Source organism: Apus apus, chromosome 27 (assembly GCF_020740795.1).
Source record: "Apus apus isolate bApuApu2 chromosome 27, bApuApu2.pri.cur, whole genome shotgun sequence".
Lineage (NCBI taxonomy): Eukaryota > Metazoa > Chordata > Aves > Apodiformes > Apodidae > Apus > Apus apus.
This window is the reverse complement of record NC_067308.1, coordinates 2,095,226-2,163,989: the sequence shown is the minus strand read 5'-3', so window position 1 is coordinate 2,163,989 and position 68,764 is coordinate 2,095,226. Positions and strand designations below refer to the sequence as shown.

Below are 68,764 nucleotides of genomic sequence, written 5' to 3'. Positions count from 1 at the left end.
AGCACACTTGCTGCTTCTTCCCCTATCCTGCTGTCTCTAAAACTTCTTTGTGTCACTATCATAAATTCTTTGTCTTCTCTAGATTCAAGACAACCTGGGCTGGTCGTGTCCTGTCAGGCACGATGTCCATGTAGATGTGCTGGGTCACAGAGATCTTCCTGGAAAAGGACCAACAGCTGGGCGTGTGGTTAGTGATGGTTCTCCCCTATCCATAATGTTGCTAGGCAGGTCAGTGAATGATGCTTTGGTGGGGTTTCAGATAGGTGCTAATTAGAGAAGAATAGTGAGTATTACTTCGATAGTCTGAGGCTTTGTGAGAAACAAAGATTTGGGAAAGAGAGGATACTTTATCAGCCATTAGATTTTTTGCAACACAGTGTTTGTGCATCACCGAAAGGGGATTGTGGAGGTGGTGGCCGAGATTCTGTATTGGAAATCCTTTTGTTCTGAAATTGAAGCCCAAGTTGCCCTCTAACAGTGTTAGATGATTGCATCTGGAAGTATAGTTTCTTTTCTCAAACCTGAAGAGAAGTCAGTTGGAGGGAGAGCCTGTTTGGAAATTTTAGTAGTGTGGGGCCAGAGGCCAGCAGGGGGCTGGTGCCCTGGGGTAGAGGCTGTTTCTGCCCTGTGCCTTTGGCCTGGTGCTCACAGTTGGGAATGGGCTTTCCAAAATGCTGCTGGAAGGAGCCAGATGTGGCAACCCGCAGCACAGCCTCAGGGTCTGCTGCCAAACTGCCTTCCAACCAGCTCTTCCAAGCTGGACGTTGCTCAGGAGTTGCTGTGAGTGTTGCTGTTCTCCTTCTGGATGCATGTTACACGCCAAGCACACCCAGAGCTGTGCTCTTCCAGGACAAGACTTCAGGAGCTCCTGGGGCTGATGGTGACAGTTTCTACCAGCTGTCCAGCTCAGGAAGATGCCACAGAGGGGACACTGACTAGGCTGAGGTTTGGAGGCAGGATGTGAGGTCCCAGAGCTGCTCTGTGCCAGGCTGTGCATAAGCAGCACCAGCAGCATTGGGATGGTGGGGACGTGGGGGGCTTTGGCTCCCACCTGCCTCCTCTTCCTGGTGGCCCTGCAAGCCTGGGGTGCCCAGGCTGCTCCATGGGGAGCACAGGGATTCGGTAGGGGGGGCAGGTTAGGTCCAGCACCCAGCTCTGGGCAGTGTGGAGTGGTGCCCACCACCCCTGGGGGGGCAGCAGGGCTGAGGTTGTGGTGGGGCACGGCTGGGAGAAGACTGGGGCCGGGCAGGGCTGGGTGAGCCATGGGCAGCTCCAGGGGCCAGCGGGAGGCAGATGCGTCACAGGGAGGGGCAGAGGCTGCCCAAAGCAGGTCCTTCACCTGCTGTGCAAGAGGCCAATCCACCCAGAACCCAGAGATTTGCTGTAACAGCCAGTTCTGCGCAGAGCAGGGAGCAGGGGGTGTTCCACACAGCCAGCTCAGCTCCTGAAACACAAGTGCCACTTTTATACCCAAAAAGGTGAGAAAGAACTTGATCTCTCACATGATTCTATCCCTGCACACACGATGGGTCACTCATCCCTTGCTGCCATTAGAAGGGGCAATGCTCAGGAATGTCACTGCACCTGCTCCAAACATGGGGGGCTTGTTGTTAGCAGGGGGTCCCTCGAGCCTGCGGGAGTGGATTTTAGTCTGCTAATGGTTCATTAATATCTTCATATGGTGATTTCAATTACTCAATATGTGTTTCCCCAGTGCTCCAGGCTGTCCCTAGGCCAGGCTGTGGGCAGATCTGTCTGTCCCTTCCATCTGTCCTGCAGGCCTGTCTCAAGGCCTGGTGATTATTGGGAAGTGTTTTTCTCTAATTGGAATCTGGTTTTGTCTCATTCTCACTGTCTCACTATTATCTGGGCCCTGTTTTTATTCTGCGTGTCCTTATATTCTCCTTTTTTGTCATTTTTTCCCCTGAATTTACTTTTTTCAATTAATAACTTGCATCAGTTCCCCCCTTCAAGACTTAAATATATACAGGCTTTTAATCATTTAAGTCTTGCTCACAGTTTCCTTTTTGGACGTATTTTCCCAGTAGTATTTTAGCAGTTGATGTTTATCCAGAGGTTGGTCTAGGAGATATTGGAAGGAATAGGGACCTTAATCATAGGCATCTCTTTCTCTGAATGTTCAGGGAAGTGAATGCAAATCCAGCAGCTGGATTTGTTGCTTGTTCCAGCTGCCTCCAAAGCCAAGCTGACATGCATGATCTTTTCCCAAGGCATGTGAGATGTATCCATGGCATATGTTCCCAAATTAGTTATTAATATTATGTTACTATTGTTAAGTTCAACAAACCCACAGTCTTTCAGATGAGCATGACCTCTGATTAACTTTGACCCTCTCTCTACACAAGGTAAAACTATTGGGGTTAATACAGTTGTCACACAGAGTAATACTGATAGTTCCCCAGTATCGGCTCACGACAAGCTCTAAAGAAGTATTCCCCAATTCCCAAGCATAATTAATCAACTAAAATAATTTTAACTTAAGTCCTCCTGCAGACATCTATGCCCACTGCCCCTCAGGAGGGGCATCCTCCCCTCAGGGGTGATGGATCCAGGAGGTGATCCCATCCATACTCACTGCAGTGAACATGGTCAGCAGGGCAGCACAGGCTCCCTTCCACTTCTCCTTCAGTGGCTCCTCCTTCTAGGTCCAGATGTAGACTGCATCTCCTGGTTGGCAGTGATGCACAGGTGAGTCCAAAGGCAGAGGAGCTCTCTGGTTCAGGTACCTGTGATGGGATGACAAAACCCACAACAGAGACAGCAAATAATCTTTCGACATCCCCTTCCCTTTGATATCATCTGTTCACTTGTTCCAACGCTGTTAACTGGATGAGGTTCACCACACAGAATCACAAAGGGGCTCATTCCTTCCCTGGTTCTTGGAGTGATTCTCATTTTCAGGAAGGCCACAGGGAAAACACAAATCCATTTCAGGTCGGTTTCCTGGCATAATTTAGCAATTTATCATTTAATGGTCTGATTCATTCTCTCTACCTTCCCATTAGACTGTGGATTTCATGGGGTGTGCAAGTCCCATTTGAATTGTGGGAAATTGGACACTCCTTAGACCACCTCCACAACGGGCTGGGGTACATTATCAGAAGACAGGCCCTTGGTAATTCCAAACCTAGGAATTATCTCTTTCAACAAGATTTTAGTAACTTCCCTGGCCCGATTGGTGTGGCAAGGAAAAGCCTCTGGCCATCCTGAAAAGGAAAATACTTGTACAAATTACATTTTTGGTAACTCAGAAAAATCTATTTGCCAGTTTCCCCTGGAGTGATTCCTCTTTTTACTTTCCCTGCTGGGGGTTTTCTTTGTATCTTGGGGATGTGTGTACAAGTGTTGTGTCTTTTCACTATGATGTCTTCTTTAGTCTACATTTTTGGCCCAATGGCAGATCTTTTAATGTTGGTCACCAGTGTGTCTGGACCCATGTGAATTTCCTCATGGCTCCTCTTAAGGGTTTCCATCATCTTGGAGGAGGGAAGAACTTGTTCGTTTGGGGTAACCCACCAGCCTTCTTATCCTTTGAGTATTTTCATGTTGCTGCCCATTGGTTCTCCTTTACTGTGTACTGGGGTGGCTTTATATTTAATTCTCTTGTGGGCATTATCTGTCCATGTCTGAATTACTCAGTGGTTCATCTTTTAAATCAGGTCTGCTGGCATAGATCTGTGGGTTAGTAATCAAACAGTCACCTTGTAGAAGTTCCTCTTCTGCAATTGGCACCAATCAATGGGTCATCGATGTACTGCAACAGCATGATGTCTTGGTTGTCACCTTGACACCGTTTCAGTTCTTTTGCTAGTACATTACCAAACAGGGTAGGGGCTGTTCTTGAATCCTGGTGGAAGCACCACCCAACACAGCTGTGCTCTCCTCCAAATTGTCAGATTTTCCAATTCAAATACTATAACGGTCTGGCGTGCCTTGTCCACCAGGATGCAGAAGAAAATGTCCTTCAAATCCAAAACTGTAAAAGAAACATTTGTCTTAGGTATAGATGTAAGCAATGTCTACGAGTTGGGAACAACAGGATGTACATCCACAGGTATCCCATTGATTCCTCTTAGATCCTGAACCAACCTTTATTCTTGAGATCGAGGTTTCTTTACTCTGGTAATATAGGAGCTAAATTCAGATTGGTTTACCCTTAACAGTCCATATTTTAAAAAGGTGTTAATTAATCATTCCAACATTTTTGGGCTTCCAATTTTATGGGATACTGTTTCTTCCTTACCTGATGAGCTCCAGGATTTAACTCTATCTTAATAGGTGTCACGTTATTTGCTGTGCCTGGGTCTTCTAAATGCTGAGCAGAGGGATTGCTGCATTTATCCTTGTGTCTGGAATGTCATATTCAGGTTCCTCACTAGAACGTGCCTCTGGCAGCAGGCAAATCTGTGCCTTGCCATCTCCTGTGGAACAGGTAACTGCACAGAATTCTCAGAAAAGGTTACTTGAGCATTCAATTTACACAACAAATCACATCCTAATAATGGCAGGGGACATTCTGGCATATACATAAATATTTTTGGTAGCAGGGGAAGTACACCAGGGGTGGTTCCAAGCAAGAAGCTGAGAAGCTCCCCATGCTCCAAAACCAGCCAGTTGGGGTGTTTTGCTAACCCATTGGAGCACTTATGGTGGAGAATCCCCAGTGCTTCCCAGCACTGCAATAAAGAATCCCTGCTCAATAACAGCTTGTTTGTTGTTATTGGGTCTTTATCTCAGAATCCTTACCCAGCTGCACCTAGCCTCCTACTTTGCTGAGGAGTGTTAGAAAGCAAGGGGTTTGGGAGCTCCAAATTTTTATTTCAGTGTGATTAGTGTCAAATTAAATTATTATTTTTTTCCCCAAGTTGAGTCTGTTTTGCTTGGGAACTTAATCGGTGAAGAGCCCTCCTTGTCCTTTGTCTCAACCCATGAGCTTTGTCCTCCTCATCCCAGAGTGTGTGTGAGGGGGGAGAGTGGAGTGAGTGGCCTCGGGGCTGGTTCTTTGTGGTTGTGTTGGGCCCAAACCATGACAAGTGGCCATAACATCTGGATGGAGGGTGAAGGGATGGACATGAAAACTGAGTCAGGGAACGTGGTGACTAAAAGGCACAAGGGAGCAGAGACCTCAGAGTTCTGGGCAACATATTGGAAGGTATATCTCACACACCACATGAGCAATGGGTGCTGTTCCCTCTGTGTCCTGCTTTGTACAGCCAATCATCCCAGCTCTCTGAGCACTAGTGCTGACAAAGTTTCCTGCTCTCACACCTAAGCCATGATGTGTCCCTATTAAAATAGCCTTAAACCACCTAATCCCTTCCAGTACCACCTCACTCCAAAAAGCCCACCATCTACTTCAGCATTATTGTCACCAGAGCTCATACCTCAGGGCCTCCTGTGGGGACAAGACCTATTGTGACTGGCCCTTGCATCCTTGGAATAGACTATCTCAAAATAGACTATCTCATTTCCAGGGCAGACTCTCTGACAGCCATCTCCATGCATGGTAACACTGAGGCCCGAACAGGTGACACTGTATTTCATGTAGCTTTGTCATACCTTGTATTGGCTGCAGAGCCACCCAAACAGAACAGATCTCATTGACAGCTGAGTCTGACTGGAAAACCAGCCTGAGGACAACTGGTGAACCTGCTTCCCTTTCCCAACCATCCCTTGGTCCCAAAAATTTAGAAACCACTTTTCTCCTGAACCCTCAAGAAAGGAGCCCCCCTCCTTCAAACAGCTCCTGTCCTGTGTCTGCACCCCTAAGCCCCCTCAGCTGCTCCTCAGGAGCTGCTCTTCCAAGTCCTGCCCTGCGGGTACCTCCTGTGCTCTGATGTCCCACATGCTCTGGGTTCTGCTACAAGCCCAGAAGGTGCATGAATTTCAGACAGTTCCAGCCTTGAAGGCACCTGCTGCATGCTGCAAAGGCTCTAAGGACAATGTGTCATGTCATGGGTGACTGGGAAGGGCCACCAGTTGTCCCATGCCCTGACAAACATTGTGCCCACTGTGCCTGCAGATTTCTTGAGAAATGCTGAAACGCCAGATATAGAGGTATTTCAGGTGCTCACCCAAAACCCTGCTAGATGATCTTACTATCAGTCCTATAGGAAAATATTATGTCAATAACTTCAATAATATGCAACAGAACCAGTAGAAAAAAACCCAATATTCCTTCTACAGTAAACTCAGAAATGGGAAGAAGAAAAAAAAAAAAAAGTCTCAAAACAGTCTCAAAACCCTGTTGAAATGCTGTTTCCAGTGCTCCTCACACAGAGATGTGGCTCTTAGAAAGTCTTCCCTATAGCCTAACAACCCATCCCTTGCTGCAGCTGGAGCATAACAGCTTGGGCTCAGGCTGGGAACACAAGGAGTCCCAAGTGCAGGAGATCAGGACCACATCACAGCCCAGGTTCTCCACCACTGCTCACCCCAGGGGAGATGCTGGGAAGGACACGACCCCCACCTGGCTTTCCAGGCAGAAAACATCACATTTAGAAGAGTGATGCAAACTGGCTTCTTCCTGGCCTGAAGCAGGAGTAGGGCTGGGACCAGCACAGGTGGAGATAGCAAGTTTCACAAAGACAACTGCCCAGCAAATCCAAAGTGCTGGAACTGGTGGGAAGAAGCAGGACACTTAAGCCAAACTGCTTTCCCTGCAGCAGTGGGTGGGGTACCTTTGTTATCTGACTTGTACACTAAAGCAGGGATTTACACTTCATGAGCTATTCTAAGATCTGCCCTGCTTAATAATCTGTATCAGCAACTTCAACGTGTCTTTCACGATTAAACCCAGGAAGAACCTTGTTTAAATCAAGATTTTGCTATGACATCAAATCATCACACTGGGGCTGTAGAACATTGCCCGTATCCTCATTACATCCTATGCTAATTACTCTCAACAGGTTCAGAATTTTCTGCACATGGAACTTAAAGCTCATCCAGTCCCAGCCCCTGCACGGGCAGGGACACCTCCCACCAGACCAGGTTCCTCCAAGCCCCATCCAACCTGCCCTTCAACACTGCCAGGGATGGGGCAGCCACAGCTTCCCTGGGCAACCTGGGCCAGGGTCTCCCCACCCTCAGAGGGAAGAATTTCTTCCCAAATTAGAATTTTCTTTTAGAATTAGAATATTAAACCACCTTGCAACTCCTGACCACCCCACATACAATCACTGCTCCAAGAACAAGCTGTGCACACCAGGTACAGGCACTGCTCAGCCTCGGCCCATCCTGGAGCTTGGGTGGCCACCGGGGAGCATTGGGTGTCCTGCCCAGTGCAAAGACCCAAGCAGAGACACAGACTGTTCCTGGAAAGCGAGGGACCTACTCTTTTGCCACAACACTCGTCTGACTGGGTCAGTAGTTAATTTACTGGGACAAACACAGAATTGTATTTAAATAGATAAGAAGAGCTTCCTACTGAAGAAACCAAATTAATTTCTAGCAAGACCAGATATAATTCCTAACTTCTACCAGAACTAGAATCCCTTCTCAAAAATCTCTCTGGTTGCAAAGTGAATTATTTACTGTATTTACTATATTTAGAGGGGTCCTGAGAGACCAAAGAAGTCCTGGGGACACACCAAGGAACTCAAAAGGGAATTTAACCAAGTACAGGTGCCTTCAGGGAACCAGGGACCACATGGAGGCATGGCAAACAGATGAGAGGACAGAAAGTCCAACCTGGTGACCAGATATGAACTCAGCAAGTGCTGAGGAAAAAAAGTTTGAAAGTGCCCTCCCAAGCTAAAGCAGGACTCTGGGACACTAGGGATGTCTCCAGAGACCTCAGCAAAGGTAGCAGAGTGGTCTTGAGGGGGACAGAGAGACCAAAGAAGCCTCAGCAACAACGAGGAACTCTGAACGGGGTTTCAACCAAGTACAGACACTGCCAGGGGGGCGGGGGCCAGATGAAGTACCCTAAATCGCAGAGGGGGCTAAGCAGAGGAATCCTACATAGTGTAGAGGACAAAATGCATGTTCTGGGCCTCAAAGGTGGCTTTAGGAATGGTTATGAGAGACCAAGAGGGGCCCAAAGCACACTACTACAGTGGTGAAAGAGGGCAGTGGTGCCCAAGTTGGGTCTCAGGAGGCGTCATGAAAGATGTCCTCTCTGGCTTTTGCTGAGCTTTGCCAAACACAGCAAGAGGCACTGCTGCTTCCCAGAGCTTCTGGCAGCTCCTCTCAGGCTTTGTTGATGCCCACATGGGGCTTCCCAAGTGTCTGGCTTCTGCCTTCCAGAGTGTCTGGCAATTTTTGCCAGGTTTGATGAAGCCTGCAAGGGGCCCTGCTGCCTTCCTGATACTTATGTTTTTTTCCAGGCTTTCCTCAGGCCCATGTGGGGCTCTTCTGCCTTCCAGAGTGTCTTGGTGACTTTCCAGAAGACTGCAAGTGGCTCTGCTTACCTCCAGAGTACCCCAGGGCTTTCACTGGTCTTCGCCAGGGTCTGCAAGGGTCCCTGCTGCCTTTGGGAGGTCCTCAGGGCTTTGCCATGGCCCTCAAAGGGCTTTGCTCTTCCAGAGAGCCCCAGGGCTTTTGCCTGGCTTTGCTGACACCCAGGCTGGGTGTGGAGTGCTTGAGGTGGGGGTGGCTGCATGCAAGGCTTAGGGTTGAGTTGGGGGCAGGGGGCTGGATTTGAGGCTGCATGTTAGTTGCTGGTGAGCTAAGTGTGGTGCTGGGAGTAGGTGGGTGCAAGGGGGTGCAGGGTGGGCACAGGGGCAGTGCCAGGGCTGTACCAGGTGGGTGTAGGGTGGCTGTGGGTGTTGCAGGTGGGCACAGGGATTTAGCTGTCACAGTGCATGGCCCAGGGCAGGCCAAGGCTGCAGTGGTGGTGGGTCTGGCCAGGGATGCTAAGGGGACCCTGGTGGGGCAGCAGAGTGGATGAACGCAGCCGCCTGCAGCTGCCTCTGGCCCTGCAGCCCGGTGCCACCCCCCACCTTGCCCACCACCTGGAGCCCATGAGTGTCCACGCTTGGCCATGGAGTGCCCTGTGCCCCCACTCACCATGGATCCCTGGCCACAGGGTCGACTCTCTGTCCCCCATCCCCAAACCATCAGTTGCCCCCAATGTCCCCAGCCCTTTACCTGTCCATGGAGTACCCCATGCCCTCTCACCCCACCCTGTCTCAGTGCTCCCAAGCATGCCAGAGGGCACCCAGTCATGGGACACACAGTCTCTGAACCCCAAGAAGACCCTCAGCACCCTCTGTGACCCCCCACCTCAAAACCAGCACCAAGCACTCCTGCAACATCCACCTCTGTGCCCTGGTGCTCAGTAAAGGGCTGGGGCAGGACAGGAGGGGGTCTGTGGCACCAGAACACCCCATCCCTCATTGTCCCCCCACCAGCAGACAAGGGTTGCAGGGAAACACACCACAGACCTCGCTCTGCTCTGCCACCCACAGCCCAGAGGTCCCCACAGCCACTCAGGGCAAATGAATGTGGTGTCCCATCTGCTTCCCACAGGGACGTGGGGCGACAGACATCATGTCACACGTGCCCCCATCACGGACAGGCTGTGCTGCTCCATGGCCTGTCCCCAGTGTCCCCACAGGCAATGTCGTGCTTGGGTACACCCCAGCATCCTGCCTGCTCCTGGGCACTCCACAGGACATGGGTGTGAGTGTTGGGGTGCTGGGCACCCCTGGCAAGGTGTGGGATGGGGCTGAGCTAAGTGTGACAGGGCTATTCAGGGGCAGTGGCCACAGGACTGTTAGCAGCCTGCCAGGTGTGGGGCTGAGTGCTGGGTGCTGGGCAAGGTCATGGGCGCTGCAGAACACCCTGTCCTGGCAGCACATTCCTGCCTGAGTCACTGCAGGCTCTTGCCTGGGCAGGTTGATGGCCACAGCCCCAGGGCAGCCCTCTCCATCCCCCACCCCCAGCTGGGGCAGCTCCACATGCACAGACACCAGCCCAGCCCCACCTGCAGTGCACACACATGTGTACAAGTGCCCAAACCCCCACTCACCCCAGACACCCCCATTTGCCCCAGAAACCCCCACACCTCACACACCCTGTATGTAACTGCAGACCCCACCTGAGCATGCTTGGGAGCACTGGGGGGGCATAGGGGCTGCACTGAGGACAGGGTGGGGTGAAAGGGGATGGGGTACCCCATGGACAGGTAAAGGGCTGGGGACATGGGGGGCAACTGATGGTTTCGGGATGGGGCAGAGAGTAGACCCTGTGGCCAGGGATCCATGGTGAGTGGGGGCACAGGGCACTCCACGGCCAGGCGTGGACACTCAGGGGGTCCAGGTGGTGATGAACCGGTGGGCGAGGTGGGGGTGGCACCGGGCTGCAGGCCAGAGGCAGCTGCGTTCATCCACTCTGCTGCCCCACCAGGGTCCCCTTAGCATCCCTGGCCAGACCCCGCCCTATATGCACCCTCAGCACCCCACACCCCCCCCATACCCCGCCCCCCCGGCTGCGCTGCCCGGTTCCCGCCCCGCGCGGGGGTTGGGCCGCCCCGGACGCGCCGGTTCCTGGAAGCGGCCACGTGACTTCCCCGTACGCTATTACCGGCCCTTGTTGCCGGGCAGAGCTTCGCTCCGCGGGCCCGAAGCCAAAGGTGCACCCCAAACCCAGCACCCCTTCCCGGGGGCGGGATGGGATCCCCCAAGCCACGGCCCGGCCACACACCCTCACACTGAGACCTGGGATATGGGGGGGCCTGATGCAGTGACACCCCCGCCCCGCGAAACCGACAACCAAATACACGTCACCTCAGCCCAAAATGAGTCACTAGCCCACATGCCTGTGGCCTCCCCCCCTGCAGGAACAATCCCAGTGAGCTTCGGGGGGCAGCTGCTGGCACTGAGCTGTGGCCCCCTTGGTAACCCCGGGGCCGTTTCTGAGGGGGTGGTGCTGCTCTCTGGGAATCCCCCCTTCCCCCAAAGCCTCTCCATTTCAAGGACCTGCCCCAGGGTTGGGGAATTTCCTGTCCCTGCCTAGCTCCCCTGACTCGCCCCCAGAGGCCCCTGATGGACCCAGCTCTGCACTGCCCCCCCCGCAGGACCCTGGTTGTGGGAGGGGGCTGCAGCACCCTGCCCCACCGATGGGCAAGGGGGGGGAAAGGTGGTGTCATCCCCGAAGTCAGGTTGCGAGGGGAAGCACTGTGCCAGGAAGACAGGGCAGCAGCTACTGAGCAGCCCCCCAACCTCCTGGAACCCCCCTGTAAAGGGACACACTTGGGGCAAAAGCAGCTCAGGCTCCTCTGCTGTGAAATAACATGAAATATTATCCAAGTCCCCAACACAAGATTAGGACCACTGAGCCAGAAATAGGCAAAAATTGGGGGGTTTTGCCCACCCAAGGAATTTTCTGTATTTGCATGTGCCACACACCCCCAATCCACATCCCCCCCCAGGCAGCAGACCCGGATCCTGGCCCAGTTCCATCAGTGCAGCGGGAGGGAAGGATGTCCCTCCCCAGCCCCCCCGGCAGCCAGCAAAGCACCCGGTGCTCCTCCGGGGCTGAGGGTGAGGAGGGACCACACATGGGCCAGGCCAGGGGCTGAAGACACACCTAAGATAAATATCTACAGGGGGTGTCAGGAGGATGGATCCAGTCCCCTCTCAGCAGTGCCCAGTGGCAGGACCTCAGGCAATGGGCACAAGCTGGAGCACAGGAGGGTCAAATTAAACAGGAGAAGCTTCTTTCCTGTGAGGGTGACAGAGCCCTGGGACAGGCTGCCTAGGGAGGCTGTGGAGTCTTTGGAGACATTCCAAAGCCATCTGGATGTGTTCCTGTGGGATTTAGTGTAGGTGAACCTGATCTGGCAGGGACTAGATGACCTCCAGAGGTCCCTTCCAACCCCGACTGACCACTCTGAACTACAACATCCCCACACCCCACCAGACACAGCGGCCGCTTTAATTCCCTTTCTTCCCCCGCCTCCCTCCCCCCCCCGCCTCTTATTTACACAAAAGGTTCAGAGAAGTCACAGCCGGCTTCTGCGAAAAGCCCTCGCCGGAGAGGAAGAGGAAACCCCCGGGTTATCAGCACCCAGCCAGGCCCCACCGAGCACTGCAGCTTCCAGGAAACAGCAGTCCCATCCCCCACCCCCCCAGCACCTTTGCATATTTCCACGGCAAAGACCCAGCTTTGCATGAGGGTCCAGCCACACCCGGGGGACCGAAGGGGCTCAAAATAGCAGGAAAAGACACAGCATTTTAAAAAACACGCCCACATGAAAAGCCATTTTGAAATGTCTGCAGAGCAGGACTGAGCCACCAGCTTCATTTCAGCAGCCAGGGCTGTGCCAGCCTTGCAGGAAACTGTCACAGGAGTGTGGAGCAATTGCTGGAGGTGACTTAGAAATTAAACTTATATTCACATTTTAAGGACAGCACTGATTAAATTTCCAGGGTGGAATGCAGCTGATCTGCAAAGTGCTCATACCATGGTAGTTCCCTAAGCAACCCCAGTTGTTGGCAACACTAAGAGAGATTGTTGTGCTGTCTCCAAGAGTACAGTATGGAGTGTGGAGCCCACTTCACCTCTTCTGCAGGAAGGCTTGACAGCCCAGCAGGCTGGAGCCACCAGAGGGTTTTGGGGCAGGGAAGCGCTTTGCCCTGAGGACAGGGATTTTCCAGCCAAGGCTCCAGCAGCAGAGCAGGACCTGGCAGGAGGAAGCTGTTCACTAAACCAACGCCCCAGTGAGGTCTGCACATACCAGCTGCACCCTCCACCCTGGCAGGCCGGGCACTTCCTCCACCACCCGTCGACAGGAATCAAAACTGGGGGGCTGAGGGGCAGGGAGTGGGCCAGGGGAGCAGATCCCCCTAGAGAGGCCTCCTCAGCAACCTCAACACCAGCTTGCTCTGGCCAGGCAGAGGAGGAACAAGAGTAATGCCAGATGACCAAAGCCACACAGAGCAAACCTCCCCCCTGGAAAGAGGGGCTTTCCAATACCTGAAGGGCCTACAAGAAAGCTGAGGCAGGACTTTTTGCATGGGCATGTAGTGAGAGGACATGGGGCAATGGTTTAAAACTTGAAGAGGGGAGATGTAGATTAGCTATTAGGAGGCAATTCTTTACCATGACAGTGGTGAGACACTGGAACAGGTTGCCCAGGGAGGTCATGGAAGCCCCTGGAAGTGTTCAAGGGCAGGCTGGATGGGGCTCTGAGCAACCTGGTCTAGTGGCATGTGTCCCTGCCCATGCAGGGTGGTTGGATCTAGATTATCTTTAAGGTCCCTTCCAACCCTAACCTAAGCAAGGCCCATCCTCAGGCTCCAAGAAGGGTCCCCTCTCCTTGGGGCCAACACAGAGGGTGACAAGCCCCAGCCACCAAGTGCAGGCACCCAGAACCACAGCATGCCTCAGGACACTACAGGAGAAGCTCTTTTTGAGCATGCAAGGAACCCAGCAAAGGTGCCTCACAGCCTCTCCCCACCCACGTACACAGGTAAGGAGAAAAGCATCTCAACACAGGGAACCTGAGAAGCTCCAAGGGGTGACACGACACCCACAGGACTTTTCCACAGCCCACAGAGGCTTCCTAATGAGCAAGAGGCTGTGGGGTGCCCCACAGACAGCATCCATGCAAACAGGCCCCACAAGCATAGCAGGAACTCTGAGCACCTCAGCGTCTTATTACAGAAAATGGCAAGTTTTGTACTAAAGGGTTGAGAACAAAAGACATTTATTGACAAAGCTAAGTGCTTGTTCAGCAGACAAGCAGGCCTGGCAATAGCACCATCTTTCAGCTCTCCACTTGGTTCCATCAGGCATTGCTCAGGCTGCAGGTTGAGCACCATGGACGAGGATGTTCCTGGCTGTGCAGGACCTGGTCTCACCAAGAAGAGCTCCCCAAGAACCAACTGATCCCATCAGATGGAAGGAGGTGGACAAGTACTGCATGCCCACTGAGAAACAACGCTACCAGGTGGAGACCAGAGATCAAGCCCAAGGCTGGCACCAACAGACTTGCTCAAGCTGCAGATCCAAGCCAATGAGTTTTATTCTGCTCCAGGATGTTTACATTCAAACATCAGCTTTGTTCAACTCATGACTTAGAGAATCCAAACAAAGGGAAGACAAGGAAGCAGCCAATACCAACTTCCACAGCTCCCCCCACCCGCTATAAGGGCTAGAATAACCAAAAAGATTAAAAAGAACAGAAACATCAACTATTGCCATGGACACAATGAGAGTCCACCAGGCCACTTGGTTGCACCCCATGGCAATCTTGCTCAAGTACATCAGAGAAAGGCTCTCTTGGAGTCAAGGCAGAAGAAGGCTTTGCCACAAAAATGCTACTACTTCACATAAGGAATGAAGTACAGTGCACCCATAAGCAGTTCTACCACATTCAAAATTTTTTTGTATTCTTAGCTCTGTAAAAATGTACATATTCTACAGATTTATAGATATTTACAGGTTCTCTACAGCCTCCCCACCTCATGTGGGTTTTACATACTTACAAATACACTCCCTATTTTTAAACTGCCTGAGTGTGGTTGAGTCACATCAGTGTAGCTGAGATCAGCCAGACAGGCCGACAAGGCCACACTGCAGTCGGTAGAGGTGGCCACTCCACCTCACCCCTGAGGGTCCTCTGCCTCCCCAGGGACCTGGCTGAAGCCCTGCTGAGAAGGAGGGAAGGAGCCATGCAGGGCTCCAGTGCCCCATGATCTGGTAGAGGGTTGCACACCTTGGCTGCCAGCTCAGCTCTGCTGCTTCCAGACAGTGGACACATGCAGAGTTAACAGTGGCTGAAGCCCCTTTCTGGCCAGCACCCCCAAAGGCAGGCACAGGCTCACCCAACACTCCCATGCTTCTGCTCCAACAAAAAAGCCACAAGTTCAGGCAGGGCATCAGCAGAAGATGCTATTTCCAGAAGCCCACAACCCTGAATCATCTGCTCCACACATAGCTGCTGTGCCAAGCCCAGGAGACTTTAGTCCAGACAAGAGCTGCTGGTGCCCACTGGCTTGCTGCTAACACAGATCAGTTCCCTCCAGGATCAAACTGAAGCAGTCCACTCGAGCTTTCTGTCATCATCCTCTTGAAGGAGGCAGAATATAATTTCTTCCACTTTCTATTCCCAAAGCAATAAATCCTCATCGGTACCCCCAATCTGCCCGGATCACACCTTCCTTCTCAGAAAAGGATTGCTCAGGGCATGCCCAGATATTCTCCTTGGGTCACTCAAGTCCAGCTGCATCAGTACTCACAGGAGGAAGTGATCAGCTCCCAGCCCCAAACAGAGCTGGTCCACCCAGAGTTCTGTCCCTCTGCAGCAAACCTGGCTCACCGGATCATGTAGGCCAAGCTTGCTCCCAGTCCAGCCACGCCTGCAAATGCCACCAGGATGTTTCTGATGCTGCCTTCTAGGTCCTCAACTCGAAAGAAGTCAACAAAGCCCTCCTAGGAGAAAGAAGGGAAAGTCATTTTCCCCACAAACCACCCTTCTTTGGCAGGAAGGCACAGAAAGCCTTTCTTCCTGGCAGAGTGGGCTAGGATGCAGCCTCCCCAGCACATCCCCTGAGTGTGTCTCCCCAGAGCCATCAGGGCCACTGCTGGTCCCCAGGGGCAGCATCAAAGCAGTTGTGGGCCAGCTTCAAGCAAGCTCCATGCACTCAGGATTGACTCAGCTTTGGGAATGCTGCCCACTCCACACTGGGCAGGGGCACATTTTTAGGTCAAGACTGTAATTGTAAGGAGCTCCTGAAGCACCCAAACTCCAGCTAGATGCTTTGACTGTGGTTTTAACTGGAACAGTGAGTAATTTCTGTACTTCACTGACACACAATTGTCAGTGAGCAGGTCCCAGAAAAGGAAAAGACTGGATTGTTCTCAACAGCCCCCCACGCTGGGGACAGGCAGTGACTCACCCAGCCTCCCTGGCTCATGAGCCACTCGCGCTTGGATGAGACGAGCGCGTCCGTGATGATCCCTGCCAGGGAGCTGATGCACGTCTCCTGCTTGATGCTCTTCAGGTGTTTCGCAACAAAGGCTCCAAACGAGATGAGCGTCACTACCCGACCCCAGTTTGTTACTCCGTCACTGAACACATGGGCAGCCACTTCACACACTGACTGCAGATCTTCCTCTTTCTGGATATCCAGCTTCCGAAGCATTCCTGGAAGAGACAGAGATGCTGGTTTAGAGGCAGGAACACATATGCCATCAAACAGCCCACAAGGCCACTAGTGAGAAAACACAACCCCCACATTCTAGGGCCAAAAAGCTGTAGAAGTTCCTGCCAAGCATCAGTGATGGAGAACAAGTACCTGCCTACTTCTGCAGCAGATTCTGCTGCTCACACTTGCCTGCGCCACACAAACACCAGCTCATAACCCATTTCTAGTTTCTTTGCCCCCCTCTCAGGCACAGCTGCAGTCTCTGTGCACATCACACTCCCACATGAGAAGCACACAGAGATGCTGGTTTGCAGCCTGGCACAAGCCCTGCCCCTCCAGCTGAAACGCAGGAATCACCTACAGGCAGACAGATGTGTTACCCTTTCATTAACACGCTTTGAGTTACTGGAACAACAGAATTCCTCAGTTTGACCTACAGTGCCCCGTCATGAATAAGCAAACAAGACCAGCCTTTATGAAACTGAAAGACATTGCTTGTTGTTGCTGAAACCAACAGGAAGCCTTCCTGAAGCCAGCTCCTTTCAGCACACACTCATTTAACCATCCCTGCAGAAGCCTCAGATACCAACAGAAGCCCTCACAGCTCTGAATGTTCCCCCCAAACGTGGATTGTTCAATGAACACATCCAGGAACCTGGCCAGGGTAACTGAGCCCACAAGCTTTCACATCAGCACAACTAAGCACAAGAAGAAGAAGCTGAAGCCCTCTGCACTAAAAATAAAAAAACCACCAAAACCCTGGAACATCCTCCTGCAAGAACAAAAGGGTTTTCACCACACACCATCTCAGGAGAAAATTCCAACTCTACCCTTCTGTGCCAGGCACCATGGTGACCTGGGAGCAGACAGTGTGACATGCCAAAAGCAGTCCCAGCACGAGCCCCGAGGCTGGGAGCTCAGCCCCACCACCCCAAGGGCTCACCCCAAAACAGCTTGTTTCCAAGTTACATGAAGCCAGGTCAAAATTGTTGATCTTACTTTCAGTCTGTTTCCAGCACACTCTGAGAACACCTGCTCATCCAAGCCCAGGCACTGGGGTTCAAGTTTCTATGGCTATTCTAGGACACATCAGAAGTGGGATAAATACATTAAAATAACTATAACGCAAGCACATAATCCAGGATAATTTCTACCCTCGAAACCACATTCCATCTGAGCCAGGGGTGTGAGGAGTTTAAATGCCTGAGCTAGCTAATCTTTGGACACTTGGGATTATTTGCATATGATCATGCTGAGCAAAGCAGGACATAAGGAGGAACTGGGGCTAATCTGTAACTAGATTATCTCCTCTGCACACGTTACCAGCGGTTTTTCAACCTCCAAATCGAGCAAAGTTCAGTTTCATCTTTAATCACTTCTCAGCTGTTTTAACTCTCTCGAAACCAGAGCCACATCCCGTCCGGTAAACGAGGACTCAGGTGCCCACCTCCCCATCCTAACTGCCCTTGCTGGAAGCCGAATGTGCTGCAGAAGCCTTGCTCCAGCCTGGGCCTCTCCCGGGCCCGGACAGGCAGCCCACCCACCTTGAGGGCCCACACACACAGCAGAGAGAACAGGATCTGGCAGGGACTCACATTCCTGCGACCATCTCTTCGAGAGGCAAGCCTTCAAACCTCCACCCCACCCCCGAACCCCACACTAGGGAGGGACGGGCCCGGGACTGACTTCCAAGGCAACGAAAAATGTCCCTGTCCCCCCCGAGGCCTCCCGCCCCAGCAGTCCCACCGCAGGGCCTGATGTGCCCCCACCCTACACACGGCCCGTTCCCCGCCCACCCCCGCCGCCAGGAAGGAGCCGGCCGCCACCCACCCTGGAAGGCGAGCTGGTGTTTCTGCATGACGCCGTCGCCGACCCTCCGCAGCGTCTCCAGCGCCTTCTCCATCACGGCATCACCCGATCCGCCAGGCCGGCCAGGCCCGCCTAGCAGCCCCGAGAAAAGCTTCTTCGCTCCAGGCTCGGCCTCGCCCGCCGCCTCCCGCAGATAGCGGCTTATGAGCTCCAGCGAGTCCTGCCGCAGACCATCCGACGGCTCCGGCGGCCCGGGCGGCGTCCCGGGTAGAGAGTCCCCCGCCGGGCCGCGCTCGCCCTCGGGCTCGCAGCCGTCCAGCTCCTCCTCGGGGCTCCAGAGCGCGCCCGGCCTGGCCGCGGGGGGCAGCGCGGCGCGGGGGCCCGCACCGCAGCCCAGGGGAGCGCGGGGCCCTTCCGGCCGAGCGGCGGCCCGGGCCCCCAGCGGGCCCGCCAGGGCCCGCGGTACCTCAGCGGCGGCGGCCGCGCCGGGGGGCGCTGGGGCCGGCTCCCCACCCGGCGAGGCGGGCGCCTGGGCGCGGCCGCCGCCGCAGTAGAGGTTGAAGCCGATGAGCGCGTTTCGCTTCACGGCGAACATGGCGGCTCCGGCGGCGCTGGCGAAGGCGAGGGCGGGTCTGCGCGGCTGCTTATATAGGGCGGGTGACGCTGGCGCGGGGCGCGGCGGGGGAGGGGCGAGGCCACGCCGGTTCCGCTTCCGCTCCCGGCCGCGCTTCCGGCCTCCTTCCTCTGGGGGAACGGCCCGGGGGGGGGGGCGGTTTTTAGGGTGAAAAAGGGAGAAAGAGGCTCTGTCTCCGTGGTGCGCACCGCGCCTCCCCTTCACCGGGCCCTGCTGGGGGCCCCTGGCCGTTCCTTGCCCCGTGCAGCAGCCCGCGGGCACTGCAGGGCATGGCGTCCTGCACCGCCCTCCGCGGCTCCGCTTATCCCTTCCCTGCCTCGGCACTTGAGGTTTCTGGATTTTCCAACGCAAAGCATCCCCTGGAAAGGCCTCGAATGCACAGGCAGCAGGATTGAAGCCTGCTGGGGGGGAGCCAGGGCCACTCTTACTGACATGCACTGAAAGGGCGATGAGCTCTGGCGAGGCCTCCCTGCGGGACTGCACCCAGCTCTGGGGTCTTCAGCACAGCACCTGTGGGAGTGACCCCAGAGGAGGCCATAAAAATCAGAAGGCTGGACCCGCTCTGCTGTGAGGACAGGCTGAGAATTGGGGTTGTTCAGCCTGGAGAAGGCTCCAAACAGTCCTTGTGCCCTTTCAGTAATCAAAGGGGGCCTACAAGACAGAGAGACTTTTTAGCAGGGTCTGTAGCAATAGAACAAGCAGTGATGTTTTTAAACTAAAGGCAGCTTTAGACTAGATAGAAGGAAGAAATTACTTATGTTGAGTGTGGTGAGACACTGTCCCAGGTTGCTCACAGACATGGTAGACACCCCATCCCTGGAAATATTCACAGTGTGGACAAGGCTCTGAGCAATCTGATCTAGTTGAAGGGGTCCCTGCTCACTGCAGGAGGTTGGGCTGGGTGGTCTTCAAAGGTCCCTTCCCACCTGAACCATTCTGTGATTGTGTCAGGTTCTGTTATTCTGTATCTCTTGGCATCTTCCCTGAATCTGTCTGGTTAAAGCCCCCTTGACCCTGGCTGAATTTCCATGAGGAACTGCTCCATTTCCTCCAGCCATTGTTGGATTGCCCAACATCTCTTCAGTTCCTCGAAACCTCCTCACATCTGCTGCTCTGAGCCACGGGGGCTGTGGCCTCAGAGCAGGGCAGGGCAGAGACCAGACCTGCTTTGCTGTCACCCATTGCCTGAGACACCCTGGGGGCAAATTGGCCACCCTCGGCAGTCTTGAGACACCAGCTCTCAACCTGGGTCCCCCTTGGCCTCAGGCTCCTCCTTCACCCCCTGGGAATGAGCTGGATGCCCTCAAAATCTACCCTGGTTTGGGCAATTGCAGGTGGATCAGCCATTCCCTGGAGAGACCAATGCCACAGCTTTGGTCTGGGCAGTGAGGAAGGAGAGGAGATCCCCAGCTGCTCCATTGCTGGACGCCTTCCTGGGGCAGTGTCCTGAGGACCAGGCTCTGCTCCATCCCCACCTCTTGGGACAGAGGGAGAGGTATGGAGGCAAAGGTGGCTGCTGTCCCACAGAGCTTGCCTGCAGAGCCAAGCACCAGTGCAGCTCAGCCTGCTCCAGCCTCAGCGACATTTTGATCCAAGACACTTGAAATGGGGCTCTGGGGGCCCTAGAAATTACACCCCGAGTTACCCCTTCAATAGGACACAGGCAGCCAGGACAGTAACACCAGGGATGGTGCTGATGCCAAAACTTTCCCAAGGCTGCTGAAATTCCCTGCAGCAGCAGAGCCCCAGGCCCCAGCAGGAGGTGACACCAGCCCCATGTCACCTGGCCATGCCACCAAACTCGGACATGAGGAGAGCAAAATGTCAAGCCAGGGGCAACTGCAAGAGGGCCCTGGTTTTCCCCTCTGGTGCAGGCAGGTGGACTCAGTGCTGGACCCCAACCAACCAAAAAGGGACCCAGGAAATACTGTCCACACACCCCTCCTCCCTGCCCACCCCCCCCACCCCCCCCCCCATGGATCCTGGTGCCTTGGGACTGGGGGGAAGGGGCACAGACTCCAGATGTGGGGATAAAATTCCAGATGTGGATCTTTCCACTTCAGGGAGGCAGTGAAGACCATGAAGCAGCTCCTCTTGGTCAGGATGTGGTTTGGATGTGGTGTTGGTGGAGATGGGTTAGGGGAGAACTTTGTAGAGCAGGGATGATGGTTGGACTCGGTGATCCCGAGGGGCTTTTCCAACCTGAATAGTTCTGTGATTCTATGATTCTATGAGAGCACGAGGAGGTTGCACTGGGGTCCAAGAAGATGAAGCCCGGCCCCCTCCAAACCCTTCCCATGGCCCCACGGAATGTGCCCTTGTCAGGAAATGAATTCTTGGCACACCAGGAACAATAACAGAGGGGAGTTCAGCCTGCTCGGCAGCTTGAGGCAGCGCCCAGCACATATTTCCCCAGCAGTGCCAAACTTTGAAGTACAAACAAATACCGGCACATACTTTGGCACCAGGCTGGAACAGCGCGTCCCTCTGCAAACACCCAGCCCTGGCCCTGCTGTGGGATGGGCTTGGGGGGCTGGTGTGCGGGAAGAGGCAGTGCAGGGGCTTCAGCGAGCCCAGTGGGTTGGTCTGAAGAGCAGCACACCCGGTGGTGCCATCAGCAGGGCTGGTTGAGTCGAGAAAAGAATGGAGTGACATCAAGGCTGGAAACGCCCGAGTTACCTCCCTCCAGGAGGGCTGGGAGAGGCACAGGGGAGTGGCGTGGGAAAGTACCCCTGGGGGGGCAGCCCTGACCCCTGGGGAGCAGCCCTGACCCGTGGCATACCCCCAAGTCCCTCAGCTGTGAGCCAAGGTTCCTGCCGTGCACCCCACGGCTCCAGTGCTGGGGGGCACCACACTGGTCATGTATGCGGGGGGGCTGGGGAAGAGGCTGCCCAGCAGCTGAGCCCTCAAGGAGGAAGGGCAGGAGTTCCAGCTGGGTCCACTGGGGAGATATGTCTCCCCCCACCGGTGCCATCCCTGGGGTGAAGGGGCCATACCTGCCTTCCCTGCCCCAACACAACTGCAGGTGGGCTCAGCAAGCTGAAGCCCTCCCTGTCTCCCATGTCACGCCCACAGCTGCACTTGGAGGGCCTTGCTCAACCCACACGATTCCTTCAGACACCCCAAATGGTGCTCAACATGTCCTTGCTCCTGCTGGCCCCAGGGTCATTGAGCCTCCCACGGCTGTCAGCCTCATTCTGGTGGGAATTTCATAAGGAGCAGAGGATGAAACCACAAATGCTGCTGAGACCCAGGGTGGCTCCTCCTGGACCCCCTCCCAAAATGGGAAGTGGGGTAGCATCACCCCCCACACTCCCTGTCCGGCTCTGGGGGTGGAACAGAAACAACCCTTGTAGGGAATTGCTCCAGCTGCCTCTCATCCTGTGTTGTCACTACGGTCACTATTGTTTCCCCCTCCTGGGCAAGCATGCAGGCATTTCCAGACCAGCAGGGAGAGATGTCGCTGAGAGCTGTCCCCTCCCTTTGTCCCCTCGGGAAAGGGGCAGTCCCTTTCCACTCTTCACTTTATTTCATCTTTTTTGTTTGGTTGGTTTGGGTTTTTTGGTGCTTTTTTAATAAAAAGGAAGCATAGCGCCCTGTAAGAGAGGAAATAGGAACATGTAAAAAATTAGATATATTTTTATAGATATGATTCAGATCTATTTACATCACGGCTGGGACAGACAGCAGAACATCCAAGGAGGGTGAACATCCAGCACCACCCTGACCAGGTCACGCAGGGTCCAGAAGGGTGACAGAGACCAAAGCAGGGCCCCGTGGTTACCAGGCACAGAATCCCACTCCCCTCAATCCACAGGGTTGGCAAGGGAGCCCCTCACTCCTGGTGCCCTGGCAAGCAGGGCTGAGCTGGCTTGCTCCAGCCCACCTGAAGGAAGATACGACCCTCTGAGGCACCCTTGGCAAACGCTCTTCCTGGGAATCAATACCAGGTTCCTTGCTCCAGCCAGCAGCAGGAAAGCACAAGGATGAAAAAGATTCTCAGGACAGTCTCAACCAAGCAGCCAAGAATACACGAGAGGAAAAGCTGTGCCTGGGCAGTGCCTCCCTGCTGCCTCCCTGCCTTGGATTTTCCTAACGGGAATTCCTAACCCCCCCCCAAAAAAAAAACAACAACCCCCCCAAAAAAAAACAAACAAGAAACCCCCCGAACCCCCCCCCCAGATGCCCACTTGACTTCCTTTTGCCTCCAAAGCTGGGCCCAAACCAGGCAAGTAACCCTGGCACAAGCACAGACACTGCAGAGGTTGGAAGGCAGCTTCGCCTGTGCTGCACGTGGAGTGGATGGTCCCAGCACCACCCCACAGGCTGCAGCCACCTCACCAGCCTGTGGGGTTGCTGGTGGGTTCTCCTTCAGGCTTTTTTATCCCTCCCCCAGGCCTCAAAGGCAAGAAGAAAAAAAAAACAAGGGAGAGAAAAAAAATTCCAAACTTGGAGTGTCTGATACTGTCCATGCAGGTTTTTCTCTATGCTCCTCCCTTCCTAATCTCCACACTATCTCGAGTGCTTTTGCCCTCCTGGGGTGGTTCTTCCCAGTCCAGCCTCTCTCCCTCCAGAGATCACATCTGCCTCACCAGCTGCTGCCAGCTCTGGCTTTGCAAGTGCCATAGTCTGGCATCAGGCAGGAGCTGCAAGTGACGAGGGAGGGCTCTGCCTGCTTGGCCACGTTCCTGTGACCCACCTTTTGCTGCCCACTCCACAGCTGGGTGAGGAGCTGTCTCACCCTGGCCAGGGCAGACAGCCTCACTGGCCAGAACTGACCAGGGAGAAACTGCCTCCAAGCCCCCTGGGGCAGCTGTGAGCCTCGTACTGTGGCCAGCACAGCCACACACAGCCACAGCTGAAGCTTCTTCCCTAAAACAGCAAACACCTCCTTGCAGCTCCCAGCCACAAGGAACATTTCAAACCCTCCTGGCCCACCTACTGGACACGTCACCCCCGCCTGTGAGCTCAGCTGCTTTGCGCAAGCAGGGGACAGATCCCAGGCAGCTCAGCCCAACAACACAGCCACATAATTTTCTGTCTATCAGCTAATTTCTTCACTTACCAGCTGTAAAGCACACACCTAACTAAACTCCCAGATCACGTATCACGCCCTTTGCCCATTCACTTCTTCCTCTGCAGACACCAGATGTCTGAAAAGCATTAACGAGCCACAGCTCTGAGCTCTCCCCTCCTTCCCAGTACCAAGCAATTAGCGACTCCTCCCACGGCCACTCGACTGCCCCCACCAGGAGGCCACACTTCGGTGGCTCTGCGGGCGAGGATAGTTCCAAACAACGTAGAAGGCAGCAAAACCGACGGGCTGAAAGGAACAGCCCAGTCAAATCTGCTTGTGTGTCCCGGGCTACCAACGCCTCTCAGTCGCCTGCTGAGTTTTGGTGTGTGTTTGCTGTAAATACTCAAATAACTATGTGTATTCTGGTGCTCCTGTCCCTATGGTACAGTGAAGATCAATCCATTTAGCCAAAAGAAAAAAATAAAGTAGGAAAAAAACCCAGCCTGTGAGGCAGGCTACCCTGCCAGCTTGCTGGTTACGAGCGAGGATTTCCTCTGTGGGAGGTCCTGGGGGGTGGGGATGTGGTCTCCTGTCACCAGGTTCTTGTCTGGCCCTGCACTTGGCAACTGCTTGTTCTTCATCTTTGCCTTGGCCATGTTGTAGTCACCAGAATCAAAGTATTTTTGCTGGAAGAAGGAGAGGAGTTTCAGTTACTTTCGTTTGTAGGAGCATGGGGACACGGCAGAGACACAAACATCTGGCCACGAATGGATGATCCTTGAAGGAGCTGCTGGGGTTGCTCAAAACTGAGTCACAATAACATCACATAAGGGGAAAATCCAAGTGAGTGAGCCTGGCTCGATGTAAAAGGCCTTTAGCCCTCACCCACAACCCCAGCATGACTCAAGATCTGCCCTGGTTAGAAGGAGCTCTGCCCCAGGGGCAGCCACCAGGACACCTTCCTGCCCTTGGACACACCTCTGAGTGTCTGTAGCTTTCCCTGCTTGGCGTGGTGCTCAGGGGGTAAAGTCCACATTTGTCCTGCTCTGCCCTTGCACCACACTCAGGACCACAGGGATTCCATCCTGGCCCAGAGACCCCAGCACAGCCACCCCAGGAGCCACCTTCAGGCAGAGGCTCAGCTCTGGTAGCAAAGCCAGGGGTTGTTTGCTGACACAGTTTACTCTGGTTTGGTGAACAGATGAGTCAGTGTGATAGAGGCAGGATTTTCTCCCCAGGAAGCACAGCCTGGACAGGGCTGCAGCTTTTGCCAGACTGTCCAGGCTCCCAACAGCCAAAATGACACAGGGAAATGGCTGCAAAGACATGGCTGGAGGCCCCTCCCTGCCACACGGTGCCACCAACTTGGGGCTCAAAGGGCATTTTGCTCCCAGATCACACACGTCACCATGGGCCCCTGAGCTCCTCCCTGGTGCTGCTTCAGCCCTCCCAGTGGGGTAGAAAAGGCTGAACCCCACAGCAGAGCTGGTGCTACAGACAGGGCTGTGTTGCACACAAGTAGCTCTGAAGAGCCCAGCTCTGCCCTGATGTGTCTTCAGGCCCCAGGGAGCCCAGTTCTCACAAAAAGCCCTTCCCCATTTCAGCTCCAAGCCATGAAAAAACCCTCCTCTCTGTGCTTGCATTAGGAGCTGGGACCTAAAACTGCCAGTAATAGATGTTCTGGGCCTGGAGAAGGATCACAGGTCAGCAGAACACCTGCAATGCAAGAAAAAGTCGACCCAACCAGGGAGGCAGCTACAGTGGGAGCTCAACTGAAATGCCTCTACATACATGGGGAGCAGTGCAGACACAGCCCTGTGTGCCTGCAGGACCACAACGTTCTGGGCACCACTGAGATGTGGTGGGATAGCTCCTGCAGCTGGGATGTGGGAATGGAGAAGTATCAGCTCTTCAGGAAGGACAGGAGGGGGTGTTGCCCTCTACATCAGTGACCAGCTGGAGTGCATGGAGCTCCACTCGGGGATGGAGGAGAAGACTGAAACCTTATGGGTCAGGGTTAAAGGGAAGAGAGGGGTAGATATCATAGTGGGGGTCTGCTATAGGCCACCTGAGCAGGAAGACCAAGCAGATGAAGCCTCTACAGGCAGACAGGAGCAGTTGCTTGGAGGAACAACAGCAAGGTGTAAGCAAACCAGGAAGTTCCTGGAATGCGTTGCCAACAATCTCCTTCTCCAAGTGGTAGAGGAACCAATGAGAAAAGGTGCTTTGCTGGACCTTGTTCTCACCAAAAAACACAGGCTGGTGGGCAATGTGAAGTTTAAGGGTAGCCTTGGCTGCAGTGATCACAAAATGGTGGGAATTCAGGATCATCAAGGCAACGAGGGTCCAAATCAACCTCACTACCCTGGACTTCAGGAGAGCAGACTGACCTCTACAAGGATCTGCTTGATAGGATACCATGGGATAAAGCCCTGGAGGGGAGAGGAGGCCAGGAAAGCTGGTCAGTACTCAAGAATCACCTCCTCCAAGCCTAGAAGCAACACATCCAAAGAGGCAGACAAACAAGGAGAACTCCATGGATGAACAAGGAGCTCTTGGACAAACTTAGATGCAAAAAGAAAGTCTACAGAGCATAGAAGCAAGGACAGGTATCCTGAGAGGAGTGCAAAGAAGTTGTCCAGGTAGCCAGGAATCAGGTTAGGAAAGCTTAAGTCCAGGTAGAATTAAATCTGGCCAGGGACACAAAGCATAACAAGAAAAGCTTCTACATACATCAGTGATAAAAGGAAGACTAGGGACCTCTCCAGAAGGAAACAAGAACTTGCTCACACAAGATGTGGAGGCTGAGATGCTCAGTGACTTTTTTGCCTCAGTCTTCACTGAGCAAAAGGCAAGACTTCACACCATCCATTACAGGAGACAGAGGACTGTGAGAAGGAAGATCCATCCACTGGAGGAGAAGAGCAGATTCAAGACCAGCTAAAGACCCTGAAGGTGCACAAATCCATGGGACCTGGTGGAATTAATCCACAGCTCCTGAGAGAACTGGCAGGAAAAGTTGCAAAGCCTCTGTCCATCATATTTGAAAAGTCGTGGCAGTCTGGAGAAATCCCCACTGGCTGGAAAAGGGGAAACAAAGCTCCCATTTTCAAGAAGGGAAAAAAGGAAGACCCAGAGAACAACAGGCTGGTCAGTCCTACCTCTGTGCCTGGCCAGGTCATGGAGCAGATCCTCCTAAAGGCTCTGCTGAGGCACATGGAAAAGGTGGAGGTGGCTGGTGGCAACCAACATGGCTTCACCAAGGACAAATCCTGCCTGACAAACGTGGTGGCTTTTTACACCGGGGTCATGGCACTGCTGGACAAGGGGAGAGCAACTGACATCAGCTGCCTGGAGCTGTGCAAAGCCTCTGACACTGTCCTGCACCATATCCTGGTCTCTGAGTTGGAACAATAAGGATTCAATGGATGGACCACTCAGTGGATGAGGAACTGGCTGGATGGTCACACACAAAGAGTAGTGGTCAATGGGTTGATGTCCAAATGGAGACCAGTAAGGAGTGGTGCTCCCCAAGGGTCAGTGCTGGGACTGGTGCTGTTTGACATCTTTGTCAGAGACATGGACAGTGGGACTGATGCACTCCCAGCAAGTCTGGTGATGACAGCAAGCTGTGTGGTGTGGTGACATGCTGAAGGGAAAGGAGGATGTCCAGAGGGACCTGGACAGGCTGGAGAGGTGGGCCCATGCCAACATCGTGAAGTTCAATAAGGACAAGTGCAGGGCCCTGCACCTGGGTTGGAGCAATCCCAAGCACAAAGCCAGGCTGGGTGGGAATGGATGGAGCAACCAAGGAGAAGGACTTGGAGGTGTTTGGGGAGGAGAAGCTCAACATGAGCCGGCACCATGGACTGGAGCCCAGAAACCCCCCGTGTCCTGGGCTGTCACCAGCAGCGTGACCAGCAGGGCCAGGGAGGGGATTGTCCCCTCTGCTCTGCTCTGGGGAGACCCCCTGCAGGGCTGGGAACAGCTCTGGGGTCTCCAACATAACAAGGACATGGAGCTGTTATAGAGAGTCCAAAGGAGGCCACGGAGATGATGGGAGGGCTGGAGCAGCTCTGCTTTGGAGACAGGCTGGGAGAGTTGGGGTGTTCAGCCTGGAGAAGAGAAGGCTCCAGGGAGACCTTAGAGCAGCTTCCAGTGCCTGAAGGGGCTCCAGGAAAGCTGGGGAGGGACTTTTTATAAAGGCATGTAGAAAGAGGACAACGGGTGATGGCTTTAAACTGGTAGAGATTTAGGTTGGACATTTGGAAGAAATTCTGTGCTGTGAGGGTGGTGAGACCCTGACCCAGGTTGCCCAGAGAAGCTGTGGCTGCCCCATCCCTGGAAGTGTTCAAGCCAGGATGGATGGGGCTTGGAGCAACTGGGTCTGGTGGGAGGTGTAACTGCCCATGCAGGGGGTTGGATCTAGATGATCTATCTCTGATGCCCTTCCCAGCCAAAACCAGCCTGTGATTCCCTAAAAAACACCAGACTTGGTGATCCCAGCAAGCAAAGGTGCAAGGAGGCTGGGCAGGCAGAGGGCACAGCTGCCAGACAGGCTGACAGGAAGCAGCAGGACAGAGCTGAACCCTGCACGTGACACAGGGACAGGGGATAGCACATGGCCACCAGCAGCTCAGGAAGGGTCTGTTTCCTACACCAGGCTCCGCAGGAAGACCCAGCAGTGACAGCCCAAGGAGGCTACAGATGGCTCTGGGAAAGGATTTCATTCCCTTGCCAGGGAGGACAGGCAGAGTTGTCTTTTGACACCAGTGCCAGCACTGGGGGTGCAGCCTCCTGACTCACCATCAACCCCAGTGCCCTTTGCACCAGCTACAACTCAGCAAAGTGCAGAGCAGAGGGAAAAACTTAGCCCCCCAGCATCTCAGTGACTCCACTGCACCCTGGGGAGCCCAGGCAGGGGTATTTATGCAGTTGTTTCCCCTTTAGACCCGAAGTTTTGGGCCCAGATTTGGAAGACAGGGTGGAATTCACAGCTGGGAGAGATACACAGAGCAAAATCACCCAAGAGGCAGCAGCTGTTGGGTTCTGAGCAGGCAGATAGCCTTCTTGCCAGACCACAGCAGCCGTCACTGCCTCAGGCTTGTGCTCCCCAGGTGGCAGGTCCAGCCCAGGCACCAGCAGAAGCCTGGCCCATGGCTTCACCAGACTTGCTGGCCTGAGGAAATTTGGTGTGATACGTCTGGCCTGACTGGGGCTTGGCTGTTTGTGAGGGAGTTGAGGACACAGAGGAGCCACAGCTGAGAATTAAATACCCCTTTCTGCAGTCTCTTCATAAGGAAGTCAGAGCCTCCAGGCTTCTGGCCCAGGTTGGGGTATTTGGCCTTGAGTTTTGCCTCTTCTGCTCTCTCAGGGATGATGGTTTCCTTCTCTTGTATGTCCTGAAAGACAAAGAGGAGGGTGGAAAGCCCTTCAGCTCCACAGCAAAACACACACCTGTGATGCTGTAACACACCAATCAGCAGCACAACCCAAACCCTGGTGCCTGCCCTGCCAAACATGGAGAGGTCCCCTGGAAAGCCCAGATGTACTCAGAGAATGTGACAAACACCTTCCCAGCCAGAAACAGCTTTTGCTTCCATGATCTGCAGAAACATGCAGAGCCACTCTCCCTCCCTCCTGCCCAGCCAGGAGTCCCTGCAGGTGCTCACAATGACATTTGGCTTTGCAAATGGAGCATAAAACATCACTACAAACAGCTGCTAGACAAGGATCTGCCCTGAGCAGCAACAGGGCAGACCAGCACTGACAAACACCAGCCCAGAGCTCACGGGGCTGCTCAAGAGCTCAACCTTGCTCCACCACTGCAGGACAGCCAAGATTGTGGGATGGTTTGGGTGGACTCTAAAGATCCTCCAGTTCCAGCCCCTACATGGGCAGGGACACATTCCATGAGACCAGGTTGCTCCAAGCCCCATCCAACCTGTCCTTCAACACTTCCAGGGATGGGGCAGCCACAGCTTCTCTGGGCAACCTGGGCCAGGGTCTCACCGCCCTCACAGCCAAGAATTTCTCCCTCAGATCTCATTTCCATCTCCCCTTTTGCAACTTAAAACTGTTCACCCTCATCCCATCACTCCCTGCCCTTGTCCCAAGCCCCTCCCCAGCTTTCCTGGAGCCCCTTCAGGCACTGGAAGGTGCTCTAAGGTCTCCCTGCAGCCTTCTCTCTAGGCTGAACAGCCACAACTCTCTCAGCCTGTCTCCAGAGCAGAGCTGCTCCAGCCCTTGGATCATTTCCGTGGCCTCCTCTGGACTCGCTCCAACAGCTCCATGTCCTTCTTATAGAATTATAGAATCATCCTGGTTGGAAGGGACCTTGAAGATCACCAAGTCCAACCATAACCTCAATCCACAAACCATAACCTCATCTACCTGTTCAGGGCTTAAATCATGTCCCTGAGCACCACATCTCTATTTCTTTTAAACACTCCCAGGGATGCTGACTCCACCACCTCCCTGGGCAGCCTGTTGCACTGTCCAACCACTCTTTTGGTAAAGAAATTCTTTATAACATCCCGTCTAAACCTCCCCTGGAGCAACTTCAGGCCATTTCCTCTGGTGCTGTCACTATTCACTCGAGAGAAGAGCCCAACTCCCACCTCCCTACAACCTCCTTTCAGGTAGTTGTAGAGAGCAATGAGGTCTTCCCGCCACCTCCTCTTCTCCAAACTAAACAATCCCAGTTCCCTCAGCTTCTTCTCGTAGGACTTGTTCTCCAGACCTTTCACCAGCTTGGTGGCTCTTCTCTGGACACGCTCCAGCAACTTGACATCCTTCTTGTAGTGAGGGGCCCCAGATGTCTTGTGTTCCACAGACACAGGAACTTGAGGATGTCCTAGGAAGAGCCTGGGAATGCTTGGGCTGATTGTGGCAGAGGGCACCAGGCCCTGGCTGTTGCCTGGCTCCTCTGCAGGAGCTTCAAGACACCCCCAAACCCAGCTACTGAAGAAACATCAGCTGAGCAAAGATGCCAGAAAAGTGTTTGGGGATTTGCTCCCCAACCTCTCTCCTCAAGGCAAGTCTAGCCCCCCACCCAGAGAAGGGCTGCAGGCCTGCAGACAGGAGCTTTGGTCTGGGCTGGGAAGGGGACAGGGTTCCACAGGGCCTCATGAGACAGTTCTGGCTGGGCACCCGCCCAGGTCCAAGGGGAACACATCCCTGCTGGCCACCTCTGTCAGGAGCCACCTGGGGACAATCCACCATGCAAGTGGAAACTCCTGTTTCCCAGCATCTTGGCAAGGGATGTTTTCTGCTGCTGTTCCCTTTCCAGCACAGATGATGCTAGTGGACATGGCACTGGCAGCTCTGCTCCTGCCAGCCCAGCTGCACCAGCTGTAGGATGTCACGTCCATCTTCTCCCTAGTGCCAAGGCCCTGCTCCACTCCCAGGCCACTGGAGATGACACATTCCATGCCACAAGCATGGCAGACGCTGCCACCATGAGCCTCTGTCCCACCTGCAAAGTATCAGATGTCCCACCTCTCTCAGCATCAGATGGAACGGGCAAGCTTGCAGTCATGCAGGGTGGAGGCAGCTGGAATGGGAGTCCTGGGCTCCCCAAGGATAAGGCACTGAAGCTTGGTCTGGTGGCTTTCAGGGGTGTGCTCCTGTGTGTAAAACTGCTGGGACTTTCCTTCCCAGGCAGGCAAAAGCAGAGGCAGAGCCCATGAGCTCCCAGGCTGGAAAGCTTTGCTGGCACTACAAGAGGTTACCAAGGTGATTCTCCACTGCTGCTGAGCTGGGGAAGCAGCTCCTCAAAGCACAGGGGCAGCCCTGGGGGCAGCTCCCTGCAGAGGTGCATGTCAAGGCTGCCATGGAATGGCTCCTTGGCTGCATCTCTAAAAGGCAAAGTAAACCTGAGTTCACAGCAGCTCCAATCATAACAGGGAAGACTAGAGCTAAAGCTGTAGCAGGATGCGCAGGTTGGGCACATCCCACATGGAGCTCCAACCCTGCAGTCTCCTCCTCACATCCCCATTCATGGGGGTTCCTAAGGGATCAAAGCAGTGAGAGAAGGTGGGGGAAGGTGCCAAGAGTTTCATCACGATCTTCAGCTCCTGGATGCTGCAGGGCTTGTCCCACACACAGCCTGAAGGAGCCTGGCTCTTCTTACCTGTCTCCATGACAGCTCCAGGAACAGGAGTCACCACCACTCAGCCCTGCCACAGAGCCAGGCTCCCCACAGCCTGAGCATCAGAATGGTCATGGGGAGTTCAGCAGCAGGTGCCAAAGTTTTACCTGAAGGACAGGTCCTGCAGCCCTTCCATCATCTCAGCCTGCTCTCCTCAGTCCATCTCCAAGTCTCTTTCTGCAAATGCCACCAGCTCCCGTCCCCCTGTGCCACTGCTACCTGCTGCTCACCCACCTCCCGGGCACTTCTGCTGCGGCAGCCGGTAGAGCCGCGGCTGCACCGGCGCCCGAAACACCGGCCAGCGACCCCGGGGCCGCCCACGGCCCATCGTGCCGCCCATCTCGTTCTCCTACCACAGGAGAGACCTGCCACCTTCTCTCGGTGCCTTCTTCCTGAAGCCACCCCCAAGAGCTCTACGACCATCAGGGACGTGGATAAAGGTTCGCCCGCTGCGGCGTCTGAGCAGGGGGAGGCTGAAGGCGGCCGGCACCGGCGAGGGCGGCAGCAGCTCGGTGCCCTGGCGCGGGTTCCGCGGCCCCGGGGGGCTCAGCTCGCGTCCGGGGACGCAGCAGCTGCTTGAACCGCCTGGCCACACTGCCCAGCGCCACACGTGAGGACAGTCGGGACCCCCGGTGCCCGCAGGTCCCGGTCCCCGCCAGGACAACCAACCAGCCGGGGCCGGGGCCGGGGCCCGCCCCCTCAGCCCCTGCGGCGGTCCCAGAGAACCAGAGGGGACCGAAACCAACGCCGGCCTAGGAGGAGCTGAGGCGTCCCAGCTTTGACAGGGCCTCACCCGGGCGCTGTGGGCACGGCGGGTCCCCCGGACCCCCGGCAGCTCCTCAGGCCGCCCTTCCCACCCACGCCCCCCCCAGGACCCCCCAGCGCCCACGCCCCCCACGCCGCCATCGACAGCGAGCTAACCCATCACCCACAACGGAAGTCCGACCCCCACCAGCCCCAGAACCAATGAGACACCAGCATTCATCAGACAGACAACAGAAGCAACCAATCCAAGCAAAGCCTGTGAAGAGAGACGTGCGGCGGAGCCAACAGGAGCCGCCCAGGCCCGCCCCGGGTGTCCCACCTGTTTCTCCTGCCCAGTCTCCTCCGAGCGGGCGCCGGTACCGAGCGGGGCTGCCATTGCGGAGGGGAGAAGGGAAGGATCCGCGCACTGTCCGGCCCCACACTCTACTCCAAAATGGCTGCCGCTTCCTCCTAATCCTTCAGCTGCCTGATGGACAGGCAGGCTGCCCAATGGGAGTAGAGAGGCGGCCGCGGTGACATCACACCTGCCCAACCAGCGTCCGCGAGGGGCGGGGAGAGCGGAGAGGCGGGGCCGCTTCGGCTGGGGCGGGGGCGCACTAGCCAATGGGAAGCTCGGTGGGCGGAGCCGGGGGGCACGGGGCCCCGCCCACGCTCCCACCGGAGGCGGGACCCCCGCTCTGGGGCGGGGGGGGGGGGCGGGGGGGGCAGCCCCGGGCGCAGGGCCGGGCCGGTGCCGCTCGGCGAGGATCCTGCGCCCTCCTCGGCTGCCTCCCCCGCTCCCGCGGGCAGCCGGGCCCGGAGGCGCCGCGCGCCGCAGACCCTCGAACCTACGTCGGTGGCCCCGGGAGCGCAGCGCCCCGCGGCTGCAGCCCCGGCGGGAAGAGATCACCCCCATCTCCGGGTTCTGGGGACTTCCCGCCAGCTGCCGCTGGGTTAGCCCCGGGGAACCCGAGGCGATGGAGGGCGGGGAGAAGGCAAAGGGGTCCCGAGGTGATGCCCCGCAGCCCGGGGTGGCCCCAAGCCTGGGCCACGGGGCAGTCACAGAACCGTTCTGGTTGGAAAAGACCTTTAAGATCACCGAGTCCAACCCTAACCCAACTCTGCTGAGTTCAGCACTTAAAGCGTGTTCCTAAACAGAACAGATTGACAGACCCCGACTCCCTTAGGCTGCAGAGAAACACGTTTAAATGGACAACAGGGGAGTGAGGGTAGAACAAAGGGGGGTGTTAAAAAAAGATAAATCATAGTTTAGCTTTTCTTCATACTAGAAAGAACAGGTGTGCAGTGGGGGAAGAGCTGGGGTGGCACAGGCTCGTGTGGGGGCCTCATCTTTGCAGGTCACCCCAATGGTGAACTGCACCCAGGGCTCTGGGCTGCCCTGGCCGGTGCATGGGGTGGTCCCAGCCCCCTAGACACCCCTGAACTGGCTTCCTGCCTACTCCTCTGCCCACCTCGTCCCAAGGGGTTGTCAGAGTGCTTCACAGGGAACCCACTGCCCAGGCAGCTCAAAGGCAAGACCCATGTGTGGAAGACTGAGCCATGGAAGCACCAGTCAAGCCAGTGCACCAGGAGCTCTGCAGCCCCCTTTCTGGCAGGGTTTGGCCCATGGGAGCAGTTCAGGTCCTGCTTGCAGGGCTGGGTTCTGGCACCTCCCAGCACTGCACTGGCCTGAGAGGGAAGCCCATGGACCAGGAGTGCTGGAAGGGGAAGGAAGAGCTGCTGCCATCTCTCTCTGGAGGCACCAGCGTTTTTGGGAGTGCATGACCTGTCCATGCAGGTGGACTGTCACCCTCACTCATGCCTGGGGGAGAGCAAAACCCCTTGGCCCCCCTGAGCTGAGACCACCTGCTGCTGCAGGAACTCTGTACCCAAGTTTCTGCAGCCTTGTGTCAAGGGGTTGGGGCTCCCCCATCTCCTTTGAGGGGGTTCAGGGGCTTTTTAGGACTTGTTGAAGGCTGCCAGGACAGCCCAGATCATCTCTGCACCCCTGGCTTTGGCAGCTTCCACCTCAGGGTCCATATCAAGGAGGTCCTTGGTCCTGTTCATTGCTACATTGTACTTGTCATCAGCCAGGCAGGCAAAAACGTTCTCCAGCACATCAGAAGAGTGGGCCAGCACCAGGAGAGCTAGAGTCCTGCGGTCCATGCGGTGTGGGTCATTCACCCATCGCTCCAGCAGGCTCTCTTGGAGCTTCTTCACCAAGCGCTGCTTCTCAGTGATGTTGCTGACAGGGTGGGTGGTCATGTCGAAGAGCAGGAAGTTCTGCTTCTCCGTGGTGAGGATGCCCTTCTCCACCAGTGCCTTGGCAATGCGCTCACGCACGTTCCTCAGCTGGTACTGCAGCTTGAAGGGGTTCCAGGTCTCCCCTGCAGCAAAGGAGACCCCATTCAACACCAGGGAAGTGACAGCTTTGCCACCCAACCCCAGCGCCTTCCAGCCCAGGACCACTGGTGCTCACACGGACACCAGTCCCTGCTGCAGGAACCCTCTTCCTCCCCTTGGCCTAACCCAGTTCTCCCATCAAGCTGAGCTGGTGAAGCTCCCAGCAGTCATAGGGTGCAGCAGCCTGGGGGAGACCCCTTTGGAAAGTCCCTTCTACCACACACCTTGGACCTCAGACTCATGGAAGACTCGGCACGAAAAAAGAGGCAATGGGAAGCGAGGTCGAAGTCTTCCACCAAGCTCCCAACAAAAAAAAGACCCAGAAATCTGTTCTCTGCCCCCACACGCAGCCCTGCCTGTTCTACTGGCAGTATCCAGCACATCTCCAGTGAAGCAAGGGGATGGCCAAGCCATGGCAAGGGGACAGGCAGCTGGGACAGGTCCCGAGAGCACCAGGGGCAGATGGCATCTCTAACTGGCCCTACCAGTGAGCAGCTCTATCCAGGTTTGCACCGTTTCTGCAGGTTCTGTGGCCTTGATGTGTCGGAGGGTCTCATCCAGCAAGACGTCACCAGTCGGTGCATCTGAGCTCAGGAGCACCTGGGAGGACAAAGCAGAAACGTGGCATGAGGCTGGACACGGACCTGCCACTCCCTTCCTCAAGGAATGGTGCCAGCCCTGGAATGCAGCATGGCTTCAGCACAGCTCAGATGGAGCCCAGAGCCTGTCCAGCCCCAGCCCAGATCCGGTGGCCCTTTCACCTTTCTCTCCAGCAGCCTCTTCTTCCTGACAGAGAGTGGCTCCAGGCGGATGCGGCCGCGCAGAGCCAGCTCGATGAGGATGCCGCCCCGCAGGCCCGAGGAGATGCAGTCGTTCCAGAAGGAGGTGTAGCCCTGGGATTGAGAGGATGGGTGGATGGAAACGGAAGAAATGCAGAAACTCCTCCTGGAGCCCTGCCCAGGGGACTCTCCCAACCTACCAACAGCTCCACCAGGTGAAAAGCACCAGGGAACCCCTTCCCTGCCCAAAACCTCCCTGTAAACATTGCACAACTCAGGCTGTGCCCTTCCTGCTGTGTCCACAACCACCTGGCACACCCCAGCACTGGCCAGGCAGCTGCACCCAACCCCAGATCATCCAAAGTCCCAGCAAGAACAAGAAAAGCAGGACCCTTTCCCCCACCAAGCTCCTGGCCACAGCAGGACATTGCTGCTGCTGGGGGACTGCAACCAGTGACATGAGCTCTGCCTGGCCTCAGCACCAGCTGCAGACATGAAACCTGCTCTTCTCCTTGAAGAAAACCCCTACCAGCTCCAGGCATGTCCTGAGACTAATTAGCTGCACAAAGAAACTGCTCGTCAGGCGGTCAGTGAGGGAGAGTTTCCGTGCTACCCACAGCACTGTCCCACTGGGCAGAAGCTGCAGCAAGCCCCAGCTCCCAACCAGGGCAACAGAGCTTTCCCAGGCCCCTTGCCCACCTCTCCCAGACCCCCTCAAATCCACCCACAGACTTCTGTGAGGAAAGAGATTTCCAGTCAGGGATGAAGGGCAGAAAAATACACCCCATATGTCTCCCTGGAGCAAGCACCTTGGGCTGGAGGGCAGCAGTTTGGGTCCCACTAGCAAGGTAGTGCTGGGGCTGCTGCTGCCCAGATCTGCTCAGACCCAGCACATTCCACACCTGGCTCCAAGCCCTGTTCTCTGAGCCCACCATGGGACAGGGTCCTTGTCCCAAGAAGAGTAAGATCCAAAACCATATGGCATTTGACAAAGCAACAAGAAGGTGCAGAGGTCTGGAAAATATGAATCACCAGGAAGCAGCAACTGAATCAGAGTTTTTGGTTCAGAAGAGACCAGAAGGGAAGAAGGGAGAACAGGATTAGGGGTGTCAGACACATGAAAGGCAGCAGCAAAAAGGAAGGGAGTAGCCAGTTCCCACCTCCACTGTGCATGGGACAGAGTTCTGGGCTAAGATTGTAGCCAGGGAGATTGGAGCTGGTATCAGGAAGAAATAACCATCCAGACAAGAAAGCCCAGAAATGGTTTGCCCCTGGACAGAGCAGGCAGGGAAGGAAAGTCTGTCCCTTGAGGTTGAAAAACATTCAACTGATGCTTCTCAAGAGAGAGCTGACCCTGATTTGAAGTAACAGGACAGCCCAGGCCATCTCTCCATTCCCTTCTTCCACTCATCTTTTATCCCCCATTAGAACAAAGCCTGGTTGTTCTGCCCTGCTGTCTGCAGCACAGGGCAGAGCCCTGGGATTCCAGGGCAGTGGGCTGGGAACAGGGCAGGTGCCACAGCTCAAGATGGGCCCAAGGGAAGGGTGAGCCAAGCAGACGCAAAGTCACAACATCCTGATTTGCAGGGGGTCACCAACACACCAGAAACACTGTGGCCCGTGTGATTCCCTTTTTATTGCTCTTTTCCTCTGGAGAAAGTGGAGGGGAGGAGAGAAAGGGCAAGTCTAACAGCTACCAAGCGACTGCAGGCAAAGCAACCTAACACGCTCCTTTCCACAGAGAAAAGAGTCTGGGAACACGCAGCCTCTGTGGAAGTTTTTACAGTCCCTACGGGTGAACACTTGTGTCCAGCATGTCTGTTTGTACAGTGCATCTGGTCACCAGGCTGCTCAACTTGCATAGCACAGGGAGCCATAAAAGAAACTTACAATCTTTATTTGCTTTCTTTATTTCCTGGTAAGGAAAGACAAAGAAACCTTTCATCCCTGTCCTGCCAGTTTCCATCCTCGGGGGACACACCGGTTTTCACATGTGCCCTTAAGGAACAAGTTGTCCCTAGAAGGGTGTGGAGGTGACCAAGAGTTTCAATTCACTGGGCTGGAATGTACATTACCTCTCGAAAATGTTAAGGGATCTGAAATCAAACAAGTCAAAAGCTCCTGAGTTACTTTGAGCTTCTGGAATCAGACTGGCTATAAATGCCAGGCTGGCGTGCCCAGTTTCATTGAGATGGACAAACTGGTACCTAAAATAATGAAATGACACTGTAAGTTCATTGGATTTGGCTAAAATTGTCTTGTTTTTTTTCCAATCATCAAACCATGAGTGAATAACACAGCTGGGAAAACCCAGTGCCTGGGAGCCCAGCTCACCAGGCTCTGGTCTCCCTTTTGAGATGGAGGAATGCAGAAGGACAGGATGATAGTGGGGAGAGATGGTGGGAAAAATGTGACAAGATTTTTTTTGTTTTATCTCTTGTGCTCTCCTAACTTCCTGGTGGCTGAAGAACCATCCCCAGGACTGCATTAACCAAGCCAAGAACTCTGTTCAAAGCCCAGGAAGAAAGCAGACCATGCCACCCTCCTAGGCTGCTCTCAAGTATTTGCTCCAAAATTATTTGCATTATGTTCTCTTTATAGCCCTGCTCTCCTGTTACTTCCTGTTTGGCTCAGCAAGTCCTAGACCTCATCTGGGTTCATCAAAGAGGACAGCTACAAGCCTCTGTCACTCACACAACCAGCAGCTGGTTCTGAGATCTGAGAGTGTGGTCCAGGTCAGAAGCCACAGCCCCAGCAGGTCTACATGAGAACAAGGCACCAGCCCAGATTGACTCAGCAGCAGCAGGGCCCTACAAAAAAAGAAGTTCAGGCACCTCACAGGTGCTTAATTCCAGAAAAACAGGTGAGGAGAAGGTGGCACACCAGCCACAGCTCTGACAACTACAGTGCCTCCTTTGCTCAGGGTGGGAGACAGACTCACAGGACAAGTGCTCCTGGAGCTGAAAACCCATGTTTCAGGCTCTGCTCTACTATTATAATCCCAAGGAGTCACCTTGGGCAACTGGTTAGCTTCCTCTGGTCTCAGTTTCCCAATCTGCTTGACAGGAATAGCAGCACCAGGTGCCCCCAAAGAGGTCACAATGCACACACTGAAGAAGACAAGGCATGCTGACACAGCAGGTAAGGGCCAAGCAACTCGGTGAACTCCATGCCAGAGGTCTTCTCCTTTCTCCACAGCTCATTCTAGGCAGAGCTGAGAAACAAGTTCCTACCAGCTGATAAGCACACAACAACTCAGAGTGACCAGGGTCCTTTCCAGAAGAGAACAACCCCCTGAAAATAACCACCTGTGAAGTTCATCCAGCTGCCAAGGAAAGCCATTAAACCAGCACACCCAGACCAGACAAGTACCCAGCAAAGGGATTCTTACGCAGCCCCACTCCCCTCAAGCCTGCAGTTGCACATCACCATTCCTACCTGGCCAAGGAAATAACCAGCCTGAAAAGAGAGATGTCTCCTCCCCCCTTTGCCATTGCTGTGTTCAGACCCATCCTGCACCTGCTTTCAACTCCCAATCCAGCTGCTTCCCTTAAAACCTGCCGTTGCCTCTTTTCACACACATTCTTAACAAAGTAGAAACAGTGCTCAGTGTCCCCGTGTTTCAGCTGATGGTTTCAAGTCTACAGGGACCAGGGAAGAAAACATTTACCATCTGATGCAAAAGGTGAGGCTCCTTTTACCCCATGTCTTTGACCCCTGCAAAGAACAAACCCCCTTTGCTCTGCAACCAGCAGTCTCACAGCACCACAGCCACTTCTTACAGTCCCTGTGGCAGAGCTGATGGGACAGCACCTGCAAGCAACCTCCACAACTCAGTTTAAGGCACAGACAAAGGTGATTTGTGCAAAGCTGCCTGGCTCTGTTGAAGAGGATTCAGGGGAGCTCGCAGGATCCTTCTGCCTTTCACCAGGAGCCTCATGGTGCCAGCGCTGCACACGCTGCTGTCAGAGATGCCAGTCTTACCTCCTTGTCCTTCAGCCCTAGGAGCAGCACCTCCTCCATGAGTGTTAGGTGGATATCTTTGGAGTCATCAGGGTCACCATCATTCAGGTCTCTGTCCACAGCCACGTCTTCCTCACCGTCAGGCTTCTTGTCCGAGGTCCTTCCCGCCTCAGCACGCCGGCCCCGGTGCGTCAGTGTCGTCATCTCCCCCTACGGCAGAGCACACAGAGAACCGAGGTCTGTCCTGGTCCCAAAAGTGCCAACCCAGGCTCCAAGGAGGCACCGAAAAGGACAACGGAGCTCCCATCTTCTACCCAGGAATTTTCGTCTCCCCCTTCCCCGGGTGGCCGCACCAGAGGCCCTGGCAGGGAGCGGCTGTGGCCTCAGGGCGCTGCAAATGATTGCGGGAGAACCTCAAGCCACGCCGCGGCCGCACCAGAGACGAGGTCCCGCACCCCGCGGAGCCCCCGGCGGCGTCCCCGGCCACAAAGCCCCGGCCCGGGCACAGCCCCTGCCCGGCACAGCCCCTGCCCGGCCACAAAGCCCCGGCCCGGGCACAGCCCCTTCCCGGCACAGCCCCTGCCCGGCCCGGCACAGCCCCTGCCCGGCCATAAAGCCCCGGCCCGGCACAGCCCCTGCCCGGCCCGGCACAGCCCCTGCCCGGCCCGGCACAGCCCCTGCCCGGCCCCTGCCCGCGCAGCCGCCTCCCAGCCCAGACGCGCCGGTCCCGGCGCTTCACCGAGCGGCAGTTCCCGACCCTCCCACCAGCGCCCCCAGACCCCTCGCAGTACTAACGAGACCCCACAACTCTTCCCCTGCGAAACGTGCAAAAAGGCCGTGCCCCCCGGCACGGAGAGTCAGGGTTAAGAACCAAAACCCGGGGTCCCACTCCCCCAGCCTGGCTCCCAAACCTCCCCGCGGCCGAACTTCGGGGCCAGGGAGAAGGAAGAGCTTCCTGGCGCGCCGGGGAAGGCGGCCCCGCGGCTTCCTGGGCTCCGGTAACGCGGCCCGGAGCGCGACGCCGGCAAATGGGAGAGCGCGGGCCCGGGGGGCGGGACGGCCGCTCCCTCCGCCTCTTCGCCCCCCGCCCCGCTCGGCCCCGCACGTTCCCTGCAGGCGGGGCCGGGCGGTTCTGCCGCGGGCCCAGCCCCGCAGAGGAAGGCGTTACCCCCCGCCTCGGCAACCCAGAGCGGCCACAGGGCACCCGCGTTTCCTTAAGACCCCCAAGAAACACACGGCAATTAAACGTTAACAGTTTTAATTGAGGAATGATAACACGCCATTCTTAAGTCAGAAACGTCAAGGCATGTTCAGCTCTCCTCACTGAAGACAGTGGCAGCTCTTCACCTTGCAGAAACATCTTGTCACTAGACAAAGAAAAGGCACCATGTCCAACTTCTGCAGTTAAATCATTTTAAGTACACACCGGTTTGTTCAAATCTCACACTTGTAACAGATGCCTGCCACAGATTCATACTTGGTTTCTAATCACAAACCAATGCCTCCTTGCAGCTGCACAGAAATTCCTACATTTTGACATGAAATACATAATCAAAGCTATGAAGGATGCTTGTTTTTTACTGGAGTCTGGTGCCTTCAGTCTGAGATAATCAAGCCCCCCCACGCACAAGTGTCCCAGCAGTAAAAGCAAAAACTGTGATCTCGCTGTAACTGACAGCATAACCCTGCAGAACCTGCTCCTGAACGCTCTGGAAATGAACCCAAGACTCAAGGGGGTTTGTGCCCCATAGGAAGTTCTGGACAAGGAGTTCCTCAGCTCTGAAATACAGCCCACAGCTACCTGTGAAACCTTGTGCTGTGGGTCAGGAACATGACACCATCACCATCAGGATTTAAACATATTAAGAGCAGGGAGTCAAATCCTCCAAATCACCTTTGTGACAGAAACTGTCTCAGGTCCATCTGCAGTCAGGTACCTTCTGTTTCTCCTGATGGGGTACAACCTCCTATAACAAGTTCTGGTTTCTTCAGCTGAACTTCTTGATGGTTTTTCTTTCCTTAAACACTTACCACTTTTACTGCACATAGAAAAGATCCCTACAAGATATTTAAATATGAACATTCCTATTAAACAACAAAACGGAAGTGGAGAACAAGTCAAAACAAACAGCAGAGAGATGCGGATCTAAAACTGCTCCTTTGGTTCACTGATCTTTCTCCTTTTTGGCAGCACGTCTTGACTAGATGAGGGTTCAAACTGATAAACCTGCAAAAGAAAACAAACACTGCATTGCAGGTTGCCACATGGAACAGGCCTGCTCCAGGAGTGGGCAACTTCAACTGGGGAAACACCAACACGGAGCAAGGCAGCTGGTGACCCGGAACTGCCTCTGAGCCTCTGGCTCCATCCTATTACCTGGTCCTGCCCAGAATACATCTGGATACTATTTGCCAGCAGAATTAACCCTTCTACTGTGCTTTTCATTATCTGTTTAAATTCTATTATTAAGTTCATTAATAAATGCTTTTTGTTAGAGAAATATACGGTGATAGTGACCATACAGAATTATGTTGGCTGGGTTTTTTTTATCCCCCGTATCACTGAATAACATAAGAAATACTGCAAATGACCCTGGGGTTGGAAGCGAAAAAAATCTATTACGTGGTCAGCATGTTATAAACAGACTGAATCATGTTCTGACTTTAACATTTCCACGTCATTGATTTGTTGCAAAACTCTGATAGCCCTTCTCACATTCAGCTTTCATACACAGATACATTTAAGGCAAAGAGCAATTTATCTTCCAGATTTCTTTAGAACATTCTGCCAAGGAATGAATTTTACACGCTCCCAAGCTTGATTTCCATCAGCCTTTAGTAGAGAACTACTGGCAACAATCAAACAGCACAATATTTACCCAATTACTGCACTAAAAATTAATGATGAGCTTTCCTGAGTGCAGACAGGAAGGCTATGATTTTCCTTGACCCTGACATGTAATTTCCCCTCCTGGCTGCAAAAGAGCCCTTGTTTATTGACCAGAATGGCAGTATTGACCCCACAGCTTTGTTTGAGAAGAAGCTGAGAAGTAATTCTGAGAGATACTGAGGTCCTGTGAAGCCCCTGAGCCTCAAAAAGCTGAAGCTACCAAGCTCAGTTGGTAAAGGCAGCAGCAACAGATAGCTGGGGACGCCCAGTGCCACTCCAATGCCAACCCCAAAGGCCAAATTACACCCTGAACACAACTTCTTCTCCACCCGTGCAATGCTGAAGGAATCTGGCTCCCCACAAGTAGTGCCAGCTACAAGCCTGATCTACTGCAAGGTCGTGAAAGCAAAGAAATAATGGATTTTTCTTGGTATGAGTGAGTCACAGAGCTGAGGTTAGAATTTTGGCTTCATTTTTCCCAGGTAAAATCACTCACAAGCATATGGTGCACTGGGCTGGGGATCTCTGCTGGCACATACTACTACCCACAACAGATTCAACCAGTGGGGAATCCGGCTAAACACACTCTCAAGACTGTATAAATAAATCCTAATTACTCTTTCTCAACCTCTTTTAACTACACTAACACTCAGCTTTTAACTCTTTGGGATTTAGACACTAGGAATTCACATGTGTTGAATTTCATGGGAATTTCAGAAGTGAGGAGAATTCCATTCTGTCAACATGAAATATATTAAAGCTTAGAGTTTTAATCACTGTTTGGAATAGAAAAATGCATAAATAAGAACAATTAGAAAGAAGAGAATTAGAGAAAAAAAATGTACTGACAGTGCTGGCTTGAAATATCTTTCCACTTCTTGTCCTGCTCTCTGACATATTAAGTTCAGATGTCTTACTTGCCAAATGATCGACCTAAAATCAGGAAATAGATGTTGCCTTGTGACAGCAGTAATATATATATATTAGAGGCTACAGCAGGGTTCAGCACTGCTGTGTGCAGAGCTCTGGCTGTGCTCACCACAGCACTTGAGCTGCCATTTACACCCAGTACACACCCACTGAAGTCACAGAATCATAGAATGATTGAGGTTGGAAGGGACCTTAAAGATCATCAGGTTCCAACCTCCCTGCTCTGAGCAGGGACAGCTCCCACCAGACCAGGCTGCACAAGCCTGGCCTTGAACAGCTCCAAGAATGGGGCTTCCACAACCTCCCTGGGCAACATATTCCAGCACCTTCCTACCCTCATGGTGAAGAGTTTCTCCCTGATGGCCAACCTAAATCTCCCCTCTTTCAGTTTACAACTATTACCCTTTGTTTTGTCACTGCCCTCTTTGGTGAAAAGCCCCTCCCCAGCTTTCCTGGAGCCCCCTCAGGCACTAGAAGGTGCTCTTGAGGTCTCCCCTTCTCAGCAGGACTATTTACAGCTGAAAGTGCCAAGGAGCTGTGCCAGATCAAAGCACTGGCTAGTTCTATACAGAAAGTCACTTACTGTTACCTGTCAGAAATAGCAGAAATAACAGTCAGACCATCTGTTAGGTTTGAGAACTGCATCACAGAGAAGACTTTTGTTACTGCTTTAGAATATTAAACTCTGGAAAGTAAACTGTAAAGGCATTTTATCGCTGAAAACTACTGACTATGGTAAATAAACCTGTAGCAGAATACCCATTAACCACTCAAAGTAGGAAAGAAGCTTCAGAAAAGCTCTAGTTAAACTTTAAGATGACAGAGTGCAGTTTTCATACCTGAGGATTAGAAACATTCAGACTCTGGTTCCTTCCAGCCTTTGTAACTTCATCTTCTTCACAAGTTAAATTCGGTTCTGTAAAAGAGTTGTCAAATCATAAAGCACACTATCAGCCTTTAATACTGATGTTTTACCACAAGGAACATGGGCACTTCATGAACAGAAGGTACTTGAGAAGGGCCCAGATTCTCTTCAAAAGCAAGTCCTTAACTCCACCAAGCTTCACACTCTTACATCTTTAAGTCAGTGATTTCCCATCACAACTTCCTACCCCAGGAACTCAAGAGATGTTTATGACAGGTAGCACAGATTTACACCCAAGATGTCTGGGAGAGTGGGGCTTCATCCTCAGGCTCCTTCATACACTGCACTGCTAAAGGCTCAGCTACCCTGGCATTTCCTCCCAAGTAAAAAGCCTCACAAGCCCCTTTTGTGCTGCAGAACAGGGATAGCTGTCATTTTGTCACCCAACCACACAGAACCAGCCAACTTTGGCTGTCAGTCCTGTAGCCACCAGCTCCCCTTGTCATTGCCTGCAGCTTCATCAACAGCCCCCTAAGAATGAGCAGTCAGCTCTGGAGATTTTTTGCTGTTGCTTCTAACCCATGCTGGTTTTCCCCTAGGATACAGATGTAAGCAGGAACTGGTTCAAGATGAATGTGTTTCAGCTGGGGAAGTTACTTAAGAATTTCAGGGCAACAAATGCATTTCCCACAGTCTGGCACTTCCTGTAGATAACACATTTATACCAACTCCATAGAACAAGCAGTTTGCTGCATTTTTGCATGATTTTGGAACATCTAGAAGCACCAAATACAGCTTTATGTTGTTATTCCAGCTCTGCAGCCTACTAGCATAGTCAAGATAAAAACAATGATTTACACATGCTGTTTCCTACATGTATCCATGTTTATTTTTGAACAGCATGAAAATACCTTTGCAAAGCTGCACATAGTATTTCTGAAAAAACCCACCACACCAAACAACCCAAAATATTCATGCCACTATTTAAATACTCAGCATAGCCCGTTCAGTGTTGCTCGAGTGGCAGGATATTCCAACCCATCTTAAAAAAATAAAATCCAGACTCACTTGCTTTGTCCAACTGCCTCCACAAGCACCTGGACACCATGGCAGCCCCAAGAAGCTGCTTGTCTTGTTGGGTTGGGTTGGTTGGACCAACCACCTCAGCACTGACAGAGCAGCCACTTTCACCTTTATGTGGAAAGCAACATATCTGGAAGTTTTTGTGGCAATTTGTCTTTCTGAAGTCTTCAGAAGGAGACTGATATTTTAAACCAGAAGCAAATTTAGGGAAATACCTTAAGAAGAGTGAACTAAAGCAGCAACACTAATGGGCATTTCTTCTAGGTCATTAGCTCCACAGAAACCTCTACCTCAAAAAAAAACATTTTACACAGGCTTCTGAGACAAATAAAAGGTCATGTCTTGTGTCATCATCCCTCCCCATTTTGGTGGCAAAGTCTGGGTTTTCACTTCACAGCCTTGAGAACTGTTCCTTTAGCTATCCCATCAGCACATCAGAATTCAGCATACTCAGCTCTACTTAATCTTACTCCAAAAAGGACTGATTTCCTCTTTGATCTTTCTTTGCTATGTTTGAAATGCATAATGTACAACAAATGGGTACCAGGATTGGCTGGATGCTTCCTCCACAGGCTCTCCGTGATGAGCAGATCAACAAGCAGCAATTTATTCTTCAGTCTGTTTGGTCAAAAAGTTCAGTCTTTGAGGCCCTGTGCTATTTTGGGGAATCTGAAGATAAGTCATCATCTACTTTTCATCCTAGTTTCTTTAAAATCCTAAAGGGAAGCTTCTGCTCAGAGACCCCTGAGGACAGAGTTTGCTGCCTGATGTTTTGAGTTGGGAGACAGCCTGGGTCCACATCTTGGAGCACTGACTAAAAAAAACCCAACAGATCAGCATTTCCAGGGAGTGTTTCTGGTGGAGCTGTAGTCAGGCTGGTGTAGCCAGGACAGTTATTGGGACCTCTGCATTGAGTTTACAGTGGAGGACACTTATACAACTGTAAGTAAACAATGCAGGAACAATATGTCTAAAGGCTAAGAAAAACATGAGACAGGCACTGCTGGTTTTCATCAGAAAGGATGAGCAGGTTCTTCCTCATGTCCTGCATAAGTGGAAGGGCATAACTCTTTATTTGGTCACAAGGGAGAAGGTAGCTTTGCCTTACAGTTAAAGAGTCCACAGAGTGCTTTCAAACCAGCAGGTTTTATTATATTCTCTGCAGAACTGTCAGTTCAATTGCTTATTGAAGTTGTTACATTAAACTTTTTAAAAAATAAAACATAAGTGAATGTTTTCAGTGCCTTCTTGCGAAGTGCTGCCTTATAGGCTTCCACCTGAAATGCTTTTTGCTGCTACTCACATTGTTTGCATAGTTTTACAATGACAGATTTTTTACCATGTCAAGATTTTACTTAAGGAAACTCAGTTTGCTGAGATCCATACAAACAAAAATGCTTTGCTAGAACCTATACCTATTAAAAACTAAAGTTTAAAAGGTTCACTTGCAATTATCAAAATGCTCTATGTGCACAGTAAGAAAAAAGGGCACGCAGGTCCAGAGCAAGCCCTGAAATAAAGCAGCTGGAAAAGGCACTCAAATAGCCAGCAGCACAATCCCACAATTATCCGTAGAACAAAAGACATTGAGATGAAGTTACTGATTGTATCAGGAGTAGCAGAAATTAACAACTTCCTTTGTACAGAAGAACATGCAACATATACTTCCATGGGTGTCATTCAGCAGAAACTCTAGGTACACAAGCCCTGATGGTCTCAATTCCTCCACAACTACAGGCTGAAGCAGGTAGGGGTTGCAGACTCAGGCTGTGACCCTGCTGCAGTCAGAGGTCAAGGGAAAAAAGGTGGCTAAAAGTAGTATTTCTGCTAAACTTAGTGGCTGAAGCTGTGAAGACAGAGCCCAAACAGCTGTGATTGAAACAAAAATAGACCTGTACTGTTTTTTTCACAAATAATTCTGCTTCCCAAGTCAGCAATAATGAACTCAAGAGCACAACACCCCTGCAAAGCTTCAGGTAGAAATTAAGTATAGTAGTAAAAACATAGTAAGAACAATAATAGAAAAAACAACAAAAATTACTTCTAAGCATGGAAGCCATTAAATTTAGCTTATCTGATAAGATGGCAGGGAAGATGAGAATTTTAAACCAGAAATCTGAAAACACGCACTTGCTAACCAAGTGCTTCAAAGAACAAAGTCATGACAGAAACAAAAGGTGTAACATGTAGGTGAAGAAAATTTAATTTAAATTTTAATATAGTGGCCTACATCAGAAATGTGATGTTTCCTTTTAGTAACATGAAAAAAAAGAGGCACAGACTGAAGAGATTTGAAAAATATACATAAATGTTACCTTGAGCTTCTGAAACATTTACATTATTCCTCTCTTCCACTTCATTATCCAAGACAGGATCTTCCTAAATTAAGAAAAAGGTCTATCACTTGCTGCAGACAAGTAAGGAAGAGGGTTTGTACTTAGGGCCAGAGCTTGTTAGATTCTCAGTGGAACAAACTGTATTGAAATGATTTAACCTGACATGACAGATTAGCTCAGGATTAATTATTAATGCAAGCACACATTTAATTCAACAATCAAGAAAAACAGCTGTAGAAAATACTAAACTTGTAACAATAGGTGTTGAAAGAAGAACTATCAGTGCATTAATTGCTGCTTTCCATGCCTGTGAAACAGCAGTTCAGAGGCAGGTGGAGATTCAGAGGGCCAAGCAGCTTATTTCCACCTCATCACCTCCAGGCCTCCCCAGGAATGCTAATTGAGGGGGAGGGGCCCAAAGCTCTGAAGCTCCTTCTCACCTCTGGACAGCAGAGATCAGCACATGGATGTGCACATTTTAACACAGAAACACAGAATCATCCTAGTTGGATAAGACCTTGAAGATGACCAAGTCCAACCATAACCTCAATCCACAAACCATAACCTCATCTACCTGTTCAGGGCTTAAATCATGTCCCTGAGCACCACATCTCTATTTCTTTTAAACACTCCCAGGGATGCTGACTCCACCACCTCCCTGGGCAGCCTGTTGCACTGTCCAACCATTCTTTTGGTAAAGAAATTCTTTATAACATCCAATCTAAACCTCCCCTGGAGCAACTTCAGGCCATTTCCTCTGGTGCTGTCACTATTCACTCGAGAGAAGAGCCCAACTCCCACCTCCCTACAACCTCCTTTCAGGTAGTTGTAGAGAGCAATGAGGTCTTCCCTCGACCTCCTCTTCTCCAAACTAAACAATCCCAGTTCCCTCAGCCTCTTCTCGTAGGACTTGTTCTCCAGACCTTTCACCAGCTTGGTGGCTCTTCTCTGGACACGCTCCAGCAACTTGACATCCTTCTTGTAGTGAGGGGCCCAGAACCAATCCTAGTGCTCGAGCTGCAGCCCCACCAGTGCCGAGTGCAGGGGCACGATCACCTCCCTGCTTCTGCTGGCCATGCTATTCCTGATGCAGGCCAGGATGCTGGTGGCCTTCTTGGCCACCTGGGCATGCACTGGCTCATATTAAGTCAGCTGTCAACCAGCACCCTGAAGGTACCTCCTGCCTGCCGCAGCTGACCCCAGAAATACAGCCCTCCAACCACGGAAGCCTGCTCAGCCATCCCCCGAGCAGCAGCAGCAGGATGAGCTCCTGCAGGCTTCACTTTGAGCTATTTCTGGACAGATATTCACAGTGAAATATCCCAATGCAGAATTGAGTTTAATTTCAGCTGAGGCATCATAGTTGTGCAAGAGGATCCCAAAGCAAATGTCTGGCCAGTCAGTACTGCCTGGCTGCAGCAGCTCACTCAGGACAGGTACAGGAGAGCTCCAAGGAGACTTCACCTGCATCCTGCACACTGAGCTGAATCCATGGGACCTGCAACCAGAGCACAAGGCTGCCCCTCAGCCCCTCACCCTGCTGCTCCTCTCTGCTCTCCCACAATGTGAGCTGCTGCTGACTGGCATTATATGCTGAAGCTGTAAAATTGAAGTAAAAATGTATGGTAGAACTACTTTCTTGCTTAAACCCTGAAAGAGGGCAGATTTAGGCTAGACATTAGGAAGAATTTCTTCCCTGTGAGGGTGGTGAGACAAGTTGCCCAGGGAAGCTGAGGCTGCCCCATTCATCGGAGTGTCCAAGGCAAGCTGGATGAGGCTTGGAGCAACCTAGTCTGGTGGGCGGTGTTCTTGCCCATGCAGGGGGTTTGGGACTAGATGAGCTTTAAGGTCCCTTCCAACCCAAACCATTGTAATATTCTATAATTATAGAAAGACATGCAGTAAAACAATTAACGGCTCTTTTCAAAATATAAATCACAAACATTTCAACAAGCTGCACAAAACTTTTGCGCTCTTACATTCATGTCCTGGTTCTCTTCCTCTGGATCATCTCTGTCCCCTCTGAGCACCTGCAGAGGCACATTAGTCTCTCCATGCTTCAGGATGCTTTGATCAATATTTTCCATCCGTTGCTTTTCAGTTGTAACTTTAACTTTCAGCATATGAAAAGGTGTTGGCACTTCACCCACATTCAGATACATTGGCTCCCCTTCAAATATCATCCCCTCACATTCACTCTCCTTAAAACCAGGAGGTTGGTAATCAGATGGTGTAACTGTAGAAAAGAATTCATTACATGTGCTAGAATGAAACACATTCTTGTAAAATAAATTTTAACTTGTGTGGCAAAAAGACTCTTTTCCCCTTTAAATACCAAGAGCTGCTCCAAAAAAAATGTGCAGGGGAAGGAAAATTGTATTTACCTTATATTAAATGAAGTTTTTTCCCTACACAACAGGCAAAGCCAGATAAAGCTATTTGTAATAGCTTATACATGCAGATAGGTGAGCTAGAAGCTCTGATTTTTCATGACAAAGCAATCATACATTCTGAAAGCAGAGACATTTAAATAGTCATCCAAACTAGAACTAATCTGGCAAACCTGTTACATCCTAACATAGTGAAGAAAACTCAATTTGTTTTTCAAGCACACTGAAATCCTTGCTCCAATGACCTTGGTAACAAGGTTGTGTTCCTACAGTGAGGTCAAATCCACTTCCCCAGGATTTTAGAAATTGTCATGAGAAACAGACAGAAGCAAAATAACATCATTTCACACATTCCAGCAACTGTAATGATTATACATTAAAGTATTTATTTGAATTGTTTTCCCATGTCTGAACCCCAATGGTAAATAAAGGTAATAGTGGAATACCTTCGTCATAATAAAACAGCTTCATAGTCAGGCAAACATCATTTGGTAACGGGCTCAGGTTCTGCATCAGAACATAAATCTTGCGGATGAGCAGCAAACTTGCTTTCTTGGTGTCTGCACAGGTGATGGTGGAATCATTCCTTTTATTCTTACTAAAACCAAAGTATTCAGACTTTTTTAAAAGCAGAGTAGGCTGTTTATGGTATTAAGATACATGACTGTTAAACACTGAATGTCAGTAGCAGACATATTTATTGTCTATGTTCTGAAATTATGGGCACTGCAGTTTCTAATATGGTCTGAGCAACCTGTTTTTTGCTTGGAAGATCAAATCCTGAGCCATGGGCATCATGAAAGCATGATGGCTCAGCAGCTGTGACAAGCTACACTATTTTACATTACACAATTTAAAAACACCCAATGTGAAAGGAAAAAGTGGGTAGTTGTGAAAGCCCCAAAAGCTTCTGAAAGCCAAGTCTTACATAACTACTTTTCCTTAACTAAACCGAGTTACACCACTGACTGACAAGAACAGTGACTATGAAAACGCAAGCCTGAGTCTTGGCACCCAGCTCTGACATTCCATGTTCCAGTTCTACAGCAGCTGACCCAAACCCTACCTCACTGCCACCAGAAATGCTCTCCACCTGCTCCTCACAGCCACTCAGCTCACCTGACAAGCAGAACAGTCAGAGCAAGGTGAGCAACTGAGCTTCTCCACTGATAACTGTTTCTTGGCAGCACCCCAAACACCTCACCCCTCTGCAGATGATTATCATCTCCCTTACAGGGTCTCAGAGAACCAGGCCCATGCCTTATATTTTCAAGTTAGCCTGGCATGAATTTATGCCAATACACTAAGGCTGGAGTGGCTGAGAGTCATTTCACCTTCCACCAGTGTAAGCAACTCCACTTGGCCCAAAAGACCAAGGTCTGCAACGCTGCAGCCTGTTTTTTTTTTTTTGGTTGGTTGGGTTTTTTTGGGGTTTTTTTGGTGTTGCTTCCTCCCCCCCCCGCCAATTTAAGAAGCATTCTAGGCAGCAGGAAGGCTGTGAGAAGTTTGTTAGGTATCAACTTGCTACATTACAATTACTTTCCTTAAAATAAGCCATTTCCTTGCAGCTGTGACAGAGCAATAAACTCCTACAATGGAAGAAGGCTCAGTGGAGACACACAAGACCGATGGGCCCTTGAAGCTCAGAGCATGACACAGGGTGTCACTGACCACAGCTGACTTTATCTTGATGTACAGGGGACCTGACCTTCATTTTTTACCTTCATTCATGACATTCATGATATGAAGCTGGGAAGGATGGCTGATCCACCTAAAGGCTGTGCAGCCATTCAGCAAGATCTGGATAGACTGGGGAGCTGGGCAAAGAGGAACCTCATGAGGTTCAACATGAATAAATGTAGAGTCCTGCACCTGGGGAGAAAAACCACTGTGCACCAGTATAGATTAGGGGTCGAGCTGCTAGAAAGCAGCCCCATGGAGAAGGACCTTGGGGTCCTGGTGGACAACAAGTGATCCATGGGACAACAGTGTGCCCTCCTGGCCAAGAGAGCCAATGGTGCCTTGGGGTGCATTAAGAACAGTGTGGCCAGCAGGTCAAGGGAGGTTCTCCTCCCCCTCTGCTCTGCCCTGGGGAGACCACATCTGGTGGACTTTGTTCAGTTCTGGGCTGTCCAGTTCCAGAGGGACAGGGATTTACTGGAAAGAGTCCAATGCAGGCTACAAGGATGATGAAGGGACTGGAACATCTGCCATACGAGGCAAGGCTGAGAGACCTGGGGCTGTTTAGTCTGGAGAAGACTGAGAGGGGACCTGATTAATGTCTATAGATATCTGCAGGGGGGTGTCAAGAATGGGCCAGTCTCTGTTCAGTGGTGCCTGTGACAGGACGAGGGGAAAGGACACCAAGTGACAACACAGGAAGTTCCACCTCAACATGAGGAGAAACTTCTTTGCTGTGAGGGTGAGGGAGCCCTGGGACAGGCTGCCCAGAGAGGCTGTGGAGTTTCCTTCAAGACCCATCTGGATGTGTTCCTGTGTGACCTGCCCCAGGTGACCCTGCTGCAGCAGGGTACTTGGATGGTCTTCAGAGGTCACTTTCAACCCCTTTGATCTATGATTTTAGATAAACAGCTATGTCAGTTGAGCAGATCAGCTGGTGGTGCAAATGTTTCTTCCCGAGTTAATTCAAAGCACATGAATGTCTCCTTGAGTGAATATGTGGTTCAGCCCAAAGAGTATCGTAACTAAACAACAAAATTATTTTGAATAGAGCAATGGGCTGGAGTTGGCTTCAACTCACATATTCCTTCCCTGTGATGGGGGATGCCCAGCATCCTTATAGTGAGTGTGTGACAGAGACCAGTAATGGGAACTGGTACTCACTTGTCCTAAGTCTACACTTGGGATGGTGACAGCTCTGCTTGCTATGGGTGCTCACATTTGTCAGGGTATTTTTGTATTATCTCTGCTAACAAGGAATCCCACGTAACATCAGGTATCTTCAAGTAAGTAAATCTGATATTAAAACATTTCACCTTTCACACATGGAATATCTTGAAGAATCTGGTCAGAGAGTTATTAGACTGGGACACTGAGGATCATCTTTTGAGTGGATATTTAAAAATATGGGCATAATCTGACAAAATGACTCATTGCATTTTAAGAATAAGTCTAAGCTAACAGTGTATGTTGATAAAATTAATCTTAAGATCCAGAATTTATAAAGGAAACACCAAATAAATACAATCCAAAGGTTTTACATTCAGGTGTATGCAAATGGACTGTACAACCACAGAGCAGAACAAAGTCACAGTAACAGTACCTGCTGAAATCCAGGAGTGGCCCATTGTGGGTGTACTTGAATTTGAAGTGGTAACATTCTGTAATTGTCTGCAAAGAAATCCAGTAATTATTAAACAATCAGCTGTCAAGCAAGCTCCTGCTGCTGCTGTCTAGTAATCTATTACCTTTGCATTTAAAGAAAACAATGCAACTCCTGTCTGAGCTTACATGCATGGAATACAGCATTCTAATGCTGTAACAATTAACAGTATTAATGTACATAATTGTAATAAAATAAAAATTAAGATCTACATGATTTTCCAGGAATCACCATGATAAAGTATTTTGAAACATCAGCTTTTTGTGTGTGAAACACACACTTTTTGACTTCCCATTGAAAAAATGTATTTGCATTGTAATCACCCCAAGAATGCTTCACACACCTAACAGAGATACGATGACACCCAGTGGTTAGTAACAACACTGTGTTTGTCACAAAAGGCCATTAATTTGTTACGCAGAGTTAGTAGGATGCATCTTTACACACCTAACTCTGCAACAACACTTTGGGTTTCTTGTACTGGCCTAAGAAAGGTTATTCTGACACTACAAAGGCAGGTCATCATGTGGCAGCTCCGAAGAGCTCTAGTGATTGTTAGGTCTGACATTTTAAGTTGTCCTTTTCTTATTTCTTAATGTGCATTAAGGTGAAGGTTAAGTACTATTGATTGTTCACCCATTTCACCCAGTAAAACATCCTAGCAGACTTACCTGAGGATCTTCTGGATGGCTGTAGACCTGTATTTTTAAAGTAAAGAGAGGAAACAGAGTAAGAGCAATACAGATCTCTAAGCATCTAACTTCAAAAATGTGTACCTTACTTTTCAGATACTTACTGCCAGGACAATCATTCTTAGCTGTCAGAAACATAATTAGAGAAAGAAAAAGAACATTAAATGTATTCCATAACTGATCCTGCTCACCAAGCTGTTTTAGTTCTCTAGCTCTGGAAACCAGTATAGACAACTGAGACCTGTTTGAAGAGAAGCCTCTTCATACACTTAACTCCTTAACTGTTTAAGAACAGCCTTACTCAGCTGGCAGAAGAAAATTCCTACTCATCCCCAAATTTAAATGTTTCTGCTTACAAAGAATATTATCCTGAAATGTCTGTGCATCCCACACCATAGCTAACTGTTTGAACATACTAAAGCACAGCTAATTCCTAGGCAGAAAGTCCTGTGACTACACTGGCAGCAAATGGGCTGATATAATGCATGTTTCAATACATTAAAAATAGCTAAATGACACTGGAAGACTTACGTATTTCTTCTGCAAGGCATCGTAGCATCCTAACATCCTGCAAAAATCAAATCACATTGTCCATCTAACACTAATTTCTATTTGCTTTACTTCTGACTAAATAAAGTAGTCCCAAAAATGAAATTCTTGTGTTTAGTCTTCTTAATATTACATCAGAGCAATACTTATTCCATTATTCTATCTTCTTATTAGTAACAATACAAGCAATTACTATCTTTGTAACACCAAATCATCCTAACCTCTTTGCAGAATAAGTAGTAAAAATATAATCTGTAAATAAATGACTTCTCAGTAAAAATACAATGCAATGGTAAGCCTGCCATTTTCAAATACCTTCAGTATTCATTGATAAGTTTATAAACCAGGACTCCAGCTGAATGCTGACATCTTTGAAGCAAAAAAGAGTTATGTTACTGCTTTTATTAGATGTTGCATTTTGCTTCTTATGTAAGCAGTCAAATAAGAAAGCAAAACTTCTGGTTTTTTTCTAACATTTATTTTGAATGTAGTCAACAAGCAAAAACTGGCTTTGGTGTGTAGTTGATGCTGAGTTAAGAAAGGCAACTCACCTGTATACTCCAGGCAGGTAGCACACACCCTTCACACAAAAGCCAGGCAGCTTTTTCTGGTCAGCCTGCACAGCCTCTGCCCTCGAGTGCTGGATGTGTGAGGTGAGGTGAAATGACCCAGCGCCACTTCAGTTCCCTCTACCACAGCATAGCAATTAAGAAATTCCAGGTTACAGTAAAGGAAGCCTGCCCTCCACCCCCTGCACTTGGACAAAGGGCAGATGACTCATTTCACCCTTAACATCAGAGCTCAGCCCGACATCTCTCAACACCAACAGTGGCTGCGACTCCCCCCCTGGCTGAACGCGGCATCTGTTCCAACACCTCCTGTTGAACTACAACTGGCAAGTGTGTGAATAGAGCAAAGATGCTCTTCATCAAGTGTCCTGGTTTGAGCCAGGGTGGAGTGAATTTTCTCTTTGCTGATTTTTTTTTTCTTTTCAGTGAACTTTTTTTTAGCAGCGCCAGTGGGCTGGTAACAACCAAGGACACTTCTGAAGCTCCTGTCTACAGTTTCCCCCCAAGGGGGAGCAGACTAGACTGAAAGCAAGATCAGCAAATCAGAATATACCCTTCTCATAATATTTTCTCTATTTGGCTTTTGGTATAGGTTAAGACATCACAGAAGTCAAGCCTTTGGTTTCCTTTTTCTCTCGCTTACTGTTGCTTCTATCTCCCTCTCTTTGGCTCTTTTTTTTTTTCATTTCTCTTCACAGCCACATTCGAGGACCCATCCACACACTCGGACTCTCCCCCTTTCAGCTAGGAGTCTGTGAGAGTCATTGGGAGAGGTGGGAGGGGATCAGGTGTTGCACATCCCTTTATAAATATACATATATTCCCCTATCACTAATAATTAAAATAAATTTGTTTCACTTTTCAAACCAGAAAGCCTCTCTCTTTTTTTTAGTGCCTCTTTCCCTACCTTGGGGAATTGGGGGGATTGAGAGCATTATTGGTTTGACTGGCAACTTGGAGCCAAACCATGACATGGAGCTAACAAAACCAGGAATGTGTACATAAGGCAAAGGCCTTGCCCACTCTTTCCTAAACAGTAAGGAGAGCATCTATGATCAAACCTCACAGCTATTGTGAGCAGAAGGAAAATAAACACCTCTAGCCCCAAAGTGACAGTTGAGTGACTTACACTCAACTGTGAAAACATACAGGTGGCTGGGCTGTTGTTTGCAGACACAACTCTGCTGTTGCATATGAAGGCCAACAGTATCTCTTTCTTATACAAGTCTGAGAGAAAGACCTTTAAGAAAAGAAAATGGTAACACTGAATCTGCTCAAGAAAGCATAACTGTTTAGAATTTTGCACTTATGTGCAGCCTTGAGCATTCATATACATCCCCAGAAACTACATGTAAAGTATAATCACACTGTAAACAAAGATTTGTGCCCTACTAAGCATCAAATTGTAAGCTGTTATAGATGCACCATTTTACAAATCAATTATCTCTCTACTGAAAAACACACTTCTTGCCTTCCTATTGAAAACAAAATTGTTAACAATATAAATATCACAGAATCGTCATGGATTCTGTGCCTCATGCACCAAAAACATTTCCCTGGGCAGCTGCTCATTCACAAGTGAACATACTTTGTGTCTGCAAACCAGAAAAGCATCTTTTAGATCTGGCATCCCATGAAGCGTAACTGATGCACTGCAATTAACCTACCATTTCACCAGCTGAGTAGAGCCAGGACAGTTCTTGTCTTCCCTCAGAATTTTGACACAGAGATCTCAAAAAAAGAGAATACATACATGTAACTACATTGCTAAGTTAAGTTCATTCCCTAAAAGCATCTATAAAAGCAGAACTAAAAGTAACATTGCCTGTGGTTGTAGGTGTAGTTTTAATTGCTGAGTGACCATCACTACTACCCAACAAAATTCACCAATAAAGGTACTAGTTTCCATGACAGTCATTGAAAATGGCTATTACCTTTAATTAAGAAGACCAAGTAGATTTAAAAACACTAATTAACTTTATAACAACCCTATGACAACAGATTTTGCAAAGAACCATGAAAACAGCCTGTTACCATCCATGTATCTTGTTCCATAGGCACTTTCAGGAAAGATTCCTCTGAGATAAGTGATGCAGGAGACTGCTACTGCCAGAAGCCTCTTCACAAGCATCAGGGATTGCTGCTCAGTAGCGATTTTGTTAGGAAATACAACTGCACTCTGAAAGTTAGAAAGAATCAAATCTCTGTTCACAGCAACAAACCTGTACAGTCTACAATCTGGTCCTATGCCTGCTTAATGTTTTCATTTAATTGGAAAGCATGAGCGTTGTAATTTATAGAGTTACACATACTCCTAACACCTGGTGTCACAGGACATAGCTGATTTGTACCAAGTGCATGACCACAAAGCTCACAGTATTTTGCTGTTAAGCAACTTTATTCATAGTTAGAAGACTGAATTAGCCTGCCATTTTCAAGTAAAAACATATTACAGAGCCCTAGGTGGGCTATTTCAGCTGAAATTCCCTGATTTTTCTGATTCATGTAACATACTGTGCTGAAATACACATGAAAATCATACCACACTATTCCTTTGCTTCTGAGCAGTTGCCATTTTGCAGGTACTCTTCTGTCTGTTAATAAAACATTTGCATTAACACATGTATGACCACCACTCACAAGTCCACCTCAGACCAGACTGCAGCTACTCAGCTTTACCAAGTCAGTACGTGAACCTACAAACACTGCCCACAAAATTAATAGAATCATAGAATGGTTAGAGCTGGAAGGGACGTTAAAGATCACCCAGTTCCAACTCCCCTGCACGGGCAGGAAGACCTCCCCCCTAGATCAGGTTGCTCAGATCATCTTATAATCTGTATCAGTCCAAAACTACCCCATAACATTAAGGAAACAGAGCCAGATGGTTCATCTAATAGTCACCAGTATTAGAGTCTTGATTTTCACAACACAGACCTCCCCTGAAGCTGCAGTATGTGGTAATTAGAATATTGTGTGTCAATATGAAACACAAGCCATTGAAAGCAATGCTCTGAAGTGCTGACATCAGCCCAACTGATTTCCAGAGGGCCTAAGAAGAGGCTCTCAACATTCTTATCAACTCCAGTCAACACTGAGCCTTTGGAAAACACCACCAGACTTTGGTTGTTCTCCTGTTTTTTAAATGAGTGTTGAAGAAACCCTTCTCCCGAGTATTCTTTTTGAGGCCCACTTAAATTAAGCCTTTAGCCCTCCCAACTGTGAGCCCAACTCCCCAAGACAAGCCTTCCCTGCCCTCTGGAAAAAAGGAACACCTACAGACACGGAAAATGCTTTTCCCAAGCAGGACGCTGGCCCTGAACCTTGCAGGAAACTGATCCCTCCCTCAGCTGAGCCTCCACAAACCTGCCTAACCCCACCACCCCTGTGAGAAACGCCCAACACTAACACTTCCAGAAAAGACAACCTGCCCCTCAGCGTATGAAGGCCACCTGCAAACGGAGGCAGAAGGCACGAACAGCACAGGCGGGGGAAACCCCGCAGGAGACGAGGAACAGCGCAAAAACCAAGCGGGCAAAACCCTCAGGCCCAGAACGCACCTCCCGGGACCCGCCGCGCGCACCGCGCGGCAGCTGCTCCCGGAGCTTTTATAGGGCAGGGGGCCGTGTGAAGTGGGGGGGGCGGGGCTTGGCTGCCGGCTCCGCTGCGGGCCGTGCGCAGCGCCAGGGAACGGGCCGCTCCCCCCTCCGGGCGCGCAGCCAAGATGGCGGCGGGGGGCGGGGCCGCGGCGGGCGGTGCGCAGCGCGGCGGGGGGGGCAGCATGGAGGCCTCGTGCCGGTGTAATTTATGCAAAGGTTTTCGGTGGGTTGTGGCCTCAGCCAACACTTTACACTTTGAAGCCCTTTTTTTCCCTTGGAATTAGTTTTACCTCCCCGCTCGATGCGAGCTCCGTTCTTGGCCCGGGCTGTGTCCTGCGGCTGGGGCGGCAGCTGCAGGGGCAGGGTCTTTATTTTGGTGTCCTGAACATCAACCCCAGCTGCTTCCCCTCACACACGCTGTTGGCATCAGGGGGATGTTTTGTACCCTCTATTCCCAACTCACAAACTAAATAAAAATAAAAATAGGCAGCCAGGGTGAGGACTTCACTGGGACAATGGGAGCCAGGACACGGGCTCCAGAGACGCTGCCTTCAAGACCCCCTCCACCTGAAGGTCTTCTCCACGTAGCCAGAGATGTGTGCACAGCTTTGTGATCCCTCAGTGCAGGGGATGTAGGCCCCACTTTAGGATAAAATAAATGTATTTTGTTATAGGTGAATCATGAAATCAATTTGCTGATCAAATGTGAATGTATATGGTTGAATGTTAAAATGCAATGTTTATTAAAATGCTGGAAGTTATGTTTGTTATATGTTGGAAATTATGTTAAATGCTGGTTGTTAAATGTTAGAAGTTATATTCATGTTTGTAAAGCATTGAATGTTGTGGTTATGTGAGAGTTAATGTTGGAAGCTATACCCTGTCATGTATCAAACCTTAAGTTATATAACATTTTGAGTGACTGCGCATGTCCTGAGGAACGGCTATCACCATGCAGAAGATGGAATTTTCCAAGAAGGGGCAGAGCTTTGCAACGGCGGGAAAAAGAACGCAGAGTATGGAATTTTCCAAGGAGAGGCGGAGCCTTGCACCGGCGGGAAAAAGAACTCTATAAGAAAGGACCCCGCGAGGACCCGAGCGCGCGTCTTGGTGGAGCGGTGACTCCCGGCGTGCCCAGTGCTGGATCTCGGCCGCCCAGCGCTGTTTGCTCACTTACCTCAAATAAATTAATTAATTCTAAAATTTTTCTGGCTGTTTATTGCCTATTACAATTTGGTGCCGTGACTCGGATACAGGCACTTTAGCCGGAGTTCCTACCTACGGGGGGGCGCCCCCGTCTTCGGACGGTCCCGAGGTTTGGAACAACCGCGCTAAAGTCCTGTATTCCGAACCCTGAGATAAGTGAGCAAAGAACTAAAATAGATACTGCAGTTCCCCATAATTTTTGTGCACGAAGATCCGGACGAAGACTCAGGGAAGAGTATTTACCGGTAAGAGAATTTCCGTTCGGTCGGGGAATACGGGTTCCCGAAGTGCGAGTGAGTGAGACGCCCTATCAGGGCGAAGCGAGTGCGGACCCTCCAGTAGTGCGGTTCTCATTGCCCGCGAGGGCGTGAGCCACGAACGAGGGGCAGCGGCTGGTGTGTGAGAGAAGGCACTTTGGAAGATCAGTCCCAGGAGAGACTGATAGCTGCCCTATAGGAGGATTAGAATATATAGTCTGGTACCTTATAGGAAGATCAGTCCCGGGAGAGACTGATAGGTACCCTATAGGGAGATTAGAATATATAGCCCGGTGCCCTATAGGAAGATCAGTCCTAGGAAGATCAGACTGATAGTTTTCAGAGGATGGGACAGAAGATAACTAGATCTGGTTTCAGTTCCAAGGGAGGGTTGCCAGCTATCCCTCCAGATAGTCCCTTAGGAATAATGCTAAAACACTGGGGAGATTGGCCCTCTAGAAAAGGAAAAAGCAGAGAGAAAATGGTACATTTTTGTATGACAGTGTGGGGTGGAAAAGAGATTAGAAAAGATAATTTGTATTGGCCAGTATTCGGATCATTTGAAGACTGGGTATGCCAGGCTTTAAATGTCTATGTTAACAGTAAGGAACCACATAACCTGGAAGAAAGTGAATATGCTAGCTTATGGATTAAATCAGATATTAAAACTTGCTTGTATACCTTGCGGGGGGGAGAAGGTTCAAAGAAAAAGAATAAGAGATTGGAGGAACCACTATTAATGTCACCACCTCCTTACATTTCTCCCCCTCCTCCTCCTTCTGTGCCAGTCCCCAGTTGTCCTGCCCTAACAGTTTCAGAATCCACCCCCTCTCTCTCACAGGAGCAGGACTTCTCACCCTCATTATCTCCCATTCTCAATCATAGTGGAGAAAATAGGAGGGTTACTAGGAGCCAAACAAGGGAGCAGGGAAAATCAGAAAATCATCTTTTTCCCTTGAGAGAAATCGCAATGGGAGGTCCGCAGCCAGGAGTAGGATTTGTATCGGTACCCCTGAACTCAGGGGATGTGAGGGAATTTAAAAAGGAAATGGGAAATTTATTAGAAGACCCTCTGGGAGTGTCTGAAAGAGTAGATCAATTTCTTGGCCCTAATATATATACTTGGGATGAAATGCATGCAATTTTGAGAATATTGTTTACCGCTGAGGAGAGGGAGATGATTAGAAGGGCAGGAATGAGAAATTGGGATCAAAGACATCAGCAGGGACCTGGTGCAGATAATAAATGGCCTTTACAGCGGCCCGATTGGGACAATCAAAATCCAGCACATAGGACTAATATGGAAGATTTGAGAGATATGATTATACAAGGAATCAGGGAATCAGTTCCGAGAGGACAGAATATTAATAAAGCATTTAGCGAACATCAAAGGAAGGATGAAACTCCCACAGAGTGGTTGGAGAGGTTAAGAAAAAGCTTGCAGCTTTATTCAGGACTAGATCCTGATACACCTGTGGGACAAGCCCTACTAAAAACTCAATTTGTTGCCAAGTCCTGGATAGACATTAGAAAGAAACTGGAAAAGATTGAGGATTGGCAAGAAAAGGGCTTAGATGAGTTATTGAGAGAGGCTCAGAAAGTGTATGTGAGGCGGGAGGAAGAGAGTCAAAGGAGACAAGCAAAAATATTAGTAGCAGCAGTAAGAGAGGGGCATAAAGAAGGAAGAGAACAAGAAAGGCGAGAGAATCCACTGGGAGTGGGAAAAAGATATCAGAAGCCTCAATATGGTTCTGAGATGTTAAAAAATGTGGAATGCTTCTACTGCCACAAGAGGGGACATCTAAGAAGGAGCTGTAGGAAACGCTTGCAGGATGAGCGAGTGTTTAAAGAGGATTAGTGGGGTCAGGGGCTCTATTTGCTGGGGACCTCGCGAAGTACAGAGCCCTTGATAAAATTGAAATTGGGTCCCCAGCAACAGGAATTTGAGTTCTTAGTGGACTCTGGAGCAGAAAAATCAACAGTACAACAAATACCCCAGGGATGTTATTCATCCCCAGAAACTGCACAAGTTATTGGAGCTAAAGGAGAACCCTTTAAAGTACCCATCATAAAAGAAGTAGAGATAGAGACACCTACAAAATTTGCAGTAGGGACTTTTTTGCTAGTCCCTGAGGCAGAATATAATTTATTAGGAAGGGATTTAATGATAGAGTTAGGAATTAATTTGGAAATTAGGGAACAGCAGTTACAGGTAAAACTTTGCATTCTTACTGTTGAAGATGAAGCAAAAATAAATCCTGAAGTATGGTATACCCCTGATTCTGTAGGAAAAATAGATATGAAGCCTCTTGAGGTCTCAATAAGAGATCCTGAGAACCCAATAAGAGTAAAACAATATCCCATCTCTCATGAAGGGAAAAGAGGGTTACAGCCTGTAATTAGGCGATTACTGACACAAGGCATACTAGAGCCGTGCATGTCCCCACATAATACCCCAATTCTGCCAGTAAAGAAATCAGATGGCTCATATCGGCTAGTGCAGGATCTAAGAGAAGTGAACAAAAGAACAGTTACTAGATTCCCAGTTGTGGCAAATCCATACACTCTGTTAAATAAGCTCTCTCCTGATTATAAATGGTATAGTGTAATAGATTTGAAAGATGCCTTTTGGGCTTGCCCATTAAAAGAAAATTGCAGAGATTATTTTGCCTTTGAGTGGGAGGATCCAGAAACAAACCGAAAACAGCAGTTAAGGTGGACTGTCTTACCTCAGGGATTCACTGAATCCCCTAATTTGTTTGGGCAGGCTTTAGAACAGCTACTGGAGTCATTTGAATTAGGGAAAAATGTAGTACTAATACAGTATGTAGATGATCTGTTAATAGCAGGGGAAAATCAGGAAGAAGTCAGGCAAGAGAGTATTAGACTACTCAACTTTTTAAGCTTAAAGGGTTTGAAGGTGTCAAAATCAAAATTACAATTCACTGAAGAGGAGGTAAAATACTTAGGACACTGGCTAAGCCAGGGATGTAAAAGATTAGACCCTGAACGGGTTAATGGCATATTGTCCCTCCGAGTTCCCCAAACAAAAAGGCAGGTGAGACAGCTCCTGGGATTATTAGGATACTGCCGACAATGGATTGAGAATTATAGCAGTAAAGTAAAATTTTTATATGAAAAATTGACTATAGATGGGCTATTAAAATGGAATGGTGAGGATAATAAACATTTAGAAGAATTAAAAATGGATTTAGCAAATGCTCCTGTACTAAGTTTACCAGACATCCGGAAACCATTTTATCTTTTTGTAAACACAGAAAATGGCACAGCTTATGGAGTATTAACACAAGAATGGGCAGGACAGAAGAAACCTGTGGGGTATTATTCAAAATTATTAGACCCTGTGAGTCGAGGATGGCCCACCTGTTTACAGGCAATAGTAGCCACAGCCCTATTAGTGGAAGAGGCTGGGAAGGTAACCTTTGGGGGAGAATTAAAGGTGTATACCCCTCATAATATCAGGAGCATCTTACAACAAAAGGCAGACAAGTGGCTAACTGACAGCCGATTATTGAAATATGAAGGAATATTAATTCATTCACCTAAATTAGAATTGGAAACAACAAATTTACAGAATCCAGCACAGTTCTTGTATGGAGAACCAGCCCAGGAGTTAGTACATAATTGCATTCAAGTGATAGAATCCCAGACCAAAGTTAGAGAGGACTTAGAGGAGGAAGAAATACAAGAAGGAGAGAAGTTATATATAGATGGCTCATCCCGGGTAGTAAATGGACAACGTAAATCAGGATATGCCATAATAGATGGGAAGACCTTTCAAGTTATGGAGTCAGGGCCTTTAGAGAAAACCTGGTCAGCCCAAGCCTGTGAACTCTATGCCCTATTGAGAGCTCTACAAGTGCTAAAGGATAAGACAGGAACAATTTATACAGACTCTAAATATGCCTTTGGAGTGGTTCATACTTTTGGAAAAATCTGGGAGGAAAGGGGATTAATCAATACCCAAGGGAAAGGACTGGTCCACGAAACATTAATTAGAGAAACCTTGAAGGCATTACGAGGGCCACGCAGGATAGCTGTGGTATATGTAAAAGGACACCAAAAAGGCCTTAAACCCACTATACGAGGAAACAACCTAGCTGATGAGGAAGCCAAAAGAGCAGCATTATTGGTATTAGAGCAATTGGATAATGAGGAAGAATCATTCCATGTAGTTAAAAGTTTTACAGATAAAGAAAAGGAAAAATTACAGCAAGTAGGAGCAAAGGAACAGAGTGGCAAGTGGATGTTGCCGGATGGTAGAGAGGTCCTTCCGAAGGGATTGGCCCAGAAAATAATGGGGAAATTACATCAGCAGACTCACTGGGGAACTCAAGCTTTAGTGGATCAATTTGAAACTAAATATGTCTGTGTAGGGGCTTATGGAATGGCTAAAAAGGTTTTGGAGGGGTGTTTAACCTGCCAAAGAGTGAATAAGAGACAACTAAGAGAGAAAATTCAAGGTGGCAGGGAAATAGCTAAGAGACCATTTGAAAAGATCCAGACAGACTTTACTGAGTTACCTAAGGTGGGGAGATATCGTTACTTATTGGTGCTAGTGGACCATCTTACCTACTTTGTAGAAGCCTTTCCTGTAGCCAGAGCCACAGCCAAAACGGTAATTAAAATCTTATTAGAAGAAATCATTCCCAGATATGGAGCTATAGCTGTGGTTGATTCAGATAGGGGCCCGCACTTTACTTCAAAAATTATTAAGGAGACAACAGAGCTTTTTGGGACCAAATGGGAATATCATACTCCATGGCATCCACAGAGCTCAGGAAAGGTAGAAAGAATGAATGGAGAAATAAAGAAACATATAACTAAACTAATGATAGAAACAAAAATGAATTGGGTAAAATGTCTACCACTAGCTCTATTATATATTAGAACCCAACCTCGTGCTGATACAGGAATCTCCCCTTTTGAGATGATGTATGGGATGCCCTATGATTTTGGGGTTCCAATAGAACATCCAAAAATTGAAGACAAAATCTTACAGGATTATATAGTTGGACTGATGAGACGAAGGAAGGAGTTGAGAAAGAAGGGCCTGGTGGTCCAGAGACCTCCTTTAGACATTTCAATACATAGAATTCAACCTGGAGATCGAGTGTTAGTAAAAACCTGGAAGGAATCATCTCTGACACCCCGCTGGGAAGGACCCTTTGTTGTTTTACTTACAACAGATACAGCCATTCGAACAGCTGAGAGAGGATGGACTCATGCAAGTAGAGTTAAAGGACCCATTCGACCGCCTGAGTGGACGGTGACTCAGGGATCAGATCCTATGAGACTAAAAATCACTCGAAAAAAATAATAAATCCCATGCAGACTCAGGATGAGTGGGAAGCTCAACGGCAGTCCCGGTGGACTAAGCTGTTGAGACCATTAATTGAGGAACTTTTTGGATCAATATCGGTTGCTGAGGCAGTCTTCCTGCCTCAGGAGCTATTAGCGTCAGGAGGAAGACATCTTCTACGCTCAGCACTAATAGACTTAGCTTTGAGGACTACTTCTCATTGCGGGGACAGAAACTGTGAATTTTGGGTAAAGATTCTATGTGGGCATTGTAAAAGGATTCTATGGGTAAATAGAGTGGCCTTACAACGTTTATACCTCTGCCAACAGTGTGATCAGGGATTTAGAAATGACACTTTCCTTCAGTCCTGGCAAAGAATATTAGACAGTGGACAAGATCTGATGGTCAACCAGATGAGAACCACGGAGGACAGGGGCAATATGTGTTAGAAAATAGAGAGCACTTTGAATTAGTTCCTTTACAATGCTTTCTAATCAATCTGATTCAACATGTTAGGGGAATAAGATTCACAAGGATTATTAAGCAGTTTTGTGGAAAGCAAGTTGTATTTGCAAACTTTCAGGAAGTCACTGAGGAAGAGTGGGATAGAGAAATTGGGAGAGACCTGAGAGATAAGAAAACAAGATAAATTAAAGACCTCTTAAAGCCACCATAGGGAATTGAGCAGAAATAGAAGTCATAATAGAAAAGGCTCCAGGAACTCCTGAAGAATACCACTGCTGCCGAGAAGAAGATACACCTCGTTGCTCCCTGCAAAGGAGTAGACGAAGGAGGCAGAGGGGTAAAAGTGTGGAGACTAAAATGCTGGGCCTGATGAAAGGAGACGTGCTCATTCCCATGGGGATAAGAGGTAGAACGAAATTTGGATGTAAAACAGGAATTTGGCTTATTATGATTTGGATAATTGGCATACAGGGAGAGAGTCCTCATAAACCTTATGAATGGACCCTTGTAAGGTGGAGGGACTCTCAAGTAATTAGACGTAATCTCACTGCAGGCTCTCCCAGCTTCGTTGTCTCACTCTGTGATTTAGCACCTGTAAAACCATGTCTAAATCAGAAACCTTATTATCTATGTCCAGCTTGTCCACTATATTAGGGCCCTTGATTCTATTTCTTATTACTCTAACTTTTGGACCTTGTATTTTGAACAAGCTTGTGGCCTTTGTCAGAAACCGAATAGAGACTGTGCAGCTGAAAGTGTTGCGAGAGCAACCCTACAAACTGACTGAAATAGAGGATGCTTCCTTTCTTGAAGCAGCTAAAGAAGTTGTTTCAAGATTTGATCAGCAAATTGAGGATAAAGAGAAAAAGGGGGGAATTTGTTATAGGTGAATCATGAAATCAATTTGCTGATCAAATGTGAATGTATATGGTTGAATGTTAAAATGCAATGTTTATTAAAATGCTGGAAGTTATGTTTGTTATATGTTGGAAATTATGTTAAATGCTGGTTTAAATGTTAGAAGTTATATTCATGTTTGTAAAGCATTGAATGTTGTGGTTATGTGAGAGTTAATGTTGGTAGCTATACCCTGTCATGTATCAAACCTTAAGTTATATAACATTTTGAGTGACTGCGCATGTCCTGAGGAACGGCTATCACCATGCAGAAGATGGAATTTTCCAAGAAGGGGCAGAGCTTTGCAACGGCGGGAAAAAGAACGCAGAGTATGGAATTTTCCAAGGAGAGGCGGAGCCTTGCACCGGCGGGAAAAAGAACTCTATAAGAAAGGACCCCGCGAGGACCCGAGCGCGCGTCTTGGTGGAGCGGTGACTCCCGGCGTGCCCAGCGCTGTTTGCTCACTTACCTCAAATAAATTAATTAATTCTAAAATTTTTCTGGCTGTTTATTGCCTATTACATATTATATACTCAAGCTGAAGGTGTGGGAGGGGAACATGGTTTGTGAGAGAATTCCCACATGGGGGAACCCTGGAAACATCATCCTTTTCCCAAAAAAATGTTTCTGTCCTGCCTTTTTAGCAAGAATTCTCCATGCCGTGAGAAAGCACTCTGGTGTAGCTGCTGGGTACAAGTGGGCAACTTGAGTATCAAACAGCTGGGCTGTAGGAAAAGGGAGCTGGAGCATTTTGTGAGATGTACCTACTCGGGGTAGCATGACCAGATGACAAAGTGTCAGCTAGAGCCAGGCCAGCTGGAATTACCTCTGGCACCTAATCCTGCTGCCAGGTAGCACACCGGGGATTTTCAGACAGTGAAACTGATGTATAATTCTTTAAAGAAAGTCTACAGTTCCAACCAAAATGCACAGAGATTAAGTGATGAATGGGACATACGTAAAACAGCTGACTTGTTATTTCAGCAGCCTCCCGAGCGGCAGGTAGCCCAGCATCTGTGAAATGGCAGGACCCACCTGTCTTCATGCTGCTCTGTGCTTTGCTGGTGGCCCTGTGTCCACCCCACCCCAGTCCTGGGTCAGCCAGAAGAGGCCCCTGCCCCGTCCATGCACAGAGGCAACCCCTTTGTTAGATTTATACTTTAGCCTCTGCATTGATTGTAACTGATTCTTGATTAAGTTATTAGAAAATCATATACTTTAAGTTTGTGATTTGCTATAATCGTGTTAAGCAATCTTAATTTACTGCTATTTTGTCGTGGCTTGGGCCCAACACGACAACAAAGAACCAGCCCCGTGGCCACTCAACTCTCACACACAGTCTGGGATGGGGAGGACAAACCCAATGAGAAGCTCATGGGTCCAGGCAAGACAAGGAGGGTTCTTCACCAATTAAGGCAAAACAGATTAAACTGGGGGAAAAAATAATAATTGAATGCTATTCAATCACACACAGGACACGGACACACAGAGCAGGGCCCACATACATCACCCCACCCCTCCCTTCTTCCTGGCCCAAATCACTTTGTTCCCCATTTCTCTCCCTCCTTCCCCCCAGCAGCACAGGGGGATGGGGATGGGGTTTAGAGTCAGTTCACAGGCTGGTGGTTCCTGCTGCTCCTTCCTCCTCACGGAGAAGGATTCCTCACAGTCCTACCCTGCTTCCCCACGGGGTCCCTCCCATGGCAGAGTCCTCCACCAACCTCTCCTCCATGAGTCCTTCCCACCAGGCC

General features: G+C 50.3%; 5 protein-coding genes across 10 annotated transcripts in view; all 5 read right to left on the bottom strand.

Annotated features, from left to right (window-relative positions):
• The window catches only part of LOC127394991 (uncharacterized), a 17,032-nt gene extending 9,301 nt beyond the window's left edge, over nt 1-7,731 (bottom strand). Inside the window, exons 1-2 of one of the 2 annotated variants that reach the window (XM_051641360.1) lie at nt 4,265-7,731; nt 2,597-3,997 (exon numbers count right to left, since the gene is read on the bottom strand). The gene's annotated coding sequence lies outside the window, so the exon portion shown is untranslated. Of the gene's footprint in view, nt 1-1,339; nt 1,445-2,596; nt 4,165-4,264 lie in introns of those variants that run through there. The other variant, XM_051641361.1, reaches the window with a different exon arrangement.
• A 5,927-nt stretch (nt 7,732-13,658) lies between these two features.
• MCL1 (MCL1 apoptosis regulator, BCL2 family member) lies at nt 13,659-18,536 on the bottom strand. Its single transcript, XM_051641357.1, has 3 exons — nt 17,949-18,536; nt 15,870-16,117; nt 13,659-15,402 (listed from the first exon to the last, which is right to left on the bottom strand). The coding sequence occupies exons 1-3, from the start codon at nt 18,520-18,522 to the stop codon at nt 15,286-15,288; spliced, it is 939 nt and encodes a 312-aa protein (XP_051497317.1). The 5' UTR covers nt 18,523-18,536; the 3' UTR covers nt 13,659-15,285.
• A 5,442-nt stretch (nt 18,537-23,978) lies between these two features.
• On the bottom strand, nt 23,979-32,967 carry ENSA (endosulfine alpha). Its single transcript, XM_051641364.1, has 3 exons — nt 32,815-32,967; nt 28,855-28,980; nt 23,979-24,264 (listed from the first exon to the last, which is right to left on the bottom strand). Exons 1-3 carry the CDS (start codon nt 32,869-32,871, stop codon nt 24,094-24,096), a joined length of 354 nt encoding a protein of 117 aa, XP_051497324.1. The 5' UTR covers nt 32,872-32,967; the 3' UTR covers nt 23,979-24,093.
• Nucleotides 32,968-33,657: 690 nt separating this feature from the next.
• On the bottom strand, nt 33,658-40,633 carry GOLPH3L (golgi phosphoprotein 3 like). Of its 2 annotated transcripts, none has more exons than XM_051641359.1 (5): nt 40,415-40,633; nt 39,641-39,829; nt 35,639-35,770; nt 35,363-35,477; nt 33,658-34,861 (listed from the first exon to the last, which is right to left on the bottom strand). In XM_051641359.1, the coding sequence occupies exons 2-5, from the start codon at nt 39,821-39,823 to the stop codon at nt 34,434-34,436; spliced, it is 858 nt and encodes a 285-aa protein (XP_051497319.1). In that variant the 5' UTR covers nt 39,824-39,829; nt 40,415-40,633; the 3' UTR covers nt 33,658-34,433. The 2 variants fall into 2 exon arrangements, with proteins under 2 accessions (XP_051497319.1, XP_051497318.1); XM_051641358.1 differs by having other exon boundaries at nt 40,531-40,633.
• A 227-nt stretch (nt 40,634-40,860) lies between these two features.
• On the bottom strand, nt 40,861-58,827 carry HORMAD1 (HORMA domain containing 1). Of its 4 annotated transcripts, XR_007891708.1 has the most exons (14): nt 57,809-58,827; nt 57,301-57,445; nt 56,934-56,997; nt 54,680-54,716; nt 54,253-54,273; nt 54,128-54,154; nt 53,397-53,464; nt 50,560-50,711; nt 49,703-49,959; nt 47,703-47,766; nt 44,279-44,355; nt 43,359-43,442; nt 41,514-41,846; nt 40,861-40,986 (listed from the first exon to the last, which is right to left on the bottom strand). XR_007891708.1 is itself a non-coding variant. In XM_051641354.1 (13 exons), the coding sequence occupies exons 1-13, from the start codon at nt 57,839-57,841 to the stop codon at nt 41,766-41,768; spliced, it is 1,110 nt and encodes a 369-aa protein (XP_051497314.1). In that variant the 5' UTR covers nt 57,842-58,827; the 3' UTR covers nt 40,861-41,765. The 4 variants fall into 4 exon arrangements, 3 of the variants coding, with proteins under 3 accessions (XP_051497314.1, XP_051497316.1, XP_051497315.1); XM_051641354.1 differs by having other exon boundaries at nt 40,861-41,846; XM_051641356.1 differs by lacking the exon at nt 43,359-43,442 and having other exon boundaries at nt 40,861-41,846.
• Nucleotides 58,828-68,764: the final 9,937 nt, after the last annotated feature.

Coding starts and splice junctions, on each gene's coding strand:
- GOLPH3L (XM_051641359.1), bottom strand. CDS start 39,823: ATGACGACACTGACGCACCGGGGCCGGCGTGCTGAGGCGGGAAGGACC. Junction 35,771..39,640: donor TAGGGCTGAAGGACAAGGAG/GTAAGACTGGCA, acceptor TCTCAATCCCAG/GGCTACACCTCCTTCTGGAA. Junction 34,862..35,362: donor CTGGATAGAGCTGCTCACTG/GTAGGGCCAGTT, acceptor CCTTTGCTGCAG/GGGAGACCTGGAACCCCTTC.
- HORMAD1 (XM_051641354.1), bottom strand. CDS start 57,841: ATGGCAACTGCTCAGAAGCAAAGGAATAGTGTG. Junction 53,465..54,127: donor GCCATCCAGAAGATCCTCAG/GTAAGTCTGCTA, acceptor ATTTCTTTGCAG/ACAATTACAGAATGTTACCA. Junction 49,960..50,559: donor GCTGTTTTATTATGACGAAG/GTATTCCACTAT, acceptor TCTTTTCTACAG/TTACACCATCTGATTACCAA.
- MCL1 (XM_051641357.1), bottom strand. CDS start 18,522: ATGTTCGCCGTGAAGCGAAACGCGCTCATCGGCTTCAACCTCTACTGC. Junction 16,118..17,948: donor ACACCAGCTCGCCTTCCAGG/GTGGGTGGCGGC, acceptor TGTCTCTTCCAG/GAATGCTTCGGAAGCTGGAT. Junction 15,403..15,869: donor TCATGAGCCAGGGAGGCTGG/GTGAGTCACTGC, acceptor TCTTTCTCCTAG/GAGGGCTTTGTTGACTTCTT.
- ENSA (XM_051641364.1), bottom strand. CDS start 32,871: ATGGCAGCCCCGCTCGGTACCGGCGCCCGCTCGGAGGAGACTGGGCAG. Junction 28,981..32,814: donor AGACTGGGCAGGAGAAACAG/GTGGGACACCCG, acceptor TTTGTCTTTCAG/GACATACAAGAGAAGGAAAC. Junction 24,265..28,854: donor TGAAGAGACTGCAGAAAGGG/GTATTTAATTCT, acceptor TCCTTCTTCCAG/CAAAAATACTTTGATTCTGG.